The sequence below is a fragment of the Rhyacophila brunnea genome, unplaced genomic scaffold (genome assembly GCF_057557595.1).
Source record: "Rhyacophila brunnea isolate RB1 unplaced genomic scaffold, BYU_Rbru_1.0 scaffold_14, whole genome shotgun sequence".
Lineage (NCBI taxonomy): Eukaryota > Metazoa > Arthropoda > Insecta > Trichoptera > Rhyacophilidae > Rhyacophila > Rhyacophila brunnea.
Window position 1 is genome coordinate 25,569,846 of NW_028232796.1, and position 72,089 is coordinate 25,641,934.

The window sequence follows — 72,089 nt, forward strand, 5'->3', positions numbered from 1 at the left end:
TGGATTACATGTAAACATTATAAATAAACACGGTCGTCCGTACTCGCGCACGAAAGTCATAGCATCCTGTATGTATTCTTGGATATGACGTGGACTGCCTACGTAGGATGATGGTAGAATGATAGAGTTACCAATTTCGGCGGTGTCGGCGTCGCTCATGATAGCGTCTCGCAAGTGAATGTATTCTTCCGCACGCAGCTTCTGTTGATTGTGTCGTAGGAATCGCAGTCGTTCGCTCTCTACCTTCGCGTACATGTCAACCATGAATTGTTGGCACAGCTCACGACATCGCAGAATGACGTTGTCCTGACCGCGTCGAATCATCATACGATACGCATAAAAATCCATCGAGCTCACTTTCTTGTTTGTTTCGGCTCCTGTAACAACATATTCAAAAATATTAATTCATTCATAAATATTAATTCAAAATGAATAATGATGTTTATAATGAATGAATTACCTGTGGCGGGATCTCGTTGTTTAATGTTTATGCAATATCCGTCTTGTCCCTTCCAGAAAATTAGCGGATATTGGAGAGCGTAGTATGAACGGTGTGTGTCAGCGATGAACTCCAGATTATTGTTTCTTCTTCGAATCACGATTTCTCGCGGCGATGTGCGGTCGCCAACCATGATTCCAGCAACGTCGTCAACAGCAGGCGCATTGAATCGACGCACGTGCTCTCCAGCTGGTGTTTTATCAGGATTGATGACAATAGCGTGGTTGTCACTTTGCAATTCGTGCATGTATGATTTGAAGAATTTCAATAATTCGTTGTGCTCATTCAATAGGGTGTCCAGTTCGCCGACGATGCGCCTAGCATTAGGCGAATTGAGGTTATTGTAGCCGCAACGTGCATCTACGCGATTGATGTCCTCACCGCCCATGAAGTAAATTTGTAAAAATTTATGTGCCTACTTTGTGGTACACTTGGCCTTTGATTTTGAACGTTGAATGGAATTGTTGACCATTTGCCGCAGTATTGTGAACTATTTCTGTAGCTCCGAACGAAGTCATTTGGAAGCATGAATTGAATGTGCGAATGGATTTCAGGAACAAGTTTGAATCTGGATCCGTGCCGATGAGCAAGCCGTTCAATGGTTCTGGTGGTGTCTCAATTTCTGGTAGTTGCACTTTTCCTGATGCGCAACACATACCTCATGTTTGAATTTTAGCGCATGACAATGGGGACATTCTTTGTCCATAGCACCAATCAGCACTTTCGGATGAGCGGAATATTCAATATCTGGCTCGTATTCGAATGCAAGACGAAGGAACGAAGCGGATGATGCTCGATGTACTTGTTGGCGTTGTCGGTCATTTGCTCTGCGCGTGTAAAGCCGCGTTGACACGATCCAAATACCATCCAAAAACCATCCGAGTTGACGCACTTGGATAGCTACTTGGAAGCCGGTCCGGTCATCCAAGCGCACTTGGATGACGGCGTCCGATCTAAGTGAACGTCGACCGCGTTCTACTCATCCAAATATACTCGTATAGGAGTAATAAACAACATGGCGGCCCCACAAGAATCTCGCATGAAACATAAATGGTCTCATTGTGAAACAGCTAGATTCGTGGAAATTTACGAAGCAGAAGAGGTTCTATGGAATATAACATTGCACAATTATAAAAATAAAGACGCAAGGAACGCGGCATTGCAGCGCATAACTGACAATCTAGATTTCGACATCACTATGGAGGAAGCAAACAAAAAGATCAACAACATCCGAACTACCTACAGTCATGAAAAGATGAAAATTAAGAATTCTCATAGTACAGGATCAGTTGCTGATGATGTTTATGTATCTTCACTTCCATGGTTCGATATAGCGGACCGATTTTTGGCCAATGCGATCAAATGCAGAAAATCATTTACAAATGTAAGTAGCTTATCTTTATATTTTTATTATGCTAATTATGATTGTGTTTTAAATGAAACTGCTAGGTGGCTTTTAAACTTTTATTCATATATAGCATACAAATAGGTATTAAAATAAAGTCGTCAAGTATTTTTTACACTCTAAAATATGCAGTTATTTTGCCAATCGACAACACCTTCTCTCATAAAATAATTTTTATATTTTTGCCTTCGTTGTTCTGCAACCAGAGAATAATTATTGCTGCCTTGATTTCCAAGATCAGCAATATAATTGGACCTGGGTTCTAGTCTCCATGAACCAGATATTCCGTCGATACTCATTGTTCCAGTAGGTGCATAGTAACGTAATGATGTTTTTATTAGCCAATTGTGTAGTGCACAGGTTGCTTTTACAATCTTGTCAACTTTATCAGGGCATACATATACTGATGTACGATAAATTCTAAATTTCATTACCATTACACCGAAAGCATTCTCGACAATTCTCCTGGCACGAGACAGACGATAGTTAAAAATCTTTTCTTCGGTTGTTAAAGGCAGCCGACGTGAATATGGTTTCATGAGATAATTTTTTAATGGGAAAGCTTCATCTCCCAATATGACACCCCACGTTGGGAAATTCAGTGTTCCATCCTCCAGTCTCTTTTTAAGTATTGAGTTATTAAATATGGAACTATCATTAACTCTTCCCTGGCTGCCTACGTCAATAAACGTAAAGCAGTAATTACTGTCAACAAGGGCTAGAAGAACAGTACTAAAGTAACCTTTATAGTTATAAAAATCACTTCCACTATGTTCTGGTTGTTGTATGTTAATGTGCTTTCCATCTAACGCACCGCAACAACCAGGAAAGTTCCAACGGTTATTATATCCTCTTTCAATTGAAGTCCATTCTTCGGTTGATTTTGGGATCTGAAAATGATAAATAATAATTTCATTATTTTTTTTACAGTTGGACTCGGACTTGGGCATAGCTTCACCTGATATGATTAATTCTCCAGACATACCAGCACATCCTTCTCCAGAAATACCAGAAAATTCTTCTCCAGACATACAAGAACATCTTTCTCCAGACATATTACCAGAACAGTCTAATAGTGTAACATTTACTAAACCACAATCATTCATTAAAAACAAACGACTTAAACGAACATCGCTACCTAAGCACATTGAAGAGTCTATCGACAATCTTAGGTCGATAAAAGACCAAGTGTTATACAATAAAGAACCAGAAGACGAGTTCTCATATTTCGCAAAAAATATTGCCAGCCAGCTCAGACAACTGCCTGTCATGGATGCTCTCGACATTCAAGCAGACATATTGAATATTGTAAGACGAAGAAGACAGCACGTACATCGAATGCAGATGGAAAAAGATTCTTCCTCGTCAATTAGTAGTGTAGCAGAATACATCATTGAAATTCCAGACCATGCATTCGACAATATGGATTCTCCGCTTGATGCAACAATCCAAGAAATGGCACCATCGTTCGAGGTACAAAATACTGCATTAGAAGAGGCAATTAGAAGCATTGGAGGGATTTATGATGATGACGATATAGACGGAAACTGATTTTATTTTGTAATTTACTTGTTTGTAATGTACCTACCTAGTTTGATTTTTAATAAAAAAAAATGATAACCTGACAATAAAATAATTTCTTGTTACTAACCTGTATGTACTCCTCCAACTCTTCATAGATTGCATCTAACACGGATGACAGAAACTTGGATATGGAGCTCTTTGGAATACGAAAGCTACTTTCTAGGGTGGAAAAACTATCACCAGTTGCTAAATATCGCATAACTATTTGTAGTTTAATTCGTGCAGGTAAGGCAGCTCTCATGAGGGTATCTTTCTTCTGTATTTTTGGCCCAACTTTTTGTAACAGGTATTCAAATTGTTCACTGTTCAGCCTCAAATTATTCTTAAACGTAACCTTATCTTCAAGTTCTACTTCACGGAGAAAATTGTTAGATGCACCCTGCTTATCACGCCTTAAAATCCATTTGCGGGCCCAAATTCTCTTGCGTGACTTTCTTTTCTCCTGGTAGTGGTTTTCCAACTCTTCTATTATCATATCTGCAACAACTTCGACACCTTGCAGTAACAGATTCGTAGACGCCATGTTGAAATTGTGATCTTGAATGAAATGACAGCGAGTTGAACTTGGATGTGTGTCAACGCTACGATCCAAGTACGATCCAAGCTACTTGGACCGCGTTCTACTCATCCAAGCTAGCTTGGATAGGAATTATTAGTATGAAGCTGTCACTTGGATGGTGCTCGGTCCAAGTGTACTTGGATCGTATTTGGATCGGACGCCGTCATCCAAGTGCGCATCCGAGTAATTTGTACGAAGCTGTCTCATACAAATGCGTTTGGATGGCACTCTGTCCAAGTGTACTTGGATGGTATTTGGATCGTATTTGGATCGTGTCAACGCGGCTTTAACTGCAAACCGGCGCGCTTGTCTCCGTTCCAATTGTTGTTGTTGATTTCGTTCAGCTTGTGCCTCTTGTGATTGAGATTCACGCAATCGCGACATGCTCACACGCACATTTTCGTTATCTTGTTGGATTTGTTCGTCTGTGATTTCTGCTCTAATGTTTCGCATGTTTGTTGCTTTATTCGTTTGACGGCTCAAATAGGCCCCCTTACGTCTTGCTGGCATTGTACACTGTAACACAACACACACACACACAAATAGATAAATTAAAATAAATCGTACAACATTTTGCACACACTGCCTTGTGATATGCCGAATGAATTGTCAAAATAACGTGACGCTTCTCGTCAATTCTTCTCGGACGTACCGCCATCTGTCATTCAACAACATAAATAATTTCGTTCTGTTTGAAATACGAACGACGGTTCATTTGTTCATACAAAAATACTAAAATCGCGATTAAAAAATGGGAGAGTGGAGGTAGCAAGGTGAAAATTTTGGGTTATAGGTATTTTTTGATGCCAAATAAAAAAAAAATACAAAAAAAAAATTGTCAAAAAAATAAAAGAATTTTTTTTCTGGATAGAGATACCCGAATCACCTAGCGGTATGAAATATACTTGTTGACCTATTCTCATACCTAAAAATTATACATAAAAAAATTCATAAAAATCGGTCGAGCCGTTTCGGAGGAGTTCGACCACAAACATCGTGACACGAGATTTTTATATATATAGAGATGTCAAATGTAATTTTTGAGTAAATTAAGTCAATAATATCGGATGTCTGTTAATTTTCTCATTATTAAGATATATTTAATCGGTTCTATGCCTTCAGTGAGTTTTCTCACTCTATGATGCCGTGATCGACAGGCTTCTTCTTCTTCTTCCACGGCGCTACATCCCGGGGTGGGATTTGGCCTCCTCCACAACCGCTCTCCACTCACTCCGGTCTCTCGCCACTTTTCTCCAGTTACCGGGTCTTCCTATATGAATCCAGTCCACTTCTACGGCGTCAGCCCATCTCCTTCTTGGACGGCCTCTGGGTCTCTTCCGTTGGGGTAGCCACTTTGTCATGATCCTTGGCGCTCTAACTTCAGGCATTCTCTCCACATGTCCTGCCCATCGTAGTCTTTGGGACTTACAGTATCTTATGATTGTTTGCTGTTCAATCAGCTCTTCCAACTCGTGGTTCATTTTTATTCTGTAGTTCCCATTTTCCAACGTGGGTCCAAAGATTTTGCGGAGTATTTTGCGCTCAACGACAGCTAATTTGTTTTCCTTGTTTTGAGTTAAGCACCAAGTCTCACAGCCATAAGTGACCACTGGCCTTATAATTGTTTTATAAATTAGAAGTTTACTTCTTCGGCCTAGAATTTTCGACCCCACCAGTTGCTTGCAGGCATGCCAGCATTTATTCCCGGAGATAAGGCGGATTTTTATCTCCTCTGCTGTCTTATTTTGGGTATTTAGGCTGGATCCGAGATACGTGAACTTGTCCACCCCTTCATATGCATGCTGTCCTACGTGCTGATCGACAGGCTGCACATACAAATTTCGCGAGTTATCTCGTCTGACTTTGAACTCAAATTACTAGCCACTGTCGATTGATTTGCATAATCTAAAAAATTAAACACACAGTGACATCTGTTTGAATAATTATGAAATACTAACCTACAAATTATCGGTATTACAGAGATTGTAGTAAAAGCTTTGCTCTGCTTTCAACGTGTGTCGTTAAAAATCTGCAGCCCCTCAGATACTGCCATAATAATATCATGAGGCATAGAGAAGGTTAACTCTAGCAACAATATACAACTAACAATATTATTTTTGCATTATTAAAAGTTTTGATTAAATCTAATTAATTAATTTATAATATTCTCTTTATATAGATTTTTTTTTATTTTACTAAATGAATACTTAAATGCTTATACAATATTAAAAATTCATAATTAATCAGTTCCATTATAAAGTTTATAAGTCCTTGATTTCTTTTTGTTCGTATCAACACTGCAGTTTTTTCGTTTCTCACTCATGTTTATAAATTTTTAGGGTGAAATATTTCAAATGAAGAAAATTAGCAAAACGCACAACATGACATGCCCGCACGCGCTCCTGCGCAAGACTATATCTATTCTAGCTAGCTCACAAGCAAAGTGACGGGTGCGAGCAGGATGCAAGTGACGCAAGAAATGCACTTGCTTGTGAGCGAGCGAGAAGGGGATATCTTAACCCCACGGCCAGCGCAACGTTTAAAAAAAACGATTTTTTTTTGAAATGTGCGAAATAGCGAATTGTGCGAAAGTCGAACGTTCGTAAGTCGAGGTCCGCCTGTAATCAGTTAATCAGTCGAAACTGTCTCTCTCTCGCTCTCTCTCTATCGCTCATGCTCTAAATTTTAGCACTGGCAGGGGGCATGCCGTTAAAATATAGCATTTATTGCAACAATTATTACCAGTTAATTGTAATTGTTACAATACGTGTTAATAATTTGATACAAACATACCCTAGTTAGCAGTTTTAGCGGACGAAAGCAGCCTTTTGTATAGAATAGACCCGCAGATCCCACCAAATAGTGACATCCTAGGCAAAGTGCCGACTTATAATGCCGTCCCCCTTTCATTTTTAATCTCAAATTGTATACAAAATAAATTATTGATCATCTGCGGAGGATTAGAGAATTTTTACTAATTAATTTACTCTCAAACAGTGGTGGATTTAGGTACATGAAGGTCTGAAGTGATGACTAGTTTGGAAGCAATCTTATAACTAAGATGCTGGTATTTTCTAATGAAGTGACCTCATCTCCGCTTCATGGAAAACAGCCACTGCTGAAAGTTATAATGATAGAATAGTATCCGTTGACCTGCCTACTCCCACATGATGTCACTGCCATCAACACATTTCTTTTTAAAATAATGTAAACATTCAACATATCGAATTTATTACCATATTCATATTATGGTAGTAAGTTGCAAACATAATCCATAACATAGGTCCACGATTACCACTTGTCCACCCATGTCCTCTATAAAAAACTGTGAAAATATTGCTCCATATGAGTTTTCCATATAGCTCCATATAAATTTTCTGTATAGATCCACCAGTATAAGTTGTCTGCTAAGTGAGAGCGCCACATTCAATATTTTTATACTGCAATGAGCTTAGTTCTAAATTTGATCACCTGACGATTTATGATGATAGGTATATCTATAGATATAAGATATAACAGTGGCGCACCCAGGGGGGGGGGGGGGGCAAGGGGCCCTGGCACCTCCCAAACATGAAAATTATCAGAATGATTTTAAACATTGAAATAGAAAGGCAATAAACTATACCTTGGACAAATAAAAACACGGCAAAAAATGATTTGTAATTATTCTCCAGCACACTTTTTAGAAAAATTTCTTAGATTTTAATTTCTAACACAAAAATTTCGAAACACTAATGTCGGGTTTTTTTAGAAACCCAATCACTAATGGAACTGTCAAAAAATTCTCGGTGTCCATCCGAATTCCGGAGTGGTGTAGGTCATGGATGGGGAGGGCTGACAGAGCTCTAGCCTGGGGACCCGAGCTGTGGGGGGCCCGGCGTGTCGGGTTGACCAGATAAGTGAGATAAACACACATAATAAATTAGCTTTAATAGTAAAAAAAGTCACTATTATACTTCATGGCCATGAACATTTTAAATAATAATATACCTAATTGTGCAATATATTTTCTGATTATTATGTGTCGATACTCGACAGCTCCATTATTTAAAGTAGATGTATTAAAAATCGCCAATAATTCACTGTATCAGTTTAGTAGATACCCTTAATTTGAACTAAAACACAATTTGAAAAACGTTAATGTAGTGTTTCACACTGCCTTTAATCTTAGCGGTAGGTAAGGGAGCCGCCAAATATCCTAGCCTGAGGGCCCGTTTCAGGATGTGGGGGCCATGGTGTAGGTACACCGAGTGCAATAGACAAAAGACCTATAAACGATAAATTAGGCTGTGTTGTGTTGAGTAGGTTTGTGTGTAAGTTAAATGAAATAATACTTTTTTTTGTCCATTTTCAATTAATATTTTGGAACCTCAATAAAAACCCAAAAATCGACGATAAACGTTCGGCGAAAAGAAGTAGTGGTGGTGGTGTAAATCAAAAGAACATTTTTTTCAGTTCAGTTTGGAATTCGGCATAAATATTGTAGTTCTCTAGACCAAGCGGGTTGCACAGTCAATATTATTTGAGTATTGTTTTAGCATACTAGGCGCACATGTCCAGCATGGTCGCTGTTGGTCACTTCCAATCCGCCAGTCGCTGATGACACGCTCAACGGTTACCGCTACTATGCCTCAAATTAAAAAAAAAAACTAGGAGAAACTGTAAAAATATACCGCCGTGTATTGTGAAAATACGTAAAAATAATTATATGAAGGTAAAAGAGTCTATGGGACTAATTTAAATTCTCCTTGGGCCCCCCCAATATTAAATTTTGAATGCGCCACTGAGATATAATGTACTTATATCTTTAATACTGTAGGTAATATTTGTAATTTATTATCAAATACCTAAGTAGGTACTAAAATGTGTCAATAATTCTACGTCATGTACCTATTATGAGAAATAAAATAATAAAAAAAAAACGTTTTTTTTATTATACTCCCTTCTACCACCATCTCTCCATCCATATACATGTAAGGTCCGCTATTATAGTCAGATTGTGGAACTGAACTGTGAATTTCGATCGTAGTGCTAAACAAGAATTCAAATGGAATATTTCCACGATTCGATTTAAGGGGATGCTTATACTATCAGAGGCGAAAAGAGGCACCTAACGGAAAAATACGAAGCTTGCAATTTGAGATTTTTTTTGATAATTTACAATTTCAACTGTAGTAATTAATAAATATGTATCTGAAAACACTATAAAGATTTTTTATTTTTTTTTTAAATTAAAGATAAACTGGCAATTGTAAAAAAATGTAATAAAATGTGAATTCGTTGCAGGGTCAAATCTTATTATTACATTATATTTTATGGCCATATTTATTATTAAAATTTAGTTTATTAAGTTTTAGATTTTATGTGGTGTAGATTTTTGACTAATTCATCGTTTTAATATTTTTTATATATATTTTAAAAAACATCGATTTAAAAAAATATATAAATGTGTATAACTTGAAATCATTCATATTAACTGTTTTCAGACAAATCTAATTCTTTATTTATTAATTTGACCTGGTTAACCATATATTAAAGATCCAGGAATTGACAATCCCATCAGCGACTTTAATTTTTAGTCCGTACCTATAGTCATTTGCAGTCTCTTACCTATGTATTAGACTATGTATTAGACTATGTACCTACCTAATAAGAAATAAGGGAAGCAAATCGACGGTGACTGAAATATTCCGAAATTCGAAATTCCGCACACAGAACATAAAAATAATTATAATAATTGAATTCTTAATTTTTTAATACCTGAGCGCGATTGCATTAATTAAAATAATAGATTGTTTACAATAATCCCGCGTAGGGCGTGAATATGTTGATAAGTCTAAAAACATCAATTCTCAGGGCAGCTATTTGTTCGTTTGGCTTTCTGTGGTAAATCAGGAATATTTTTAATTGTAGTTTGTTGAGAATTTATAAATATTTTATTAAAATTTAAAAACATAATTTGATTTACCACAGAAAGTCAAGCGTACAAAATATAGCTGCCCTGAGAATTTATGTTTTTAGACTAATCAACATATTCATGGCATAAATGGAATTATTAGATACTAAACAATAATATATTGTACATGTATTTGTAGATATATAATTCAGGACCTGTTATGTAATATAAAACTGATGACGGTAAATAGAATCATGTTAAATTTATTTGTGAATACATGACAATTTTAATTTCAAAAACAATAACGTTTTACCTGGAACGGAAAAAAGTATGGAATTTTGGCGTGCGGAATTTTTGAGTGCAGAATAATCACCGAATGAAACCAACAGTCGATTAATTAATTTGTTACTAATTTAATATTAGGCAAGTACCTAGTATAATATTATAAATATTATTTTCCCAATGAATCCGTCAATGTCGCGACGCGAAGCCAACTATATATTCCACATCCGATGTGCGGTTATCCTTCCTGTACTTTCCTTTACAATAAGACAAACATATTTTATTTTATTTACTTAGCAGATAATTACCATGAATCATTGTGAAGATAATTAACACGTCAACTGCCAAAGTTTTCAAGCTGCACTAGTTGCATGTGAGGAGAATGTTTATAGATGCTAATGATCTCTAACTAAGATCGCAGTAATAATTGAAGGGGCTGAAACAGACGATTGTGCACAACAAAAATAAATGTATTTTTTTTAATGAAGAATATGGATGCCACACGGCGCCTCCGATGATCCCTCTTACTCATCAGTTCTCCTATGTTTTCCAGATCTGCGGGTCTATTCTATACAAAAGTCGACTATCGACCGCTAACGTGCTAACGTGATAATATGTTAGTATGTGTTACATAAATTTTATATTGAAATATTATAATTGTAATTGTATTGTAATCAGTTAATCAGTCGAAACTGTCTCTCTCTCGCTCATGCTCTAAATTTTAGCACAGGCAGGGGGCATGCCGTTAAAATATATCATTTATTGCAACAATTAATACCGGCTAATTATAATTGTTACAATACGTGTAAATAATTTGATACAAACATACCCTAGTTAGCGGTTTTAGCGGACGAAAGCAGCCTTTTGTATAGAATAGACCCGCTATATTCGTGAAATATATGAAAAAATAGTAGTTACCTACCTATCTACCAATATTATATAATATATGAGACGCTTAGAATCATAACTCACATTTTGCAATTTTGTCATTTTTTAGTTAAATATACCAAGTGATTCTAAAGGCATTAATATATATAAAGAAAAATAGTTGGAAATAAAAAGTCACTAGACAGTTTAAGCCATGTGAAAATTGTTGACAAAGTTGACTGTTGGTATCATAACACATATTTTTCAATGAATAATAACCTAACCTAATATAACCAAACAGAGAGCTCTATATCTCCTTGTGTGCTGTGTGTCTGCAGCAGCGCTCGAAATGGAAAAGTTTACGAACCGGAGCGCTCAACAATTTTCTGAAGATATTTACGTAGTTATCAAATTGCATGTGTATTTTATAAAAATAAGTGTGTTAGATTTTCTTTTATATAACCTATCTAGCTCAGGCGGTCAAAATATTTTTCCATGAGACGGAGCGATAACTTTACCGATTTCACGAGCCGAAACGGCGCTCCGGTGCGCTCCGGTCCATTTCGAGTCCTGGTCTGCAGCCTTATGTGAATTATATAAATTTAAAAATAAATGTAAATCGACTCACTCATTAATATTCAAGGGAGTTCAATACTTTTCTTCTAATTACAAAAACAGTACTCTGATGGTTTTTTGCGATTATCTCAAAACTCGATTTTTGAAATATTATGTGAGTTATAAATATCTCATATATAAATATCTTTAAAATATTAATAAAAATTATAGAAATCGCGCACTGCGTAATTCATACAATACACTAGAAGGGTTAATCCCTACTTATGCATTATGGAAACTCATTAGTTATTCTATAAAATCATCAATAATATTTTGCATTTTCATTCATTTGAAATAAAATTTCATGAGTTAAAAATGTCATCGAATAAAAAACCCAAGTTGTTGGCAATATTATTAAAATTTTTTGTAAGGGCCTTGGCTAAAATGTCTTTAATAATTTTGTTATTTGGATTGGGTATATAAAATGTACATAAATTTTACAGTACTTATATCATTAACCTCTAAAAATACAATTTAATTGAAACGTGAGAAAAGTGATAAGTGGTTATCTAAATCAAATTGTGCGATGGAAACAAAAGATAAATTTCGAGCAGAACGAATTTACTTACCGGCTGAAAAATCATACTGCAAAGACAACAGAACAGGTGTTCGGATCAATGAAGGCATTCACAGGTAAGCTAATGAGTTGGACCTATTAATAAGTAAGTTATACACAGTCGAACCATGATCATCCGGATTTTCGTTTGTCCTGATTTCACTATGGCCACCAGTTTTATATAATAATAATTATGCTTAGAAGAAAGTGGGTGAGTAGAATTGTGTTCGAATGAAAAATGGAGATAAGTTTAAAGCCGAGTTTATATTTTGCAACCGTACTTCGCTCGGTTACCGAAGGTACACTATATAAGGTTACCATCTCTTAGACCTGGCTTTATATCACTATCATTAAGGGGAGCCATAATAAAATTGAGTTTTGAACTTTTGATCATCTTAGCAGTAAAAATTACCTGCATTCGTGGACCTGACTGAACCTAACTGCTCAATGTTTACCTTATCGAATCAAGTTTAAATAGTGTGTACCTACATTGTTTACAGAGGAAGTTTCCGATGCCCGCAGATGAATCGACAGCAAATTACTCCATCCCCCAGACATTCGCGCCTCAAGATAAGACCCAGGCTTTTAAAGCTGAAGAAATTACCCACATAAGACTTTGTGGGATTGTGTGTCCACCGAAATCAGCTGGGTCACTGTGGCAGGCATGTTTTCAGGGCGCCTAGGATAGAAGAGGACTGCAATAAAAAGATACGAGATGGCAAACTGAGGATGAAGGAGCATGATTTTGTGGTCTTTAATAAATTCGAAAGTAATATTTCTTAACAAATATTTACAATGGGCTATCAAACGTACTATGGATGATCTAGTTAATGATTCCGAAAGTGGGGGTAATTATTTCCCTGGGGGCGTTCTGTACGAAAAATGATGTTAAAGGGATGTTGGAAGTAGAGGTTCTGATCGAGGTTTCTAGAGTTATTGATAAATAATGCGAACATTGATACTTGTTTTTCGAAATGTTTTTGTTAGTTGATTCAAATGAGATTCGGGAGTGGCGTTGAAAATTTATTCTTTTACAAGGATCTAGCGTTTTAGAATAATTAATTGGTCGGTGAAAATGTTCGCTGGAAGAGCTAGACATTTTTTTAAGCTTTGATTCTTGATTTAATTCTTGACGGAATTTGTAAAATAATTCGAGGGTGGAAATTTTGGTTCCATGAATAAACAGAACGGTGTCAAAACAGAAGACGAAAAAACAGAACAGTGACAACACAGACCAGCAATAAATAGAACTATAACCTTTCAAGAAAAATATAACCTTGGATATTGAAATAGTTGTATCTCTACAATATGCTGTATAGATTTTTAATAACACAGGTTTACGCTGTAAACAATCAAATAATATAATTTCTACATTCCTAATCGCTGGAAAGCTGCAATTGAAGGAGACTCAACTCGGTATTGCCGGTAAGCTAGGTATATCTTAGGTGACTATGTAAAACGAAATAATGAGTTTAATAATTCTGTGGAATTGTGAATGATTACCAAAATCAAGAAGATACATTGAGGTTTTTACGCCGGATGGCCAACATGCAGTGATAATAATTTATATATAAATAAATAAATGTTTGTTTGTTTGTCCCGTATGCGCTCCTATACCATTCATCCGATTGCGATGAAGCTTTGGTGAATTGTTGTGTGCACACCCATGGAGGTTTCTGAATAAACCATATTCTTCTTCTTCATTCTATCTTCTTTTATTCGTATGGTTCCTATACCATTCATCTGATTGCGATGAAACTTTTGTCATTAGTTGTGCGCACACCTGCAAAGGTTTCTGAATAAATACAACCATCTTCTTCTTCTTCTTCTATTATATCTTCTATTAGTATGCGTTCCTATACCATTCATCCGATTGCAATAAAACTTTGGTGAGTTGTTGTACGCACGCCCGCGAATGTTTCTGAATTAGTACAACTATCTTCTTCTTCACCCGGAAAGTCCACTGAGGATGCGATTCGCTTTGTGATCGATTCTGTGAAGAGCTCTGGCAAGGACCTCGTTGCCAGGATTTTTCTCGACATCGCGGGCGCGTTTGATACTGCGTGGTGGCCCTTGATTCTGGCAAAGCTTTATTCTTTAAGCACTATGGTGCATGGTTGCAGCATCAGTCCCGTGCGGCTCCGTCTCGGGACGGAATGAGCACTTTAAATCACATATTTCAGACACGTTTAAAGCGTCATAGAAAGCGGCCGTGCATATCCACGACTGTGATGGACTTCTTCTATTCTATCTTCTTCTATTCGTATGCGTTCCTATACCAAATTTGGAAAATCCATACTTCTTACATGGACAGCTCTATGTGGCCTGCTCACGCGTTGGCAAACCTGATTTATTCGTGTACGCACCAGACGGAAAAACAAAAAATATTGTGTATCCAAAAGTACTTCAATAAACAGAATTAAAACAAAAACACTTTCTTTATTTGAGTGGCATTGCAACACATGCCGGGTACTCGCCAGTATATAACAAATATGTAACTATATATATTTCGTTTATAAACTTATAAGTATTTAAGTAATTAAAAAATAGGTAGATACGACAAAAATTAATGTTTTATATTTCCCCTGGCTGTTCTGTTTTATCACTGTTCTGTTTTGTCACCGTTCTATTTCTTCATGTTCTGTTTTGTCCAGTTACCGAATTTTTAGACCTATTCTTGAATTCAAGAATCGAAAAAGTCGGGAAGTCGCTAGTTCTAATTGGAAGAAAAAGGGGGTAAATATTTGAACATTTGACAATGATGGAATGGTGAAGGGACCATATTATTCTTCTGAAAAGGGATAAAAATACAAATCGATACCTTAGGATTTTTTACCTAACTTTATGAATGATTTTTTTAATGTGTTTTGAAGTCATTGGGTACGTCATGTAAAAAACGCACATTTAAATGGTTTTTAAAAAACTGTACTTTTCAGATAAATACTATATCGCATTAATCGAAGTGAAATCAACATGTGATGATCCAGGTACGGGATTATTCGTCAGCAATTCAACAGCCATACACAACAACAAGATAAGCGGCCTCCACCAGCTGAGCGACCATGAGACAATCCTGAAGAGTTCATGCAGCACCCCGAAAGAAAAGATATATTTGAGGCAGAAGATTAAAAGATGGCCGGCGGAAAGCGAGAAATATGTTTTTTGTGACACGATTTGCGACCAGCAAGTTTTCAACGATTGGTTTTGTAAAACTGTGCTGTGTGGAGAATCTGTGGACAAAAGGCAATTCGATTCACTTTTCAAACGGTACGTTCATTAAAATGTGAATATAAATAAGATCTAAGATAATATTTCAAATTTAATAAATATTAAAATACGCTGATGGGTAAACGATTTAATGTTAACCAGCGGTTTCTAACTTTGGCTCCACACTGTGAAGGAGTTAAAATTTAATAAACTATGACAACCTAACCATAATAAATACGATCATGTTATAAGTGTAACTGCGAGAGTAAAATAAAAAGAAAACAGTTGACTTCTAAAGAGTTTTTTATTTCTATGTCAGTATGTACATCGAAATCCTTCTAGGCGTTGCCATGGTAACAATTTAAAAATAAACAAACTATCCTACATACATTGAAATATTTTAAGGCGTTTCCATGGTTACAATTTTTCAATAAACATACTTTATATCAGGTATATCGAAATATTTCTAGGCGTTGCCATGGTAAAAATTTCATAATAAACAAACTTACATACATCGAAATATTTATAGACATAGCCATAGTAACAATTTAAATATAAACAAACTATACATACATTAATATATTTCTAGGTGTTGCCATGTTAACAATTTCATAATATACAAACTTTACTTCCATCTAATTTTTTCATAACAAACTTCACATACTTTGAAGTATTTCTAGGCGTTGCCATGCTGATAATTTCATAATAACCAAACTTAACACAATATTACATATTTCTAGGCGTTGCTATGGTAACAATTTTATATAAAAAAAAGAATTTAACATACATTGAAATATTTCTAGGCGATGTCATGGTAACAATTATTTTCAGCTTTCTAGAAAAGAATTTTCGAGATATCGGGAAATTATAAAAAAACCTGTAAAAATCCTAAAACCAGTGTAAAAATAGACAAATTCCAAAAAAATATGATTTTTTTTATTTATGTAAGAAGACAAACAAAATAGAAGTAGGAAAACAAAAATAGTTCAAAACATTACTTGATTTCAAAAAACAAAGACTATCAATCGCTGCGTCTGACAATCGCATACGTTTTTGAGACACACAATTCCCTGATGAAAAATGCGCTCATATTGAGTCGTCGTTGGCTTAATTGTGTTAAATGCCCCGATCAGTCTTTGAACGTTTTGTGTTTTCTATCAACTTTTTTCATATATTTTTCAATTAATAATTTACAATAAAGAAATCCCGAATCCCGAGGAAAGATTCTCGAGATCCGGGATATCCCGAAATGTTAAAAATTTCAATTCTCGAGATTCGGGATGTAAAATCTCGAAATTTTCTCGAGAATTCCCGTCGGAAAATTCCCGAAACCCAATAACTAATTACTAACCTATAATCTTATTATTATCATTATCTAGATTCTAGGCAAAGTAAGTTGTTGGGTAGTAAGTAAAGTATGTTGGGAAAACTTTCGTTTGCTAACAAGATAAATGGACTGACACCGTAGCCCGTAGGTATAAAAGCTGACTATACATCGAATACAAGGAATTATAGTGAGCTCACTAAAGTAGGTAAAAATACAACACAAAAATATTTTATGCACCTATGCATATGAGTATTTCTAATACGCATTAAATTCAATGCATTTTTTGGGACTTCCCTTTAAGTACCGTCTACAAACATTGAAATTCAAACAGCGATTCTCAAATATATTATAAAATCGCATCAGAAAAATTTACATGTGTAATTATTTAATTAATTAAATTCAAATTAAAAAGAAAATTGTCAGCGTCATAGTTATTTCGAAGTATTAACAAATACAACACAGGACGACTATTATACAGACAATCCAAGGATATAATCTATATTGAACATACCTACATAATTTGAAATCATTTCAAGTTTAAAAATGGATTATTTTCTAGTGGAATATACATGACTTGTTTTCAAACTATGTTCAAAATAATATAATGTCACATTATAAAATTTTGCGTCTTATTTGTTGAAAATAAAAGAGTTTATAAGTCTAAGCGAAATAATAGAGTGTTCCGTGATGTCGGTTAGTAATTAATAAATTAATAATATACAAAAACTGATAGCCAAAATTGTAACGTATAGTTCATGTAAAAACTACTAGTTAAAATCTTTGTAATTAACTAGGATGCCCGTAGCTTAGTTGAAGAGCACACTGGCGCGAATCCAGCGGCTGCTACAGGTTCAAGTACCATCGGGTGTCGTATTTTTTTCTTCTTCTAAAAATGGATTTTTTTCTAGTAGGTATATGCATGAGATAATTTCAAATTATGTACGTTCAATATATAGAATGTTATATTCTCAAATCTTGTGTCTTATTCGTTGAATAAAAAAAGTTTATTATACGTAACTATATACCTATATAAAATAACCATGGGCAACGATTTTGAAGCCAGTTTCGGATTATTTTTTTGATACCGGGTCCAGACGCCTGTAATGGAACGTGTAATGTCCTCCGGTGGACCATGCCATATAAGAAAGAACAGTTTCTATCAGTGGCGAAGGGTGGAGGTAGGCTATTAAGATTCGACATAACTAGTGCAAATTAAACTTTGTCAGTCAAATGTATTTGTTTACATAGAATATCTAAAATTATGTCATTAAGCAATTATTTTATAAATATACGTATATTGTTTATCGATTATGGTTTGGTTAAGGAGAGAGAGCTTGATGAGAATGACTTTTATCTTATGTACCTATTCTTAATTCAACGAAAACAAATGCCTCATTTATGCATCATGGAGCTGCAGAGAGGGGAAATACTTAGTAAAATCTAGTTACAAATGCTATTACATACAAGGCTCGAAATGGACCGGAGCGCACCGGAGCGCCGTTCCGGTTCATAAAAACCCCAAAATTTTCGCTCAGCCTCAAAGGAAAAATTTTGATCGTAAAGAAAGGCCATATTTATAATAAAAAAAATCCAACACTATTTTCGTAAAATTATCGAGCGCTCCGGTTCGAAAAATTTTCCATTTCGAGTGCTGATTATATTATACAATATAAGTGACTGTGTTCAGAGAGAACCTCTTATTGTAGTAAACATCGCCCATTTTCTGGCGTGGCACATTATATAGTTTAATTTTTATAATTAAAATAATTTTGTATTTCGCTATTATTGACCAGCTAGAATTAAATAAATAATCAGTGTTATCTACGACCTACGTATTCGTTTCCCACAACTTTAGAGTGGTGTATTTTTATAGTCACGGGACAACATCCTGGGAAGTATTTTATTTTTATATCACATTTTGAAATAACCGCAGTATTGTCTGTTTTAAATTGCATTTCAGTAGGTACAAAAATCACCGATAAAATATATTAAAGTATTGAAAATTAAAGGGGTACAATTGGCATGTGATTATAATTAGTTATGAAGTGTTTTGTACTAGCACACGCGTGGGAAAAGATTCACACTTGAAACTGTGATGTGTAAATAGTGATACTGATAAGCGTACATTCATCATGCGTAAATCGAAACCGCGTAATAAACGGGTTTATAAAAAATTGTAGGATAGGTTCAATGATATGAAAATCCGCGTAAATCGAGTTACAGGTACAATTTGAGTTGATTACAATCAGACACATTGCGATATGCACATACAAATAATTACAGAGGGAGTTTGAGGGTCATATTATATTTTTTATTATATTATCATCATCATCATCAGCCTGAATCTATCCACTGCTGGATGAAGGCCTCTTCAAGCTGCTTCCACTTCTCTCGGTCCTGTGCGTTGCGTTGCCACGTACTTCCGCAGAATTTTATCATTTCATCGATCCAGCTGCCTCTAGGTCTACCTTGCGGACGTTTTTTATCTCTTGGATACCACTAGATGACTAAATTTGTCCAACAATTGTCTCTTATTCGAGTTATGTCTCCAGCCCATCTCCATTTGAGGCTTTTAATGAACATGGTCCCTAAGTCTTAGAGAGATCCAGAAACTTAGAGTAGCTCAACGTGGTATGGAGAGGTGCATGCTAGGCATAACGCGAAAGGACAAAAAGAGGAATGAGTGGATAAGGAAGCAGACAAGGGTTATGTATTATATTATACTAGGCTAAAAAGCTGCCGTGGCTAGCCCTCCCTCACCATGCAACGCTACTACAAAAACGATCTACGCGCTATGCGTCTGGCATGGCGATAGGCGCGATAGTTGGACCGAGGAAAGTGGCTCGAACTTGTGCTTGCCCTATGTCCCAATACCGGTGCGCGACAGGGTGAAGTAAAGTAAAGGTATATTAGACAAAATTATTAGGTGGCAGTACCATTATGTCAACATTATTGGATGTTGCTTTGTTGTGCAACAGAATGTACGAGCACGCCATCGCTGAACTCGTTCATCTGTCAACCGGTGACTTGATGCTTAATTGATGGTGCTTCCTCGATAATCATCATCCACAATGTTTATATTTTTGATTGATTGTGAGCACCATTGCAGTGTGAGAGGGGTGGGGGGGGGGGGAAAGGTTGGTACGACTTCAGTGGGATATGTTTGGTGCCAGATCAGGTGTGTTGATCTATCACACTGACAATGTCAACTATCAATGATAGCTCTGCCAACAAATACTACCTCTAATCTTTCCGAGGAGATCCCTAGGGCCTAGGCAATGCAGTATGCTGTAGCAGACAAAGGTACATTCTGGCTACAGAAACAAAAACCCCTACAGAAAATCAGGGAATGTTCACGAACCCTAAGTGTGAGGCCTCAGTGCCGGCGTTTGGCGCAGCGTTGAGCGTTATGCGCAACTCAAACGTATAACCGTATAAATGTATAACCAAAAAAAGATATTGTCTACGAACATTTTCACACACGGTTATACGTTTGAGTTGCGCAAAACGCTCAACGCTGCGCCGAACGCTGCCACTCAGGACGTACACTAAGGGCTTGCGCAGACAGAGAGCGGTCGGAGTTCTGCGTTCCGCGTTCGGAGTTCGGCGTTCTTTGTACTGTACGGGCTTCATACTGTATGGGCACACAGCCGGCGGTCAGACCGCGCCGGTCAATTGGAACGCTAGCGTTCTAGAGTTCTATTCCCGCAATTACAAAGAACTCCGTACCTCTCAACCGTTTGAGAATTTGAGTTATCTCAAAAGTTTGAGTTATCAGAGAAGATTGATACTTGATTTAAATGACGCAAATTATATAAATCGTTTTTAATACTAACATATTGTTTTTAAATCAAAACTTGATTGATTTACGTGCATAAATACTTGATAATTTGGCGAGATTTATAGTTTTAATAGTTCAATAATACAATAAATTTGACATGTGAGGTTATGGGTAAAATTAAAAGGTTAGAATCGAAATGTCAAATATTATAGATAGAGGTAGGTACACAAACAAATAAGTTTATATGTCACTTCGTTTAAAATCATCGATATTAAGTTTTTAAATATCCGGTTTGATAAAATGCATTGATTACAGCAGTAATTTTAGTACCTAGATTATATTTAGTTTACAAGTCAATGTCAAATGTAATCAAATTATATAATTCATCGAAGCTTTGTATTGACATGCGAAAGTAAATAAAAAATTGAATGGAATTTGAGCAGTCAAACAACATGGAGCGAAACCACACGGGGGAGTGAGTACGCAACAGCGGTGCTTTCTCACTTCCACTCGCAGTCGGAATATAGCGGTCTCGCATTATGCAGCGCCTGTGTCACTTCAACGTTTGTATACAAATGGAACGCGTATTGTTGACCGCCACCTGTCTGCTGTCCCTGAACGCTAGCGGTCAACGGTCGGTTGAACGCAGAACTCCGACCGCTCTCTGTCTGCGCAAGCCCTAAGGTGGCAGACCCACCAGTGAACTTGGGGCTGTGGGTTGATGGGTCTAGGACGATTCGGCGCCGGTTAACTGAGCGCCACGTAATCGAAAATAAATAGACGTTCGTGAATTACAGGTATATGTATTATATTAATATTATTATTTATATTTAAATTATTATATTATTATTCAATACTTGGTAAGGATTTAAGCATGCACATGTAAATAATGATTTATTTGTGCATATGTTTATGTTACAGGAGAAGAGAGTTCTTTTATTTTTATATAAAGCCTTAGACATAATAATTCTCAATCTGCGATAAAAAATAATTATGTTAACAGCAAAATTAATTAAAACCAATAAGTAGTAGATAGAAACTGATTAACATTATAATGCCTACTTTCTGCATACAATCGTAACGAACGTCTATTTATTTCATTCGACAGTGTGGCGCCCAATTGTCCCATTCCCGGGTTGCACCGCACATCCTAAAACCTAAAAATATAGTATATGAAGTGATAGTATAAATATAGATTAGGTAAGATCAAAACTGTCTTTAGGAAAAGTGAGTGGAAAACACTATAGTTTATTAATTGGTCTCGCTTATGCACTTGGATCCCTTTATTCCTCAGCGCCTCAATAATTATGCTAATAATAAAAAATAATAGACGCACCAATTTAAATCCTTTATCGCTTCAGACGCAGTCGGATATGAGGAAAAAACAAGTAAGAAATGATATATTGCGCAAACAAAAAAAATATTTACCATTCTGCGATCTTATTGAATGAATTAAACAATTATATTTTGTCACATGATTACGTTGATTACCTACGTAATTGTTTTTATTCTATTCTCTGCCTATTATGACGGCTAGTCGGTGCATCTCAACGCAACGGCTGGTTGGTGGGCTAACCACAAGACGTTTTAGACCAATGCCGACTATATTCAGACCGTGTCACTGAATTGCGAATTATGATATTGATGGTAGTGCTAGTTATTGACTATTTTCGAATGCAAAGCGGTAACCTAATGAATATTTTCGATTACATAATTCGTTCAAAATTAATTTTAATATGTACATAATGCGCAAAATTATCATTTTATTCTATTGAAGTTTACAGTTTCGAGTCACGGCCTGACTACAGTGAGCCCAGTTTGCAACGCAATGTGATCTTCTCTTACCTCCGTGTGACCTCACCTCGCCTTATTACTTCCGCAGCGGTAGTCCCGCTTATAGGCACAATCTGGTATAGGTGGTTATGCTCACCCACTTGAAGTTGCGTCGAGTCCCACTGAGAAGGCACTTATAATAGTTTGTAGTCGTAGGTCATTAATGTGAATTTTACAATTCTCGTATTTGATATTAGAATTCATTCAATAGTGAATTATATTTAAATAATCAGATGTAAAGGCGATCTCAAAACTATAGGAAAAATCCATCCATCCTTCTTTCATCCAGCCAAATTTGTAAGTGTGTGTATATGTGTTTGTAATTAAATAATCTATATGTATTAGTCTTAGGTTACTATCTTATCTAAATCTAAACATGGTGGGGGTACATATCGTAATAATATGTATGTCAATTGTAGGGATGCCCCGCTGCGTTGCCAACCGAGTGTGTTTCTATCTTTCACAAGTGGCTTGGCGATAGGATTTTTAGACACTAGAACTTCTCATAATAAAGCTAGAATATTACACCAAATTTGATTACAAATCAACGTGCTGATGTTTTGTAGCTTATACCTAATGAATAACATAAATGTTACCTTATGTTGTTTTATAATAATTATTGACTTAAGAATAAAGTAGCATTTTATTTTGAAATACGCCATTTCTATTGGCATTTCATTTCAGCAAAAGATCTATCTTATTATGTATATCTTTTAGAGCGCTCCGCTGTGTTGTGAGATTAAACTGCATTTTTCTCTCTCCAAATCCTCAATTTTGGTGGCAAGATCTACAAATTTGGAGCTTCATAACTCTTTGCTTGTTAAATCCACAAAAAAAATCTATTTCAAAAGTGCTCGTGTCGATATGAAATGGAGAAAAATTTAATTTGTCGACTTTTGCAATGGGCGGATTTAAAACGACAACAATCATACCTTTTTTGTGAAAAATATGAATTGGGAATTTGGCAAAGAGCCGCATGTGGCTCGCGAGCTGCGGTTTGTCGACCCCTGGCCTAGGGCTTCTTCAAGCGTAAATCCAGCCCTTGTTACAAGGTCACAATATTATTGTAGCCATTCTTTACTTACTACTCTAGTTAGTAGTTATATGTATGTTTTATGGTCGGAACAGTCTGAATTATAATACATAAAATAGATATGATAAATAATGTATAAAATTTAGAGTAAGTACCTATATCGAAAGTACAATATGAAATTATTTTCAATGACAAACTCTTTCATATATATATATTAATAGAATTAATAATTATAAATATAGTTGACCACGATTATATCAACGCAAATCAGCCTTAAAATAAATGAAATTCACTGACAGGCATATGGTTGTGTTGACATTACTGATAACGCTCCAAATGAATCTGAAGTAGGTACTAGGGATTACAATCCCGGATAGAATTTTTAATTCAAATATCCCAGGATTAGCAAGCATACAATTTTGCTTATTTTTTTGCAGTTACCGTATCTTTATTTGAATATAATGTGCTGATAACTATATATTTTTATAATTCTTCACATGTGTGTTTTTCTTTAAAGCATGCCAGCTTTTCCCTGTTTTGATAGATCACAGGTCGCCTGGGTCTACATTTCGTTCACCGTATATTGGATATCGTGTGATTACTAGGTGAGAGTCAACTTCAAGGAACCGTAAAGGTGTTCATCTATCATGTTGAAATGTTGCTTGTTACTCTACGTCATTTTAAAATATTTAGAAATGCAGATTCACACAAATAAGTTTAACTAACATATAAGTGTAGAATTTCACTGCATCTTTATCAAATTTATCAAAGTATTACCCTCTTTTGCGAAGAGCTTACTATGCGATGGTAAGAGGAAACGATGCCTCAGTTTAAAAAACGTGGATTCATAATAAATATTCTCATTCTCTCAAACTTGCAGCAGGCCGTGAGTGACAAAATGTGTCGCTAGATTTCAAAATCAGCCAAGTCCATAATAGATGAATAGGAGAAAAACAGCTTTTAGTTTTCTTAAATACAGTCACAAGGGTGAAAGTTTATATTATTTTCAGTATAGAATATTTAAAATGAATAAATTCCACATTTTGATAATGCAGAAATGTTAGAAAGCAGTGGTGTTTTTCAGCAATTCACAAAAAAGTCAAAAATACCTAAAGGTGGACTTGGCTGATTATGAAATATAGCGACACAAATACGGGTGGTTTATCAAAAGGGTATCATTTTACCCGACTTTACCTGGGAATACTCAATGAGACTGGCTAGGGACAGAGACTCTTGTAGGCGCCGCCTGGTGTCTATTTGATCCAACTAAGACGCGGTCATGGGTTAAGAAGAATAACCTTGGACCTTTCTTGGACCTCGACGTACCCAAAATTGCCACTGGCTACAGTCCATATTATTACGACGACATATTTATTTTAGATTAATGTAGAAGTTATTTTAAACATTCTCGTATAAGTGCCTAATCCTAAATTATGGCAAAAGTATGATGATATTTTAACTTAATAACTTGGTTATTACGATCACGGAAATAGCGAGATCTCGGATGAAATGAGGAAACATTCGTTGACATTTTATTTTATGATTTTCTCCATACATTTATTCATTTTTATAATGAGCTACTTCTCGGGTATACTGAGCAAAACTGTTAATGTGTCGATCGTTTAAAACAACATTTTCGACCCTAAGCAATAAAATCCGACCAGGCAGTTAACTAGACCGATGCCGCCGGGATCGGATTACGTTTATGACACTAGTTAAGTGTCTAAGTACCTAATTGGTGTTTCGCCGGCAACATTGAAAAAGTATCCACGCATATGGTTGAAATTGTATGTAAAGCAATGCAATGCAAGCAGGGAACTCAGAAATATTTTCTTTTCTGTGAATGCAAGCTTAGTGAAGTCAGTAGGTACCTACCAGCGCCGGCTGCTCAGCACTTCAACACAATAAACAACTTCTTTTGAAGTTTATGAATGCCATGCCTTGTTTCAGGGATTTTTACGATGGTTTTAAATTTTTTATGTCATATGCTTAAATAAAACGTGGCGCGAAAAATGAAATATAACGAGTAATGCTTATAACGAGCAAATTCAGTCGGTACGATCTTACTCGTAATAACCAAGTACGACTGTATATTATATTTTTCACAAACGAAATGTTAATTTGGGGGTTTTATTCATTCAATCCCGGGATCAAGAAATCGATAGGGGATCCCCGATTTCAGAATACCGGGATTACAAACCCTACAAACCGTTAGGACGCAGAGAAAATTCGTCTACGTGCGTCGGCTGAACAGAATCATAATATAGATAAGCGATTTTGGTTTACTGTCGATGCGTAGGAGAATGTATGAATAATGCTGCAATTTTTAAAAAGTGATGTCAAATAAAATGGTTGTCTTGATTCTTGAATCAGTGCATAATAAACATTGCCCGTGGACTGTTCTCCTCTTGCGTGATAATAATTAAATATCCTTAGTTCTATTTTTATTTTAACCAAATAATACGCGATAAAGTTTACTTTCTGTGGTAATAATATTATATTTTGTTAATTTAATTTATATATTATGTGTAATTGCTAAATAATAAAAAAGTGTTTTTTTTATTCTTAATTCAAATTTAAATAACGTAAAGTGTTCGAATATTCGAATTGAGGCGCCTAGTTGTAAAGCAGTTATTTGTATAATATTTGAGAAAAATACGATATAATAATATAATACTTACCGGATATAATATTATTTTTTTTTCATTCATGGAAATGGTACTCGTATTTATTACTTACTAGTTTTTTTAAAATTCATAGCGTTCAAAAACCATTTTATGGCGTCACGGTTTAAATCATATTTAATTTACCATTATTTACAATAAAAGTATAATTTTAGGTGTACAAGAGTGTTTATTTTTAAAAATAAGTTTTGATACAAGTTCAAAACAGATATTTAGATTTTTTAGTTGTTTCCTGAAGTATTTTGAGTATAAACGAATTAATTTTGTTTTAAATGTAAAATTACTTTGTATTATAACATATTTAAATACTTTCAGTGAAAAATCAACACTTCAGATAGTGTAGTTTTTCGAATAAATGATAGTTAGGACAGTATCTTAATTATTAATATAGGTAATTGACCGTAAAGCAGTGTTGCCACCTTTTCTATGCTGATTATAGGACAAAGGCGTAAAAGTTATAGTATTTCTGAAAAAATATATAGTACAGGAACATTTTTCGTCTTGAATCCTTTAAAATTATAGTATTTCGGTACCTATATTTGGCGTAAAATTATAGTATTTAACATTTGTCGCAGAATTAAAATTATAGTATTGTACTATAATTATAGTACGGTTGGCATCACTGCCGTAAAGTGAAACATGTTAGTTTGAATTTAAAAAAAAATCTATAACTTTTTGATATTTTTCAAAATTAGCTTCAATAAAAAGCATCTTACTTTGATGTTATGTATAAATATCATGAATATAGACAGTGAAATGAAATAGAAATATTCGTTTTCGTGGTTTTTCTCATAATTAGCAAAAGGGAATAAAGCTAGTTTTGGAACTGGGCGCCTCAACCCGGATTCAGGTGTTTTATTATGGTTGAACATGGGTTGAGCGCTAAGAGTTTAAGTCTATTTGGGGGCTCATTCTGAATAATCTGTAGACTTTGTAGGAATGATGCATATATCATTATAATACACTGTTTTCATCTTATAAAATGTATTATTATCAAACATAAAATGAAGATTACATGCACTTTAATAATTGAAAAAGCTGCTAAAAACACAAAAATAATATGATATACAAAGATGTGGCTTTGTTGTCGAGTTCAAATAACGACAATTATAATAATACCTATTTTATGAGATTGAAATTCTGATTTTTATGACGTAAAAAGATACGAAATAATTATTACAAAAAATACATATTTCCTACAAAGTCTACACAATTTTCAGACATAGCTCGAAATTCATAATAAATTCGATCTTCGTGGGTCCATACACAATAATATTGTACCACTATAATGTAATTACAGACCTGCAAACTTATCTGAAGAATGGGATTGGGGAGCCATTGTCGAAAACTACCCAATCAAGACTCGTAACTTGATAAAATCTCACATTCGAATGACATTTTCAAAATGGCGTCCTATGGTGGTTCGTAGTTCCATTTTTGGCCATTCTTTAGATAAGTTTGCAGGTCTGTGAGATCATTTTTTGTTCGTATGTCAAATTTGAATAATAAACAATGAGCTATCAAATGAATCTATGTACTCAATGCATTTTTGTGAATAATTAAAAAAAGCGATATTTTTTGTTCTTATTTCAAATTTGAATAAACAAATTGAAATTTTGTAAGCATTACACATATTAATTAACTTGACTAAAAATGGTTATTTTTTGTTTTTAATTAGATTTGTAATACGTGCGGTTTATCAACATCGGAATAATGAGCTCATCAGATGAATGATTAATTATTGGTACATTTTTCGTCGCAAAAATGAATATGGATCCCCAAAACAAAATGCGCGCGGAGCGTATTTACTTGCCGGCAAACAAAGTATATAGTGGAGATTATAACACAGGAGTACCAATTGACGAAGGATTAAACGAGTGAGTAAAAAAACACTATTTTTAACTACTTAACTCATTAATATTTACCGTGTCCTTTTGGCGTATTTTGTGGTGTTGTATTGGAAACAGATTGTCCTATAGTATTGAGATCAATTTCATATCTAAACGAAATACTCAAAAATACATAATACTGGAATACAAGAGAAAGACCGAAATAAATATGTAAGCAAATTAGAAATATGTTCAACCACAACGTAAATATTTATATAAATTTTAGTAGGTGCTCGTAAATATCAAGTCGTACATACGTATCAAATTAATATTCTAATAAAATTTGAATATTACTGTCTGCAATGCTCCACGAACAACATTTTGATCTCAATGATATACGGCCATTTTTTTAGCGGTAAACAGCTTACGGTGAAATGTAATAGTACTTACAATTTACATGTAATTGTTTTGTTTTATAAATTATGTGGTAGCAGGAGCAGGGTAAAAGTTCTTAAGTAGCGTTTTTACGAAATTAAGATTTTAATGTGTGTAAATAATTGTGTTATTTTTGTGTATCGTATATTTTGTCACATGTAAGCAAAATAAATTGATATTTTAATTTGTAATTAGATTAAATCGAGAAAATCATTTTTAACTCTAAGTAAAATTACTTATTGAAAACATTGAACAGGTAGGTATATCACAATATCAAAAACTTAATTACAAATAATGTAAAAGAAATAAAAAAAGATACACCAATTAACTTCTAAGTGAGAGTATTTTGAAAACTGTGATTTATTTCAAAACCGATTATTTCAGCAGCAACCAAACTGAATTAAGCAATTTTGCCCGAAACTACAGAATTTGAAATAACATTTTCATCTCTACATTCGATGTTAGTTTCAACGATTTTATTATGCTTTGGGTAATATTTTATACTCAAAAATGCATTTTTACGAGTTTTAACTCTTTTGACGAATCGATTGTATCATCCGCGTCAATTAACATCGCCGCCGATAATTTTTCATCGGATACTTGTTTTGATTGCTGCGATAATTTAAGGTGTCCCTCGAAAAGGGGTATATATGAAACAATCAAAATTTTCAGGAGAGAGGAAATACATAAATATCAAGAATTTCAGTGGTGTATGGTTATATTTTTAATCATTCACATTAATTGCCTTAAAATGATAGGTAGGTAATATAAATCACTTGAATTCTTGTTGTTTATTTTGTTTTCCGTTCTCCTGTAAAATTTAGTTTTTGTATATAGACCCCGTTTCGAGGGACACTTTCAATTAATACAATGAGAAACGTCATCAACTATTTTTCATATTTGTTGTGAGTTGGATGTATGTATATATCTGTTAGCAATAACTACCAAATAGTAGGCTCATACGAAGTGGCGTTTTTACTGGCATTTATTCTCCATACGCAACTGTAGCAAAATTCTTATCAAAATATTCGCTACCTAAGTACCAGGGCCGTGCCAAGAGTAGTTGTCACCTCGGTGCCAACCTAAAATTGCCGCCACTCCCAATATAAAAATATGTTTAATACTTTGGACGCGGAAGACGCACACGGCGCGTAATGACTAGGCGGCCGATCGATGTAATTAACGTGCATTTTAAAAGGGGAAATTAAAATGTCATTATCTCTTCAGCAGCGAAAGCGTTAATTAGAAATATACACGAAAAGAAATTATTTGAATACTTCATTTATATTGCCTTCAAAATATTTATATTGGTTTACTACAATGTTTAATAAAATGAACGAAAATTGCGCCGCAGACGGTTTTTTTAGTGTTCATAAAACCATTTCATTATAATAGTGCCCTTTAAAATATTACAGCTTAATGTCACGGTTAATTTCTTGTATATTATAATTACATTTTTGTAGAAACCTGTAATAGGTATTATGATACTGAACCATTCTATTGAGATTTCGAAAGAATACTGCATATCATTGGTCATATATCGTAGTTCTTGAACTCATAAAGAATCCATATCATGGCCCCACAAGGGGGGGCGGGCGGCTGACAAGGCTCTAGCCTGTAGGACCGGTGTGGCAGAGCGTCCAGCCAAGTGAGATAAACATACATCACAAAATTGCACTAATTATAAAAAATGTCACTATTTCATATCAATAATAGTAACATTAAAAAATATGTGCTTATGCGATGCAATTTTTGATTATTGTTTGTCGAATTCGACAACTTCATAATTTAAGTAAAATTCAATACAAAAACAACTGTGGATCGTCACACTGCCTTTAACATTGGCGATAGGTAGGGGGCATGCTGAATATTGTAGCTTGGGGGCTCGCTTCAAGATGTGGGGGCCATGGCCCATATATTATGTTGACATATATTTTGCTTTAATTCTTTGATTTTGTAGGTAGGACATAATATATTCCTCATTAGATTCAGTTAACGTAATTAAAATTAAAATTGTTTATTCTACAATTTATTTTCTGCTGACTGACTATAATTATTAGATATGGTTGAGATAAGTAGATACGTACCTACATTGTTATTTTTACTAGGTAGGTTGGTAGTTAGAGTTTATGGTATTTATTTTATTTTTATCGTTGTGTCAGTTGTGTGCCTAAAATCAATCGGTGCTTCGGGTCTAATCTTTAAAGGTACTTTTTACAGAGTATGGAAATAAATTGCATAATGCAATTGTTGTTTATTTTAATTAAATTATTCATGATAGCCAAAAAGTCAGTTGTGTTTTTTTTCTTGCATCTACTTGATTATTTTTATTTGACATTTAAAAAAAAACAAAACACTGTCACATGAATTGCATTACGTCATACTTACTAGTTTACCCATATAATTTTGTTAGTAAGTGAGCATTCTTTTAACAATAAGTTTATCAGGATATTTTTACCGACATTGTGGTTAATCAATCAACAAAAAAAAAACAGTCAGATATATTCGTGGAAAGTTCTCGAAACTGGGAATTTCAGAGGTAACTTAGGGATTCACAAACGTTTTCTATAAAGGAAATTTTGAATTAAAAAATATTTTACATGAGTGATAGTATGAGCTGAAAGTGGAACCGGAACTGAGCCTTATCACCCCTTAATTATTTCAGAACTGATACCGGATTTACAATTTTTATGAACAGGACCCGAAACCGAATCTTTTGAAAAACGAGAGTTATAATAGCTCTGCGTATCTGATCTATCATGCATCCTTCTTATTAATAAAATTATTATTTATAAAACCTACATAATGTATATAATAATAATATATTGATAAATTATCTTATTATTAACTATACCAAGATTTTTTTTATAATACAGCAGGTATAATATATTTGAATGTGCCATAAAACAAATCTTTCCCTAGTGTGCCTTCACACAGTAGACACTCTTCTCTCTTTAGTCACATTAGCTGTTATTTATTATCAGCGCATCTATTCTATACACAAGACTGCTTTCGGCCGCTACAATGGCTAAATAGGGTAGGTTTGTATTGCATTATTAGCACTTATTGTAACAATAATTATAATAAGTTAGTTGTAATTGTTACAATGCTTTGTTTTAACTGCACCTCTTTTGGCTGTGGTAAAATTTAGACCGAGGTGGGCAGTTTTGACAGTTCAGACGGCTAACTTATTGTAATTGTTATTATAAGTGCTAATAATTCGATACAAACCTACCCTATTTAGCCGTTGTAGTGGCCGAAAGCAGTCTTGTGTATAGAATAGATGCGCTGATAATAACAGCTAATGTGTCTAAAGAGAGAAGAGTTTCTACTGTGTGAAGGCACACTAGGGAAAAATTTGTTTTATGGCACATTCAAATATATTATTATACCTGCTGTATTATAAAAAAAATCTTGGTATAGTTAATAATAAGATAATTTATCAATATATTATTATATATTATATACATACGTAGGTAATATAAATAATAATTTTATAACTGAGAAGGATGCAATTTATTTTGAGAAAGAATTCTGCCAGAATGCGGCCCTAACTTAATTAGCAAACACGTAAATCCTCGTTTGAGACTCTCATGGTTGTTTTTTAACATGATAGATTCTTGGGTTTCCACCATGTGTTTGGTTTAGGCAGGGTTTAATTGATTTTGAAAAACTAACCAATTCCATCTGTAAAATTGTAGTCTTAGTTCAATAAAAACAAATACGTATGACTGACAATGTTTCAAGCTGATCTTAACAGCCTACCTCCACCCTTCGCTACTGCTATACGATCAATCAAAATAAATCCATGCATTCAAATGTTTATTACTTTGTATAAATTACAAAAAGATTTTTGATTGCATTTAATTAAATTTATTCGCGTAAGTAGACTTATTTTTCCATACAACAACACATAGGTACAGCAGTATTAATAAGGTTATACTAATTTAGTATTTGGCAAATTGCTTTTATGAATTTATGTTCGTTGAGTAATATTCTATATTTGTGATAAATACATACATATTTATCTTTTTTTAGATTGTAATATAATTTAACAACTGTATGACTGTTTTGAACTATGTATTTGGAAGCCCCCTTTTAATTTTCCTGACTAATCATTGCGGTTAGCTGTTAATTGACTGCACAATGATATTTATTCAATTGTTCCAAACAATATTATTTTTTCTGGAGATTGATTTTTTCATGGATTATAAAATATAGTACAAGTGATATTATCTAGGCAACTTAAATTCACACTACTATTAATTTTCTTCCTTTAATTCAATTTATATACTCGTGTATAATAGAGTGTAAAAGCATTATTTTTCATACTCATTTTATTTATAATATAACCATAACCATTCTTTTTTTAAATATACATAATTCTGAAAACACTTATGGGAAAATATAGCGAATTGAAAAAATCTTTTTCGAAAAAAGTAAGACACCCGGCAGGAATCGAACCTACGTCTCTTGGGTTTCGCGCCCTGTGCATTACCACTATGCTACAGCTGTCATGCTTAATTGCGACAAACTTTAACTATTGGCCTTATTGATACCTGCTCATAATAACTCACTATTTTTGTATTCTAAATCAAAGCATTTATTACTTGTATAACTAACCGACGTCACGGATCTCTCCAATATTTTCTGTTGTAACTTACTTGAATTGCTAATAATTTTTAATTAACTACCTATTTCTTTTATTCATCGATAAATTCACATGATTTAAGAATGTACCATAAAAAAGAACCTGCATCTCTCGGGTTTCGCGTCCACGCACATAGTTCACTATGCTAAAGGAGTCATACTTAATTACGACAAATTTTAATACGAGATGCAGTTACGTCTGAATATAATTATAATGTCACACTGTTTGAGTCAGTCATCATCCTTCAGTTTGAATCTGTTTAGTTAATCTATTAGTGCTTTGTGGCTTGTTAGTATCTGTGTGAGTTCATGTGATCTTATTCCACCATCACATTACTAGACCTACACCTACTTGACCATGTCCAAGAGACGTATCCATGTTTCTCTGGTGGGCTAGCTTACTTCGTGTTGATGCACCCAAAGATTGTAAATCCTTCCAAATCAATCCAGCTACTTTATAATATAACATCACCCAGACTTTCGTTTTCCTTCTAATCTGAGTCTCTAGGTTAGTTGTGAATTTTTAATACTTGACTGGTTAATTCCATTTTTACGTGTTTCAAGAAGAATTCATTTGTATTATTTCAGTTACATGTTCAGAGAGTTTCCTATGCCTACAAAGGGGTCAACAGCAAATTATTCGATCCCTCAAGTTTTCGTCCCAAAAGGTAAAGTCCAGGCTTCGCAGGCCGAGAAAGATACGCTTACCAGACTCTGCGGGATCGTCTGTCCGCCAAACAGCACCGGGCCATTATGGCAAGCCTGTTTCCAGGGCGCCTGCTATGCCGGAATGATTGAGAAAGACCCTGACAAAAAACAGAAACTAAACAATAATAACAAAGACGATAGTATAGATCCAGAGAAAAAGTCAAACCCGAAGAAAAAGATAGCAAAGAAGAATGAAGATACAATTATTGCTGAGCAATCCAACGATGAAGTTAATCCTCCCCCGAAGAAGGTCCCCCAAAGTAATGACTCTGTGCCCAAACTCAGAATGAAGGAACACGACTTTGTTGTGTTTAATATATTTGAAGGTAAATATTAAACATTATTGACTTTGTAATAATGATGGAGCAAGGAATTTCTTCGGCCATATTCGCCCCTTAGTTGGAGCATATGGACACTAAGAGGCGCCTCCAAGAATCCCTGTTGCTCGCCAGTCTTTGCATCATTCCAGGTCAAACCATCATCCCGTAGCTTCACTGTATACTCTCTATAGATAGTATTTAGCGGGCTTTCAGAACGCCGGTTAGCTTGAAGAATAGGCAATTTCATTATCTCATTGTACTATATTAGTAAGCATAAGCCGCATAAGGTATTAGGATTCGTAGTGAGGATAATATTTTCCTCATTTTGGAAATTCTATTCTCTGTCCTGTTTAAGCCTGGACGAATTCTTGAACTCAATGCATATGGGTATTCATAAAGAATTTGACTACATTTTAGGTAAATATTACATCACCTTAATTGAGGTTAAATCGACATGCGATGATCCAGATTCCGGTAGGATACTCAGCAAACCAGACGCCATCAAAAACAATAAAAGGTGTGGCCTCCATCAGCTGAGTGATCACGAAACGATTCTTACCGGTTCCTGCAAGATCCCTAAAGAGAAAATCCATTCATATCTGTTTTGGCCATACTTGACTATGTGGACCAAGAATCCACTCGGCGAGAAGACTAGGAGATGGACAGCTGAAAATGGAAAACATGTATTCTGTGACACGATTTCAAATCAAGAAGTCTTCAATGATTGGTTCTATACAACAGTTCTGGGTGGGGAGTCTGTGGATAAAGAACAGTTCAACATATTGTTTAAAAGGTATTTATGAAATGCATACTATTTTATTTAATAAATCCAATTCTAGTAGTCATCATGCGCGCATACAGACAAGTGTTATCCCTACATCACTAATTTCACATACCTAATAAAGCTAGAATATTATAGCGCTTGTACACGTGCATGGAAGTACTTGCACCAATAGTGTGTATTTTAAACCATCGCGATTATAACTGTCTACACGTAAAAGTGCTGACTCTCTCACCAATCGCATTCTTCAAGAGTAAGCGAGACACGGCTTTGTCATTTTATGCTCAGGTCGTGAAAATCAGTTAACCTCAAAATGAGTTTCTGCGGGGTGTAGTTTGTTTTTTTACCGGCAGGTTCACTACTATCGTTCTATTCGTCACGTGAAAATTCTGAAGCTTCTGAACTTTTTTAATACATGCATGCAATCTTGCAATTTGCACGATAATACATGTTTACACGTGCATTTTTTTTTTGTTATGGCCGAGACAATACGTACTGACAGCAGTAAATCCATGCGCGTCTAAACGAGGTATTACACTAATTTCATTGGAAATCAATATGCTGGACTCTTGTACCTACCTTAACATATTATTTTACCAATGAACTAAAATGTAACATAATATGATATTTAAGCCATGACCAAATTACTTATGTACCTATAGGATTAATTTTTGGTTGTATGTATTAGGTATTTATTGATATCGAAACAATTAACTCATCTTAAGGGCGATCATTATACCAGCAGAGGCACCTAGCAGAAAAATACGAAGCTTGCAATTTGAGACTTTTTTTTGATAATTTACAATTTCAACTATATTAATTAATAAATATGTCTCTGAAAACATTAAAAAGAAAAATATTTTTTATTTTAGGTCAAAGATAAACTTACAATTAATTGTAAAAAAATGTTATATAATGTGAATTTGTCAAAGGACTCCATCTTATTATTAAATATATTTTATGGTCATATTTATTATTAATATTTAGATTATTAAGTTTTCTATGCTATACCTGAGAGATTTTTGACTAATTCGTAGTTTTAATATTTTTTATATTTATTTTAAAAAACATCGATTTTAATAAAAATATTAATGTGTATAAATCCTTTTTATTTATATCAAATCGATAAATATCAATATAAGATCAATAGAATTTTTTTTTATTTTATATGAAATTTTATTTAGGTGTGGTCCCAATATTCTTTCTTCTTTTCTTTTTGGAATTAAGATATTCTGACTCTCAGATAAATAGTTATGATTTCATTAAATTAAATTGTATCAAAGGCTACATTTAATTGCATGTGTTGTAATTCCATCACTAGATGTCACTAGTTACTAGTCACTCAATCCTATTTGGTATCTTGGCCCATCAATTAATAGGCTTTGATGTTACAGATTTATTGTTATGAGCTGTGGGGTGTTCGTCAATGAGATTCACGATGGCTTGATCGCGTTACTGACGCAGGAGCAGTTGAGTCTTATTTACAGCAAACCTCTGAGCAATGGGTCTGCGACAATAGTCCATGGGGCTGCTGGAACGGGAAAAACACTACTTGTCCTCCAGAAATTGAAGTATTTGCACGAGTATGGATTGCTAAATGAAAAAAATAGAGCTCTGTTTATCTGCTTTTGGCCAGGAATCCGGTGAGACATTGTCTATTTATTTATATATAAATATATATTATATGGTATTATGGCTATAAGTATATTATAATGTTCCTAAAATATCGCACACTTTTTCAGTCATACTTATTTGTTTTCATTGAATTAAGAATACAATCACAGATGGTGTTGATTAGCTTTTTTTAATTCATTAAGCCCTGCCTAAATAAGCCAAGCCATAATCGATAACAATTATTCTTGCATATTCTAATTATTCTAATTATTCTAACATAAAATTATGTATGGTTTAATGGCATAAATATATTTTTTTATAGATAAATAATTTTTTTTTACTATTATCTACTATGACTTGGATTATGTAGGGCTACAATAAGTTAGCCCTCTAAACTGTCATGTAAAAATTAACACAGCTAAGAGAGGTACTTTTAAAATATAGTACTTTTTGATAGTTCAGACAGTAAACTTATTGTAACAATTAACTGCCTCAATACATAAATATGATAAACTATTCTCGAAAGCCGCCGATGGTTACATGTAAATTGTACATAAAACATTTCACCGTGGCACAATTCGCCGTAAGCTTTCTGTCGGAAAGAGATGACTGTATACTATACGGTCTCCAATTTTATTAGATTCAATATGAACATTAATTCAATTTTCATGGCTGATTTTGGCAAAATTCATGAATTCAAAAATAAAACCTAACCTAACCTAACAAATAATCCAGTAAGTATATTGGCTATTTTCAAAATTTGTTGGCTCCCTGTAAAGTGTAAACCGACAAGGACCGTGTTTTATTTAGACAAGAATTTTGTGTCAGACGGTCTTAATATACGGTCATATATTTCCGATACAACATTTCATGTTGAAATGTGTGATACGGCGAACTGCATACGTACAAGTTTCCGGACACGGCCGCCGATAGTAGCCTTGTGTATAGAATGTGCACAGAAATGGCAAATAATGACATATGACCTTTTAGTGCTAATCCACAAATATATTCGTTATTCATAATAATAATATTAATGAAGGCTTTTGTTAATTTTGGATATTTTATCAGTAGGTATCAGTTAATACAGTTACATACTATGAAAAAAGAAGTGAGCGTAGACTAGATATAAATTATATATTCCGCGAAAATTACCTTATCAATTTTGATAACAGAATCCAATCACGTTGTGATGCAAATTAACGACAGTTTTGTATAATAATTCTATTTCGCCTTTTTTATAATTAAAGAAATAACAATAAATATCATACCCGATTGCTGATAATTCGTTTTTTTTCTATGTTCACATGGATAGAGCTTTGTATTATAATACAACACAAACAATATATTCATACACTATAATTGAAATAACTAAGTCAGTATTTTCCAACATTATTTTTTTTGTATCACGGAACACTGTTCAGATAATTTTTTTCCTATAGGTACCAATGTACAGAAGTGTGAAGGTTGGATGTAAGCTGTGAATATCCGACATAAAAAATGCACATTAAACTTTGTCAATCAAACGTATTTGATTAGATAATAGTAAAAAAAATATACGTTTATCTATAAAATATCTAAAATTATGCCATTAAACCATGCATTATTTGAGATATTTTATAGATAGAAGAATATTTTGTAACGATTATGATTTGGTTAAAAAAAACTAACCACCATTTGTAAAATATAGTATAGTGTGCACTATTTATGTCGGATCTTAACCTTTTCTATCATAATATTACTGACAGGCCGCAGATTTTTAACGACACACGTTGAATGTAGAGCAAAGCTCTTACTAAAATCTCTGTAATATTGATAATTTGTGGCATAGTATTTCATAATTATACATACAGATGTCACTGTGTGTATATTTTTTCAGATTATGCAATTCAATAAATTGACAGTGGCTAGTAATTTGAATTTAAAGTCGGATGAGATATCTTGTGAAATTTGTTTGCGCGGCCTGTCGATCATAGACTCATAGCGTGAGAAAACTCACTTAATACATAGAACTGGTTTAACAACATGCATGAGAAGTTTTCAAATTATGTATGTCAAATATAAAGAATGTTACATAAATAATTACATTTGAATAGAATTCTATTATAGTTTGATTTTACTTATGGGGTTGCTTGATATAAAATAAATTACAATTACCTACCTATAATAAAATAATTTCTAGGCAGGTAAATACCTAATGAGTCGTTTTTTTTTCAGTTGAGCTCTTTTAAAATTTGTCAAACTATTTTGCCCTCTTTCACTAGGTATACAACTTAAAATGGTTAAGTTTGCCTTCATAGTCAAATTTGATTTATAGTATTATGATAAAAATGGTTGAAATCAACAAAAAATTATTCAAACGTAATATCGAAATGCTACGGGTAGGGAGGTCACATTGAAAGAAAAAGTATCACATCGAAGTATCGATACCTCAAAGTATCGATCCTTTTTACATCCCTAGCTACCACATGCCTATAACGGTCTAAAATAGTCCCTTCGACAAAATGCTGGACTACCAAGACAGTAGATTTTTCTTGCCCGAGTTCAAATCACGATTGGGTATTCCTTTTTTATATCCATTTTAATGCCTGTTTTTCATGAAATTATCTATTATGAAAAGGTAAAATATAAGATTTTTGTTCAGTAAAATACCGAAGATTAACAAAATGAAAATTCAAGTCTTGTGAATATGGCTGTCTTAGGACTTTCTTTTAGTTACATACCTAACACAACTTACCTTCAACGGTTCACTTTGCCACTACAGGCAGCCCTCGACTTTTGCACGTAATTGGTTCCTGAAAATGTGTTCGAATGTTGAATGTTCGAAAGTAGAGGGATGTGAAAAAAACATCAAAAAGTGTACTTTAAAATATTTATTTATCAATGGGTATAATAAAATTAACGAGGCATATTAGTAATCAGGTGTTTTCTTTATTAAATTGTATACCACCAGATAGTTGAATACCACCCTTTTACGTAGTTGGGAAGGTGACGAGGAGCGCTATAGAGAGGAACGACTGCATGAAAGTGCACAGTTTTTGCATTATCATCAAAAATCGAAATTTTAAGAAATTTACGAATAGCTAATTGTGTGAAAGTGTAAGGTTTAAGAGTCGAGGGCCGCCTGCACACTCAACCATTCTGTATTCCTCTTGACATTTTAGTCATTTGTTCAGTTGTGGTTGAATTTAACTATTTATATTTTTTAATTCCAGTGCCGATTTCTGCCAAAAACTGGCCAAGCTTGGACTGTCAGATTTCGTGGACACTGAAAGATTCTTCATCAGTGGAGATGAGTTCATGCAGCACAATCGATCCAAGTACCGCCACATCTTCATGGACGAATGCGAAGCCGTATGTCTCGCCTTTACTGAAAAGATAATCGCCAACACCTTCAACAAGATTTCTAACTGCAGACTGACAGATCGTGATAGTGAATATGAAATGAATTGTATCAAAGCAAAAAAAAATTTAACTGAGAAAAGTGATAATATGGTTTCCCATTCAAAAAAGAAATCAAAAAAAAATTATGGAGACTTATGGTTTTTAGTAGATATTAACCAAGTTGCATTGTATCTTCCAAAATTTTCTCCTGAAGTTCTGAAATGTCCACATATCATTCTATCAAAGGTCATGAGAACGACTGGTATTGTTTATAAAATATTTAGCGAGTTTTATAAAAATCCGATTAAAAATCCGTCTCATTTGGAGTCGATGTGCTTGAAGACGATTGATTTGGGACATGATATCAGTGGACCGCCAGCCTATTGGGTGAATTCGGATCAGTGCGATACTAAATCGAATGACACGTGTAAATATAGCAGTCCAACATTTGATTGTCTCGTAAAGGTCATTATTGATTTAGTGTCGACAAAAGGAGTTAAAGCTAACGATCTGTGCGTTATACCGTTTATTGTGACGAGAATGTATCTACCTGAGAATATAAATGAGGCAATTTCCGCGTATTTTGTTGAAGATGGTTACAGACCTTCGGCGACGGCATACGTTCCAGATTTTATACTGAGTGGAGAGCCAAACCACTTTTTGATTCCTCATTTTTTGAGTGTTAAGGGTCTCGAGTTTAAGGTTGTTGTGATGGCAGTGGAAGACAAGGATTTTGACTGCAATGATTTAGACGCAGAAGATAGAAAAAAGGTTTATATAATGTCCTCCAGGTGTACTTGTCTTTTGATTATTGTAAGCAGTGAAGCAGTAAAAAACACAATTGATGTTAATAAAATGATTGAAAGATACCCTTTTAATCTTACATTTTGATAGAAAGTCTAAACAATATTGCATGCTTTTATTTATAATCTTTATTGTTTTATTTTAATTAATATACATTATTTTTCTAGTATATTATTCTGAAAGGCAAAGTTAACTCACAATGATAATAAATTATACACAGTTTAGATAAAATTCCTAATATGATGTTTACAGACAGTAAAGTTACGAGAAGGGATTTTTTTCTTCTCATATTGGTTCTCTGTTTATTTTATTAATGTTTAACTATTAAAATGATCTCTTATATTAGATAATGTTTTAAGACTGTATTTATAAAAACTAAATAAATGTTATAAACAAACCCAGTGTTTCTATGAAATATTTTATTGAATATCTAACAATTGAAAAATAATTAGGCCAATAATTAGGGTGTATGGTGCTGTGATTTTAATGGTGGCATCTATCGGCAAAATATTAAAGATAAAATTAGACTGATAATAATAATTTTATCATTGATTTATAATTTACAATATATCTAAAAAAGTTTATGGTAAAAAAATATGTTTTTAAAAACAATACATTATAGCAAACAACCATAAAATAATAATAGATAGTCTCAAATTCAAGCTTCGAATTTTTCCACTAGAGGTCTCTGGTAGAGACTTTGGCAGCTGTGGTTTTTCGATTGCAATGACATCTACACAAAATGTGAGTAACTAAAATAGTTTCATGCTTTGACAGAGATGTCACTAATAGATTTGTTTTGACCAAAAAGGTTTTGCAATGATTGTAATATTATTATCAGTATTATCACGTATTTTGTTTATTTGGGGCTGTGGCCACCATTACTCTATGACAGTTTTCTATGGAGCAGATCAGTTGGCCACTTAGTAGAAAGTACCAATGATCTTCTAATTATTTGTATTCGCCAACATACAATATTTTCACCGGATTATATTAATATTATTTTGCCTATGAATCTGTAATTCATTCACCTGAAAGCGCCACTGCTCACTAATATTTATCTTATAAATTAATTTTAACTTATGAAATTTTAAACTTCGAAATTAGAGATCACAACCGATAAAATAATGATATTATGCTGATGGTTCAATGATGAAGATTTTTATTTTGATTTCGTATACCTACGTACATTTTTTTTCTCTTGTCTTTCGCCTTATCTACACACAATGGCGGCTGGTCCATTAGGTCATTTGGTCAATGACCCTCCAAAAATAAACATCTTACAATCTATGTAGGTTATAATCTAAGATGTAGGTACAATGTATTATAATAATTATCGGCTAACACGTCAAGGCGAGAGACGCACACGGACGGACGAACTGTGTGTATAAAATTCAAACAAACGGAATCCGCTCGGTCGCTATACCTTGGGTCATTTGGGAATACGCCGGGATAAAATATTTCTAAATATTTCTCTTTCTCTCTCATTTTCCATATGTGAAACGGAGAAAGCACACATTTCGCCAGTCTTTTTTTTAATTTGTTTTGACGCAGCATAGGCAAGATTTTCGTCATTGTCCGAGAAAGAGATAACAATACATTTTTCAGTGTGTTAAAGGAAACAGGTATAAAACGTTGTTCTGTTATTAATTATTATTGCCTCGCGATTTCATCGAGCATGTTTTGTTTTACCTACCAAGCATTGTTTCAACCGTATTATTTTTATCTGGTTAACCTTTTTATATTTTTATTATTTCAAACTTCCTATTGTTGTCTGAAAGTTTCATATGCAATGTCATTGTTTGTTTTGTAATATTATAGTACTCAACCAAAAATAGCTTTTTAGTTTAGTTTAAATAGTATGTTAGTCTATGGTTTAAATACAACCTTTGACTAAAACACATTGACTGCATTCATTGTGTTAAACAGTTAAACCATTGTATAAATGTTACCCTTTAAAATGTAATCTGCTATATCAATCATAAAAGTTACCTTCTAATAAAATCAGTGGAAATATAAAAAGTGTTTATATATAAATGATCCTGCCATTTCATAACAGTACACAACACTTTTTCTGATAGTGACAGTTTAATTAAAAATCAAGCTAAAAAGCTACGGAGTTTTTATTAAATATTTTTGATTGTTTGATGTGAAAATATAACTTTTTTTGAAGGGTAAGTAGGTACCTATCTTTTTAATCTAACTATCTAACAATTTATAGCACTTCTTTTATAATGTATAAAAAGCTAATTAGCTATACGTCTTTTAAGTGTACAACGAAAAGGCAAATTAAAATAATATAAAATTATTTAAAACTGACTAAATTATCTAAATATCTAAATTATCTAGCAAAGAGCCGCCAATGTCTACACACAAATACATTAAAAACATGGGCACCAAAAAGTTACTGAAAAAAATGTAAATATACATACAATAATATGGTAATTATTCTCAAATTCAATAATCATAATTAATTGGTTTTACAATCTAGATACGGGTGACTCCCGAAGGACTATGTTAGAAGATTTTTACACTTTACAAAATTGTCAGCCATTTGCTCAATTAATTCAGTCAATGCTTTAAATCCAGTACACATTGAAAACACAACATTTGAATTTTCTATTTGCAGCTTCAGAAGCGGACCACAGGGTCACATCAACTCTCAGTATATTCATTACTCTTAAATACATTTGATGAGTTTCGCAGCCATGCCAAGGGTGGTTATTGCCCGGATGCAAATTCAAAATTTAATGCCACCCCCTATTTTTGAAACTGTCGAAGGGATTGCCTAACTCTTTTCGATTAACTCTTAATATCTCCTTATAAATAATAGCAAACATATGAATAATTTCTAATTTTTGTCTTTGTAATGTTAAATAGATAATTTATATAATATATAAACTATATATGTAAAAATTTATTCAAAGCTTATGTCAAAGAACCAAGGGCTAAGAGCTGTGTCGATCTGCAGTGATGTGTATTTTAGCCATGGCCCCCACATCCTGAAGCGGGCACCCAGGCCAGGATGTTTGGCAGACCCCCCTACATACCGCACTAAGCATCATACTATGGAGCACTGATAGCAACAATTGTGTGGTAACCAAGTAACATCCAAGTAACGACCATTCGCCATATTGGATAAATAGCCACTTTTATTATACAAGAAACAACACAGTTAAATAAAATTCTACGCGTGAATTCTCATTCAATTATATCAATAATCATATCACATCAAATTGCATCACACAACAACATATGTTTTATATTAATATTCTTTAAGGGAAATAGCTCCACAGGCGACTTTTTTTTACTATTAGAGTAAATTTGAGGTCTGTGTATATCTCACTTAATAGGTTGACCCATCATGCCGGGTCCCTCCTAAGCCCAGGCCCCAGGCTAGAGCCCTGCTAGCCAGCCATGGTTCTAGCCCTAATATCAAAACACAATATCCTGACATTGGCGCCAAATAGGGAATTTAAATATTCATAACCACAATTCCCAAGATACGAAACCCCGAAAATAACAGAAATAGGTATGCAGTCAATATTACTATAGATATACCATCATAAATCGTCTAGCGTTCGAATTTAGAACTAAGCTTATCACAGTATAAAAAGTATTGAATGATATGTCAAATGTGGCGCCCTCGCTCAGCGGACAACTTATACTGGTGGATTATAGTAGGGATTTCTATAAATTTATTAAACAGCACATTCATATTTATTTAGATAAATAAGGTTTCCGTTGAGAACAAAATACTCGACTATTTAAAAATATCTAATGCCAATTAAACACAATTTTTATATAGAAACATAGATAGTAAGATTTTAAGTTCTAAAATAGGAATATTCTTCAATATACACATTTCTTGGTCAACTTCAATTTGTCACCTTTTCGAAAATCTTCACAGTATGCTGCATATAATGTAACGTACCTACCAGTGGCGAAGGGTGGAGGTAGGCTGTTACGATTCGACATAAATAGCGTACATTAAACTTTGCCAGTCATTCATATTTGTTTTTATTGAATGACTACAGTTACTAAGATGGTGTGAGTTAATTTTTAAAAATCAATCACTAAGACAGGACTAAGACTAAATCAAATCATAATAGTTTTAGTATGTTATGAGAGATTCGTCAAATTATTAGTGCACACTTTTTCATTCATGCTTTTTCGTTTTTGTTGAATTAAGGATACAAATTACACATGTTGTTGGTTAGTTTTTTAAAATTCATTAAGCTCTGCCTAACCAATCCATAGTAGATAAAAAATATTATTCTATCTATAAAATATTCAAAATTATGTATGTTTTAATGTTAATGGCATAATTTTAGATATTTTATAGATAGACGATTATTTTTTGACTATTATCTATTATTTATGGCTTGGTTTCGTAGTATTTAATGGATTTTAAAAAACTAAGCAACACCGTCAGCTGTAAATTGTAAACTTAGTTCAATGAAAATAAATATGTATGACTGACAATGTTTATTGTGGATTATTTATGCCGGATCTTAACAGCCTACCTCCACCCTTCGCTACTGGTACCTACTTACTTTATTATATAAATCTAAGATTTAGTGTATAGAATATTTTTATCGATAATTCGATGCCCACTGAATGCTGCCGCCCGGGTGTCGAACACCCCCAACACCACTGCTTGTCGCGTCCCTGATGTTTTTATTCAGTAGTCTCTTCTGGTGGTCATAAAAGTGATGGCACGTAGAAAGCGCTCCGAGGCCAAGGAACTCCTCAACCGCTGGCGGTCACAATGCCAGGCCAACGGTGGTGGAGTTACCAATCCTCAAAACGATACCAAATGTATTGCACAAGCAGTTTTTCACGATCCTTGTATGTGTCACCCGCAGCACTTATTGTAGTTGTGATTAGATTAGGTTAAATTAGGCAAGGCCAGATATGCCAATATATCTAGTATCTACTAAAGATTATTATTGATTAATTGTAAAAACACTACGTATTGGACATGATATCACAATTACATCGAATTAACACTGGCAATTAATTCTTTATGGGTTGGTAAGTATTTCACATTATAGTAAATTGATTTTGTTGATTGTAGTAGGTAGTTAAGATGTGATGGTTTTTTACATTCGATCAGTATATAGTTTCTTCTTGTTCCGATTGTAGATGATTAAAAAAATCACTCTGATGATGATTGGTGTATGTTGATATAGAGTCCCCTCCCCGTCAATGATTCTGAAAACATACAAAAATATAATCAGTATCGTATTCCTATCAAGTTAATTATTTATATTCAAGATTGAATATTATATTATATGAGATTATTAAATTGCAAAGTATTTTTGTTGAAATACATAACTTGGACAAACTTTACAATAATTATGAACAAAATTGGACAGAGTGGGAATTAATCATAATCAAATTTGTTAATTTACATAATATAGTGAACTATATAAATAATTGCAATAAAATTATTGAAAGACGTTTACAATAAGACGTTAAAAAAAATAATTGTATTAATAAGCGTACTGAAATACAACGGAAGTACATCGAATGAGCTATGTATATAATTATAAAATTTATATTAAAATTTATAAGATTTATAAAACAACGTCCACCTAAGCTCATCTTCACGCAGGTGGAGTATACCAATTATCCAAACCGATTTGGTTAACACAGTGATTTTTCGCATAATTGAAGTGTTTTGCACATGCTGGAAAATGGCTCTGAACACTAAAGCTAACGTGAAAAGTATCTAATTTTTTTTATAAAAATCGATGTTATTTAAATGAAAGTATACTACATTGAAACCTTTTATTCAAAAATATTTTTGACATCAGCTTACAGAAAACTTACGAATGAATATTGGTGTACTGATGATAGATTGCATAAAATAAAAAATAGATGGCATTAAAAGACACATTTGGTTATAATGAGGTTTGGTTCTCAGATAATTAATAAATTATTATTATGCTGCGAAAAAAATATTGATATTTTTGACGGTAGACAAGTCAGATCAATAATTATTATGTCTGATACTATGAAAATTGTAACATTTTATGCACCATATCTATGGAATGTAATCAATTTTTCGGAATAAAATCGTTATAAGTTTTCATACAACGCTGTTATATGTATCATTTTTTCCCCATAATGAATATAATTTGACGTGTGTGATGATGTAAAAATTACCCATCGATAACTTATTAATAAAAATGTAATTTTTGCTTTTTCATATGTCAACACCTTGACGACTACAGCACATTTTCAATATACCTAACTGAAAGCTTTATATTAGTAATAATAATTGTCGATCTTCCATTACGGTGAAAGTTCAATCTATGTCTTTATCTATACGAAGCTTTTAAAGCACAGGGAAATGGCATAGTAGCTTTTAAGACCTGCATGCTATTAAAATGCACCCTATTAATCAGACAAGTGTATCTCCTGCAAGGTTTGATTTGCTCTGTTGGGCAACCATCAAACCGTGTCCATAAGACAAAAAGATGGACTCACTTGAGTGTAAACTGTACAGCATGATACGTTTATTAATTAAGAAGGTTAGAAAATGTACTAATTCTATAAATTATGTAAGTAACCAGTAGAAGGGAATTTATTCAGTACAGTAGAAAATTGGTAGATAGTAATTATTATATGAATTTAAATGTGTTGAAAGTTTGTATTTTACATGAATATAAAACAGAGTTTTGATTAATTTCAATTTCAATTAATCTGTCCTCGTAATAGGTACTTAAGCTCAGTCGATAATATTAATATTAATATCAAAATTACAATATCGAATCGATATAATATAACGAACATTGGATTGATAAGTAATTAAATATCTATATTTCTTTTTAATTGATTCATATAATATTAAAATAATATTAAATGTGGTAAATATGATGTGAAAATAACTACACTGACAATATCGTTTGATTTAATTGTTTCTAATATTATGTCTTCGCTGGAAGTTGTCATTTTTCATATTTATAATTTACTTTGTGGTTCATGCATTTTTAGGAATTGATTAAAAGGCGAGGTATACCTAAGTCTGTTTACTGGAAGCCAGGCGGGAACAGCAGCAATTTTTATAACCGATTTCGGCAAAATCCATGAATTCAAGAATTCTCTAGCCTAATCTAACCTGAAGTAACCTAACCTAACCTAACAAATCATCCAGTATATCGGCTATTTTCAATATTTTGTTTGCCGCTGGCTTCCACTAAATAGACAAGAACTAAAGACAAATTCATCGGTGTGTCGTATTAACTGGTTATAAATTTGAGTTGAGTTATTTTAAAATATAAAGGAGACCAGTGACGTCCCGCTGAGTAGGCAGGGTATGCGTTGCTTAGGGGCAGATTTCATTCGGAATTAATAAGAGTGAAAATAGTTCATTTTACGCTATGTAATTCGTATGCAGAAGAAGTATGCAATGTAAAGGTTAAGTTTTTCCACTATTTATAGTTATCCAGTTGTACAGAAAGAATAAAAAACATCCGAAATGTATAAGTATACGAAGCCGGCTCGCACATCACAACTCGCCTTGTGTGCCTGACGGCCATAAATCAAAACTTCCGAGACTGCCGGCGAATGTTGCATGATCACAACCTCGCACATCTGCCTAGCGTTGCTAGCTCTAGCTCTGCCAAACGCGGTGACAGTCTGGAGAGAAATGGCCGATTGTGCAGCTGTGTGCATGCGCGGAGTCGATATTGGCCGGACATCGAAATGCAGGCTTTGGCCAATGTAACTCGACGCATGTCGCAGCGTCGCAGAGTCGCAGTTGCATCGGCCAATCTGCGAAGCTCCATTTGATAACGTTTGTTTCTTGGTTTACGATGACGTCACATGCGGCGAGTTCTGATGTGCGAGCCCACTTGACTGATGGGTCGACGAAATAGTACGGAAGTATTGTGGTAGCCTAACACGCAGGACAGACAAAAATGTAATCAATATGGAGAGGCATTCATACTACAGTGGATTGATTCAGTCTGATACAATTATTTCCGCAAATAATTTGTTACCTATAAATATAAATTATGTAAGTCAGTGGCAAAGAGTGACTTTTGGAAAGATGTAGGCTGTAGAGATCAGAGGAAAAGAACACACTTGTCAGGTATGAAGATAATACGATAATATTACGTATGAATAGGTACACACTAATTCAATGAAATTTCACTGACGACATAAAATTGAGCGTTGAGTTTAAATAATGATGTATTTTCGTAAATATTTGTACACATAGATATTTATTTATGTGATTGAATGCCATAGAAATATGTTTTTTAAATTATCTACTTAATTATTAATTATTTTAGACAAAATATTATACGCAAAGATTTTAGGCTTGAACATCAGAGCCTATCGTTTTGCATGCATTACGATAATGTCTATCGGTCACGTGACAGAAAGTCCATACACAAATAAAATATCAGCATTCCCGGCGAATGATCCTATAAATACGTTAAAGACAGATGGCGCGCTGTGGCTTAAACCTTTAATAGATGGTGTTGCAATCTGTATTGAATGAAATTATTTTTATAGAATATAAGTGATTATTGAAATATGTCAATATTGGCAAATAAAAAAATATTTTTCTTAAGAAGGTAGGCTTTAAATAATTGCTTAGTATGGAGTCTTCGCTACTGATGTAAGTAATATAGATTTGTATACTTAAATAATTGTGTGTATATAATATTCCATGATAATATTCGATGCGTACAATATTTCTAAAGTTCATAGCCTCGGAGAAAAACTCCTATGCAGGATTCCTGTTAGAAATACATGGGAAAGAATGCACGACCTATCCATCCCGAGGTTCGACGTGAGAACTTCGTAATAATTTACTCATTTTATGATTGGCCCGTGGAATGTGCTCAGGGCATGACTGTGTAAAGAATTACACCTCATATTGTGCTGCACTCTGTCTATACATAAATTCACGTTATTAAACCTGCATAATATTACTATATTTATGCATCGTGGTGGGGGTTGCTAGATTGTTGCTATGCGAAGTATGTAAATACATTCATGCAGTGGTGTCATTTTAATTTAATTCAAAAAAATGTAGACTTAATTTAATGAAATACCGATATATAACTAATTCCTGAAGATATTAATTCAACCATAGTAGCCAGTAGCCAGTAGCCTAATTTCACGTCTTGACTATTTATTGACCACGCAAATAAATTCATAAGCTCTTAAAAAAACGCTACCCACTGTGGAATTAAAAAATGAATACTTACAATGACATTACAAAGTAATTGAGTCACATTTGACATATTATGTTATACCTATGTAAAACACGGTGAGAGGAAGATTCCGGACACGAAAATTACTCACACAGAATATTCCTCTCACGTTTATTCAGATTTTTAAATTTGTTTAATATATTTTGATAGTTTGAATGTTGAATTTGGCAAAAAAGATCATTACAAGTACTCATGTTAACCGTAAAAAAATAGTAGAAAGGCAAAAGGATTTAACTCTCAGTTTTTTTTTTAAATAAGTTGTATTGGATAATAATATTGCACACGACTAATAATAATTAATACACATCGTGTGCAAAGTATAGAGAATAAGCTGCAAATGCCTAATTATTGTCTAAATTTATCTCGTATAAGAAGAAATGAAGTGGAAAAATAGAGATAATTTCAAAACCATTATTATATCGTGCACTTTACTTCAACATAGTTTATGTCAATTTTATATCATAGCTTTGACTGAAAACCATAATAAAAACGCTCTTGTGCCTCCTGTAATATTTTGATTTGTATTGGTTAAGTCATTTTTGCCTTTTAACAATCGATATGAAAAAGAATTAGGTACCATTTTTAACTGGTTTATATAAAAAGTTAAACTTGATTTCTATAATATGAACTCCTGTGTATAAAATATCGTAAATATTTTCACGAATTGCCCTTCAAACACTGATAAACTTATACCAATAATATCAATGTATCATTTAATAATCAGTCCTCATTTACAGAATGGTGAAAACAATAGTTATATTTACGTCTTTATAATAGTTTATTTAACTTTGAAGCCGATTGAGAAAATTTGCTTATATTATACGACGTATTGCGGGATCGGTAAAATACATATGCATAGTAAAATTATAAATTTCGTTTTTACTACATGACAGTGCTGATAAATGTAATTTTTATCGTATGTGTGATTGATATAAATTAAGATTATGTTGGCACCAGATACTAATAAAGATAGACCAATTCATTGCTTTTCAATGAATACTAATCTTACAATTCAGCGATTGAAAGATATTACAAAAAAAGATTTAAAAATCAGTAAGAACTTATTGCAATAAAGATGATATACCCATTATATTACTATATACTCTCATTTTCAAAGTTTCTCGTAAAACCGAAGACTGTAAATATAATTATAAAACTACATTAATTATTACTATTTTATTATGTAAGGATATTTATACATTTTAATAGTTTTGTTTAAACTTTAGATTGCCACAAGACGCCCTTGATTTTCCATGGCCTTGGAGTAAGACAGTGCCCTCGACTGGTGTCCCTTCTCTCCTCTACTCAGACAGCAACCACTACCCCTCACCTGGACATTTCCTCCCTACATTGGCGTATCAGGATTTTGTTCAATGTGGGAGATCTTATCTGCAGCGGGCTAAAAAATATACCTTTATATAATAATACACCTTCACACTATCTGTAAGTAATAGGTACATAATCAAAACGCATGCTCGAAATCTTTTATATTATAATTACGTTAGTATTGCTATGTCTTCGTTATATTGTGTGAAATGGTACTCAATAATAAGATTTTTTTTTTGAATTAACGTAGCGTTTTTGGATTTTAAAAGTAAGATTATTATTGTTATTTAATGACAGCCAGCGGCAAACAATTTTTGAAAATAACCGATATACTGGATTATTTGTTAGGTTTTGGTTAGGTTAGGTTATGTTATGATAGGTTTGGTTATCATTCTTGAATTAATGAATTTTGCCGAAATCGTCTATAAAATTTGTCGCTGTTCTCTCCAGGCTTCCAGTAAACAGACTTGTACCAGATTATATTAAGGTTTTTAAGTTGTAGGTAGTATTTTATTCAAATGACAATTTGAATCATTATACACTTAATATACGTATACCTATACCAAATTTAGCATTATCGTATTTCAATCAGAAGAAACTTCTATTTCTTTTATAAACCGAGCTTTTTTATGAAATGTAAGATATGTATGCTATTCGATAGCTTTTAAAAAAACTGCTAAGGAATAAAACAATTAAAAATTCGATAAATCAAGTAAGATCAAGTACTTATTATGATTCATAGTATTAAAGTACAGACGCTTGTACTTATTATTCTTTCTCGTAAGTTAAACATTGTATTAGTGTAAATAAAAATCAAATAAAATTTCATCACACTTACAAATAAACTCAATAGATCCAGACGTGTATACCACTCAAGTAGCATTATTATACTACCATATATGAGTAATCTAGATACTAAAAGTAAAAAAAAGAGTTGAATATACTATCACACTAAAATACTAATACAACAATTAAAGATGGTACACATTTTTGGAAACTAAAAATCAATTAAATTCATAAAAAAAAATCATTAGAAAGTGGTTCTTTGAAGCTATATACTTATTTTACCTAATTGAAATAAATGAATAAAAGTTAGTACTTCCTTCGCATAGTTTTAATATAACGAAGGACTATTTTCATCCCTACAAATAGATATTAACTAAATGCTAACTAAATGCCAGTTGTTAAATACCATCAGTTTTGGTTTTAGGTTCGTGGATGCTCGAGGCCCCCATTTAACATTATTATAGCATTGGTAACAATGCCAGAATTTAGAAGTAATTGGTTGAGTTTTTTTGCTTAAATTGTGAAAAGTCGAATTTTTATGAGATTTTGGTAGATACTTGATGATGTCCATTAAGTTGATTAGATTCTGTTGACAAAAGGATTACGTATGTAGGTATTGCATACTATATATTTATTAAATTTTAATTAATATGGTGACGTTTCATTAAAAATTAATTAGGTACTATACGGTTATCCTGGATACAGCGGCAAATATATTTTCGAAAGAGCCTATGTACCTACTGGATTATTTGTGAGACAAAGTGATGTCATTTACTGATAATTCGTGTAGACATAATAAATTATGAAACCTAATTAAATAATAAGAGACGCCACTGCATCATTTTAAACTCCTTGGCAAGATGTAACCTGTTCTTTGATTTCTCCCTTCCCTCCCCGCAACCATCTCGCAACCCCTTCACACGGCGGTACTCTCGCTTTCAGGCTGAGCGTCTATCCGAGACGTCTGATGAATTTTTATACCTTGGCCGAAGGTGGAGTCACGAGTCCGTAGCTCCTAAAGCTTTTGTATTAAGTAAGTATGTATATTTATTATTCAATGCATTGTAATAATCTAAAAAATCGGTGTGTGTACTTATGTACGCGCGTTAGAAGTTATACTTCGTTGGCGTAACTAAATAAAATAATCGCACACCGCGTTAGTCAAAATTCACATCAACCAAAAATATTCAAACAGTAAGAAAATAGTTTTCACATAAACTAAATATGTAATAGGTACCAAACAAAAGTAACGTACCTATCACACTTAAAAATATTAAGGTTAGTTTTGACAGCTAATCACATTTAATTACAACGTTTTTAAATTTTCTGTTGAATCATATAAACTTGACTTGACTAGTTTAAACGATCAAAAAAAAATGTACTTGACAGAAATACTGAATAATGAAATGTCATTCCATATTGATTTCTATAGTAACGCACGTATATATTATAAATAATAATTTAGTTGCTAGGACCCCGTAGCAACCAATAATGGCATCGAAATAACTTTTCATACAAAACAGAATTAGCTAAAAATGAATTCAATTCTACTTAAAGACGGCTAAAAGTATTAAAAAATGCATTAGCGTCGTGTTCTGATATTATATTTTAAAAGTTTTAAATGTCTAGCTAGTCGGTAAGTTAGTTAAAAATCGATTGCAAGATTTGTACCGGACAAATAAGAATACGACCTAAGAAAAACGTTGTAATAAAATGGAGTAGGTACAATTCACAACGCGAAAGAATATTTTTCACCTAACAAAATAATCCATACTACTATTCTATGGACACTATGGTCGGCTATGATCACATCATTGCGCGAGACGTCATGTTTCAGATCTGTCAAATAATAAAGTATGATATAAGATAGAATTGACGTTTTAATAGCCCCATATCAATAAAAACTAGAATAAAGGATGGCCGCTTATTGGAGTGCCGCTGGTTTATTTCTAGACACTTTAACTTATATCACTAAATAAATTATTTATATATTTCTCGTTGTTTTTATTTTATTTCGACCAACAATAATAAATTCGTTTCCTAGGCAACGGAACAATTATTCGTACATATAATAATAAATTCGCTGCCTAGGCAACGGAATAAACTATAATATTATACTGTATAATCGTCACGATTGCAGTATCATACTGTGGCGTAAAGGGAGTGCGTTCGGCTGATAGGGGACAGGGATGGTTCGAATCCAATCGGGTGCGTTTTTTTTTGGGTGAAAAAATAAATTATGTGTTACATGTCACACGCCAAAAATACACTCTGATCTGATTTTCCAAACGCGCCTAAAGCAGTATAACTTCAAAAAGTTTCATTTGACATTGCATGGTGAAGAATCATTTCATATTATAATAATTAACATGGCATGTCAAGCATGGGTGTCGAAGCAATCGATTACAGAACCATTTTTAGCCAATCCAGACCAACGACACTGTCTTATAAATCTCTAGACTTCTTTGTAGTCCAATTATACAAATATATTAGCTTCTAAATAACTACTAATGAATCAGAAATCAAATTAACTAAGCAATATGTTACAAATTTAGATTTAAGCCCAAAATAAGAATGCAATGTATATCTTTCACAAAAACAGTATATTATGTCATTGGACACAGAGTTGAAAATCATTTCTGCTTCATTTATTCGTTGGTAAGAGTAGGTAAGATATTTTTACTACATACTTAAAATACGTTTTACACGTTATTCTCTGCTATATATGTGTAAAGTTTAAGTACTCGTAATTATGATGGCAGATAAAGTTCCTTGCGTACTCGACTAAACCGGCTCTCACATCAAAACTCGTCCGCCTGCAATGTGTCGAATACGTCGATGTGACGTCATCGTTATTCACAAAACATACGTTGCCAAATGGAGCTCTGCAGATTGGTCGAATGTGACTGTTTAGTTTGAAAAAAACATCTGATGTTGCAATCGACGAGTTGCACGCTTCTCGGGCTGAGAGTCGAAGACGCCAAGACGCATACAAATATCTAAGAATTGGCCATTCGTATACCGGCTCGCCGATCGCCGTATTCAAATATCTATATCGTCGTCATACAAGAGAAAGTGACCAAGTGCATTTTTTACGAAATTGGTTTTTTTGACTATTTGACATCTTACTAACATAATGGTTGTCTGGAAAAAATTACCAACTGAATTTCACCCTGGAAACATACTATCTCGAATTTATCAAAATGACTATCTGCATTGAAACACATTTTGTTGCCAAGCAAAATTGACTATTGGACACATGGTCACTTCTCTTTGTAATCTTTTACAATAAAAAATGACCAAGTGACAGTTGGGCAGTTTTCCTTGTAGTGGTTATTCTCAACGCCGCGAAGTTAGTCATATATTTCTTACGAAACGTTTGACTTTTCAATTTTTTCTCATTGTAAAGTGATAAAATTCGTTCATAAAATGAGTTGTAGAAGTAAATTAATGGTGGAAATGTGTCAAAACCAAGACAGAGGTGAGTTGGAATCTATTTTTTTTATCCATTGTATAAACATAAACATCTTCAGAGCAGCTCAATGCCAACAAAATAAAAATAAAAATAGTGAGCCGTATGCAGTGAATGAGTTAAGAACCAAATGCCGCCTATTCGATGCTTGCATTCTGATGGTGCTGCTTTACGGTAGCGAATCATGACACCTTACGAAGGCTCAGAGCAACCTTATACTGAACTTCGAAAAAAGATATTTGTGACGGATACTGGGTGTTCGGTGGGTATGACTTTATGAGCAACGAGCAGATTAAAGAACGCACCAAGCAGCCTCTCTTCAGAGAGTGAAGAGGCGACGTTGGACCAGAATTTTAACCTGGCTTGCCTGTTCTTCAAGCAAACCGGATTCCAGCGTCCTGGGAGGCCGCTAAATACTATATATAAAGTTTATACGGCAAAGCTACGGGATGCTAGTTTGACCTGGAACAATGCAGGAAGACTGGCGAACGACAGAGATTCTTGGAGGCGCCTGGTGTCCATATGCTCTAACTAAAGGGCTGATATGGCCGAAGAAGATCTTAAATTACTTGCTGCCAAAATTATGAAAAATCGGTATGATCATGACAGACCAGGACACATTCTCTATAAGTATTCATATAACGACGACTTTCAAACCCTGTCAGTGTTTGGGCGAAGTCAGCCACCACGTTTTCCCCATTAAAATACTTAGTCAAAGAAGAACTCACTATAACCAGGTTAAAAAAGAGGGATTTAGTAAAGCTGTGTGATACTGGAGCAATTCCTCGTGATTACAGATCACTTGCTGGACATAACATGCCAGACAGGGCACCAGAATCAAACTTGGATTCTGAATCTGAAGCAGAGTAATTTTTTACATTTTATCATTTTTATGTATATTTTTATGACTGTTGTACTTTTTCATGTAAAGCAACTGGGTATAGTTTTCATCGAAAATTAAAAAAAATGTGTTCTATTTTCGCCATTTTATTCAGAATGCACTAGAAATAAAGTCAATTTGAAAGAAAAATACCTATACTTAATTTTTGTTTCACCTTTATTCCAAGAATGAAAAGTGACCATCTGCAATTTTTCCATTAATTCATGGGTGGTAAAACTGACCAACTTCGTTTTGTATTTTTAAAAGCTAGAACAAAAATGATTTTTTATGATATTATAATTTCATTTTGAAAGTAAATATCATATCTACACCCACAAAAACAATCAGAAATGTGAATGCAATATAAGGATTTTTTAGATAGATTACAAATGTTAAAATGGCTCTCCTGAACAATTTACTATTTTACACTTGGTCACTTTCTCTTGTATGACGACGATATGTTTCGAAGGTTACGTGCGACTGTCACTAAGTAGATCTGCGCGGTCTTCATATGCAATCTTGGAAGGTATGATTTATTGCTGTACGGTACACGGGCAAGTTTAGATGTGAGAGCCGGCAAACAAATTGCCAGCAACCACGAGACAGAAGAAAAGTAATCGTCGTTTATGCACGTTGTTGCGGCAATCAAAGATCAATACAACAAGAGAAACTCACTTCGCGAATTACAGCGTGGGGCATTCAATGGGATAGCTTGTTCTCATCATACATTCCGCATTGGAAGAGCAACCAGTCTGCAGGCAAAGTTCACCCTGTTTTGTTCACATATCAGAAGCGATAGATTTCTATACAGATAGATACATTTTATAAAAAGAAAGCAGGAGAGTGATTTGGGACGTGCCATCTGCAGGTTATTCAAATCGCGACTTCAAAAAACCCCGTGATTGTTGGAGATTGTTGAGCTATTCGGTGCTGAAAGACTTGATGAAAAAGCTGATAAAGAAGAAATTATGTCTTCCACGTCCATTTAGAGACACAAACGGCACGATGCTGATAACTTTTTCATGGGGCATTGCATTATTAGTCTCCCGTGTATCACAAAACACATGTAATTTAATCTACCTCTACACACACATATAATACAATATTTTAGTTTGTAAAAAAATCATTGGGCGTAGGTATAATACCAAAATGTCACACTTCATCATTCATTTTGGCTAATCGCGTGACGTCACTATCCCGGAAAGTTGAAACATTGGGCCCAGTTTTAAGTTACGACTATATCCTAGTTGAGTTGATTTTCAATATGCGACTGGGCTTATTGTTACTATTTAGTAACAAACTATTGTAATCCTTAAATGTAATTAATTGTATTATAAGCGTTTAAAACGAGACGCCAATGTTAATCGAAGAAATGTGTTAGTTTGATATTTTAATTAATGCAAATGAAAGAATTACCACCAAATCAAACTACTTTTAGCAAACCTGTATTCGATTAATCTTAAGATTGACAGCTAAAAAGCTAAAGGAAATTGGAAGCATGTTACTAAAAAAAAAACCATAAATCAGAAAAGAAAAAAATGAAAAATATTTCTTTCATATTATTCAGGTGTTGGAACATAGGTAAATAAAATATAGTGTTGGAACATTGTTTTGAAATGTATCGTATTATGTATAACAATTAATTGGTATTGGAAAGTGATTCCCAACCTTTATTGTTTTGAGAAAACCTTGAAATATTTTGTAAAATGTGGAATTATTATTATTTTATTATAAGGGTCGACAGGAGTAAATCAATTATGAAGTGAAAAGCTATAGGTGTATAATAATTATTCACTGATACATTATATTACAATAAAGTATTTTTATTGATTGCATATATTTTGTTTAAAGCTATTTTTCACTTTACATTTATCATATTGCTTGATTCTAACAAGATAATAGTAGGGACCTCATTAGAGTGGAGGTTGTGTTAACAGATTTTTCTTTTCACGAGAAATGAATGTTAGGTACCTACTTTCTCAACCTATTAAGTTCATACTCTGGGTCCAAACACATGTTAAAAAAAACAACAAGTGATTTTTTTCAAGACCTAGGATACGAACACGGGATCTACGACACGCTACGAATTGTTTTTTTTTTATTATCCTCTTGAGACCCGAGATAGAACCAGTCATGAGAAAAAATATTTGTGCATTTTTCTGTTCAATAAATATTATTAAGATCACAAAAAAAAATTAAAATATTTTTTTTACTATATATTAACTAAAATCCACTACGTGCACGTGAGTGCATCTCAGGTCACAATAGAGTACAATATTGGATACAGTACAAACAATGAAATGAAAGAAAAACAATGTGATATCCATATAATGATACAATTTTATTAGAAAAATAATACAATAATCATAATAATATAATGGTGATTGGATAATTATATTTATTTAGATTAAAAATATAGTACAATAACGGTCAAAACCCTAAAATACTACACATTAATTAACGCGCACTTCAGGGAATAGGTTTAGGGACAACCATTCTTTGCTTTAGAAGTAGATCTGTGTTTACTCGGTGTGTTATGGAAGCTAATGGTGAAGAGTTTCTTGGATGACCTTGTATCGATGATGATAATGATGGCTAAATGACTTTCATACCAAATCGTAGGGTTTGCAAGTCTGATTTTCCATGACTATGAAGTATTCCAATCACAGTGAATATTTTCTTGCCTATAAGTTTGCATGTACAATGAGCAAACTATTTCATGTCCATGTCCAACAAGTCCATGTCCACAGTGGTCAAAGATCCTCACAGTTTACATGCTTGATGTCCTGTGAAAGCAAACACACCACTGTGAAGATTAATGCGGCTCATCGACTTGTAATCAGTATTTTACAACAGCTGACTGAGTGATGCATATCGTTCTTCGTCTTCTTTGAATCATAACACGTATTGGCCTGAAATAACGAATCGGTGAGGTTGAAGCTGGTAAAAAAGTCATATGTGTAGACGTACAAGGGCAGTTGTTGTGAAGCCAAAGTAACATCACAGCGTTGCATTGAGATTGTATCGTATCTTCATCAGATAGGTAGGATTCACTTCCCCACATGGAGAATAATTTATAGAGCAATTGGAGTCCAGCACCCAATAAACCATATATGGCCATGAACTGAACTCTTCAGCTCAGCATCATTCGTCTTATTAGGCTCAGCGTACTGAAACAATAGAAAATACAATACTATGAATTAATCGATACATTTATTCCTATTTATTAAGTATTCAACACCAGGAATATAAATACTAATGGCCAATAGTATTAATCACTAGGTATATTAAGTATATTAATTATTCTGTCCATCGAATCCTCAATATGGAGATCACAAAGCCCTTTCATCACAAACTGTATCAATTTAATTGGTACTTAATTGATTTTTTAGCAGTGCATGCACTTGCCTAATAAAATGATACCTAAGTTTGATATTTATGACTAAATGATAAAGTAATATAATATGAGCATTGATACCTTATGGTTTCATAAGCCAGGATAGGATCCTGGATTGTGATTTTGAAGGATGTATCTCAGCCTCTAGCAGTGAGTAAAGTTCACTGGTTCTCCAGAATAAAGTCATCATCTGGGCCCAGGAGATGAATGTGAACATCATTACTGTCGTCAGGGTTATATCCTCCACCAACTTCGACATCATTATCATTCAAAATATCACCAATATGCTGGCTATTCAAGGATTCGTCTAAATGTAAACAAAAAACATAACCTCAATAAATCAGATATACTAATGTCAAAATATATCACTCTAGACCTGAGTTACTCATGTGTGTACCGAATTTTGAAACTATGATTATAATATTTTACAAAAGTGTAAAGATAATTTAAAGTATACGGAATATTACTATGATTCATTGTGAAACTAAATACATCATTGGTTTTTAATATAAATAAATATTAATATTTAATTAAAAGCACTTACTTGTCAGAGTTGACTTTTTAGCCGCCATTTTTGTCTTGTGCAAATATCCATAACTTCAAAGTCAAAATAACAATTTATTTTAAAACTACATAGGCTAGTGTTTTGCTCTAGTGGTAGAAAAATATACTATCTATACCACTGTAGTCAAATGCGGTTCAAGTATCCATTCAAATCATTACTAAAAAATATTTAAATAACGTCCACATATGTGTACCTCAGGACGCAAGAGGTTATAATAATTGTTAATGAATAAATCCACGTAAAATTAATTGAATAAGTATATCATTCAAATTAATTCCTACTATTTCATAAGAAAATTTGGAGGTGGGGTTTGCGTTTTAAACTATAAGTACATTTTTAAAATATATTTTCTATAAATTTGCAATCCCGGAAGCGGTGCTAGCAGAATTTTAATTGGAAATCACTGCTACCAATAAAAAGTTGCCTACATCGATACATATAATAATTTTCGTATTTATGCTATGGTGTGTCAGCATGTGGATATATATTTCATATTCATGTATATTACATACAAACATATATTAAGGTTCTATTGAAAATGAACCATTGAGACATGGAGGCATTGAACTTGAAACGGACAGATCTTGAAATAGCAAGAATAATTCTTGTCTATGGGTGTTATTTTTGCACTGCCGTAATAAATGAAAATTAATGATGAACGGATTTTTCGGTTTAATTTATTTTATTGTTATTAGAATTTATGCAAGACTCTGTGTGAGATTGTATGCGTTTGAAGATTTGAAATAAAGGAAAGAATATTTTATATAATTCTTCATTGTGTATATCTGTATCTGTATTCTTCTTTCTTTCGACCATGTCAGATCCTAATAGGATCATATGGGCCTCCACAGAGTGGAGGTTTGTATTTGTTTGTATTTCAGGCGGACGTCATTTACTAAAATTTTATTAAAAACAGTAGAACATGTTAGTTAATAAAAATCTAATTTAATACTTTGGACGCGGAAGACGCACCCAGCGCGTAATGACCAGGCGGCCGATCGATGTAATTAACGTGCATTTTAAAGGGGGCAATTAAAAAATCATTATCTACTCAGCAGCGAAAGAGTTAATAAATAATAAATAGCTGGATCTAGATCTGGCTAAAATACAGAAAATTGATACCACAGAATAAATAAATTAATATAAATGTGAAGCCAGTCACCGTAGCGTAGACCAAGAATTTGAAGTGAAATTCTCTTTATGATTTAATGACAGTTAGGTTATAAAACTAAAGAAATATAAAGCCTCCAGATTCTCCTCAAATATTGTCAATATTGAATACAATTTTTCGTTTACGTAACAAACTTTAATGTACTTATTATAATAAAGACGCAATACATAATATTCTTTAACATGTGTTTAAATCAATCCCACATTTCTTCACACTGGAGAATTAAAGATAATTCAAGACTCACCCAGAAGACAGCCCATTTCACATTATTTTTGTTCTCTCTGATTATATTTTTTAGACCATGTTCGATCCTAACCTAAGAAGATCATAATATTATGGACCTCCTTAGAGTGCAGGTTGTATCAACAGAATTTTTTGTACAAGCCAGTTTACTGGAAGCCAGGCGGGAACAGCGGCAATTTATTTTCATAGCCGATTTTGGCAAAATTCATGAATTCAAGAATGACAACTTAACCTAACCTAAAATAACAAATAATCCAGTATATTGGCCGTTTTAAAAAGTTTTTTGCCACTGGCTTCCACTAAACAGACAATAACCTTTTTTTTAAACGAGCAATGGATATTAGCAGCCTACTGTCCATACTCTGGGTCCAAAAACACAAATTGAAAAACAATATGTGAATTTTGTCAGACCCGGGAATGGAACCAGGGACCTCAACATTATAAACCGACCCGGTAGCAGTACGACCATCGTGGACGTTAGGTTATGCTGATTTACTAATTATAAATGTTTTTTTTAAACCATTATTACTATAATATGCAAAAATATACAGCAACACAAGTGTGAAATCTATAATTAGAAATTACTTGTTTTTTTTAAATACATTTTTAATTATTGTGTGTTGTGATAAGCAATCGTAATATTGTGTTGAGCTGTCCATAGACAATAAAAAATAATCTCTTGAGACAGAATACGATCAACGGAAACTAAACGAAGAAAAATGTGCCAGAATTATATTAGCATAATAATATTGGTATCATAAATTAGTTTTTTTTGCATTGTATTTACTTTTATAATAATTAAATAATTAAACAAATGATCAATGTATTTTTTTTAATCCAATGTTTGCAATGTAATGTTTTGTGTTATGTTATATTGTCAATGTGTGTATAACGTGTAATAAATTTTATCTAACCCACGTAGTTCATTGCCTTTTTGGTTTTTACACAATATTTTAATTTTTTAAACGAATCGGATGTTTTTAAATATGACAAATAATACGCATTTACCTGTTTCGTTCGATGTAAGATTAATTGGCGCATACATCATTAACAATGAGAACATTCATATTTTGGAAACATCTCAAACACATATGTACATCTTAAAAACTAATATGGTACCGGGCGGAACTCAAACCAGTATCCATCGGATTCCTGATAATATTTTTTAACAAATTTAGCCACCTGCGATCTATTTAATTACGACGAAATTAACTAATAGTTATGGACTAGAGCGTTTTGTAGTTTGAATCAAAGTACAAACAATAAGTATCTACTTACCTTGGTTACAAGCTGACATCGGGATCTCTCAAAAATAACGTTCTTGCACTTGCTAATAATTTAATAAACATTTTTTTATTCAACGAATATTAACGTGTTTGGGGTGTTTCCGAATTATTTATGTTTAATGCATTCTTAAATCTGGTGAATTATTCAGTAAATAAATAAATGGTATAATACATTTATAGCATTTGGTTATTAATTCATTGCTACTGATTTTGCCAAAGATTACGTAAAAGGTACAAAAATTCAATTAAGGATAAATCACGGATTGGAAACACAAATTACCTTCGAGGTATCTTAATTAAGTGTCACTATAGTTATATAATTTTTATTTTGCCATATATGACTCTAAGAAGATTATTATGTGCCTTCACAGAGTAGACGTTGTATTAATAGATTTTTGTTTTTATAACATATTATTTGATGTTAGCCACTTGCTCAACCTATTAAATTGGGTCCATACTATAGTCCAAACACAAATTGAGAAACAATATAGGTATGAATTTGGCAGACTCGAGATTCTAGCTTCGGACCCCACGACATTATAAACCGACACGGTAACCGCTAATATTTAATAAAAATTACAAATTAATAAAAATATTCTAAAAACCGATATTATTATTAAGTACAGTAATCTTGCCACGTTTTTCTTAGTTCGTATTCTTGTTTGTCCGGTGGTTGTTTATCCAGTACAAATCTTGCAATCGAATTTAACTAACTTCCCGACTAGCTAGACATTTGAAACTTTTAGAATATATCAGAATAGGATGCCAACGCATTCTTTTAACACTTCTAGCCATCTTTAAGTAAAATTGAATTCATTTTCAGTTAATTCTGTTTTGTATGAAAAGTTGATTCAGAAGAAATCCGTAATCCAATCCACTATTATTGGTTGCTAAGGGGGTGGTCCTAGCAACTAAATTAATAATATATACGTGCGTTACTGTGGAAATCAAATTGACGTTTCAGTATTCTATATTTGTTTGTTTGTTGCAAAATAGCAAAAAATGATTTGTTGACAAGTGCCTTATTTGTCCTTTGTCAAGTTTATATGTATCAACAGAAAATTTAAAAACGTGGTAGGTAGGTATATAAAAAGTTCTTTTATCTTGTAATTATTATTATTTAATGTTTAGTTAATTTAAATTTGGAATATTCTACTTTGGATTATAGTGGATTCAAGTAATCGAATAATTCAAGTGCTCGCGAGTTCAAGTAGAGAGGTCATTTGAGTTTTGATCAGGTTCAGTTCAGCTAAAATACTTTGAACTTGTGCTGAATAATTCGGCCGTGCACGTCAGCATGTTTGAAAAATGACTTGTGACGTGTTCCGCGGAAACGGGTTGAATAACTTACTACAATTACTCGAGAGGTGACTTGCGATTACTTAATTTTTTCCCTCCCGCTTTTGCCTCGTGTGTTTTTTTTTCACTTTGCGCCTTTTTCAACGCAACTCCGCAAAGCGATATCAGTGGTCGCTGACCGTGGGTGAATTGAAAATTGGGCGACGGAAATATTGAATTAATCAAGCACGCGTTGCCAAAGATGTAAAATACGTACATAAGTCAATATTGTATTTAATTTAAACCATACGCAAAAAAACGGATCAGATGAGAACACAAAAATCATAATTAATCATCCAAGTTTCACGAAACGAATTAATAAACAAAAAAATAAATCTTCATCAGTTTATACTAATTTGATTAGTTTCATTCACATTTCATTTAAAAAAAAAAACATAAGTACCAATATTATTATGTATGGCTATTACATTCGTGAATAGAAACTAATTACTTATACAAATTGTAATTTACCTTCTTCTTTTTACTTTGTATATAATATATACCTTTATATAGTGGCACGTTTAGAGTAGTAGAGGCCTGACGCACTGACCAATTTTGAGGCCCCCCACGATAAAAAAATAAATAGAAACCATACATATGTATAAAATAAGCTGATTTTCTACAATTTAATAATATTAAAATACCAACACGAACATTGAAAAACTACATAACAACCTAGGCACATACCTAATCTTTTTATAAAAAATAAAAAAAAATATTCTTTTCCTTCAGATTTGTATGGGCAGAATATTATATAACTTTTCACATAGATATTTACAGGTGGTCAATGTCTAATAATTGTTACACAAAATCTACTACCTATCTATAATATTTTTATTTGAATAAATAAGGCTTTTAATTATATGTTAGAGGCCACCTTTTAAATTTTATGACGAATTTATTGCGTCATTTGCGTTATATAAAACCCGCCAATGCATTTTTATATATAGGATAAATCATCCACTGTTTTAGTCTCATCACAGATTAAAAAATACTGAATACTGGCAATACTAATGAAGTATCTATATTCCTAATCGTTGAATTATAATAAAATTGGGTACATTTCGGTTATGAGGAATACAGCGGTAAACACATTTTGAAAATAGCCGACATACTGAATTATTTGTTAGGTTTACCTAACAAAACCTAACCTAACCTTAACTAACCCAAACTAACAAATAATCCAGTATATCGGTTATTTCAAAATGTGTTTTCCGCTGTATTCCTCATAACCGAACTGTACGAACTAAAATTGTTATATTAAGAAGAAGATTGATGTTTGAAGAGTTTCGGATAATTTAGAGGAATTTGTGGGACAGTTGTTTGTATTATCATAAAATATAAGTTTGAATGATAGATTTGGGTATGTATATTATGTAATAAGTATACTTTTTAAATATTAATCAAATGTTGCTGATCAATGTCTCAGACACCATGGGAAATACGATAGTAATAATATTCATACCGATTTTATGATGAAGTAAATTTAAACTTACCATCGACAAGAAGAAGATCAAATATGTATTTTTTTTTATATGGCTATTAATTTTATGATTCCATTCGAACAATAGGATGTAGATTGAATGTATTATATTTATTCAAAGCGTTTTTTACAGTGTCTGATTGTGAATTTTAAGCCATAAACTTAAATGATGATTTAAACCAAATTTGCCATTGATATTATTAGGTATGTGAATGTATAAATCAAATCAGATTTTTTTTACTAATCCAATAAATAGTAATATAATTAAAATATGCACGTAAATATTTAATAATTTAACACATCATAGTACCTAGTTAGTAGTTAGTGTAGTAATTTTATTAATGTAAGTATATACTTCCTTATGACAAATGATAGTTTTTCTTAGTACTATTTAAATGAACACTAGTTGTTATTTTCTATATGACACGCTGCGGAATTCTTAATAGAAATAATTGATAATAGAAAACGCATTTTAGTACCTACATATAGAGAAGTTTTAACATCACTCATTCCTATAAACATAATTCAAACATACTATAACTTATCTGTATGAAAAGATATAAGTAAAGGTTTATGACACAGGACAGATTAATAAATATAATTCAGATTCAGATATGCTATCCCCAATACACTACAATATTTTGAAAAGGGGTTTGAATGTGTGAGTGTCATATATGAAAATGAAAAACACATTATAGACGTGCAATAGTGTGTGTTGCAACGTTCAAATACACCAATATTGAATGGGCGTCGGTGTATAAACCGAGAGCAGTTGTCAAAACGAATGACAAGCTTAGAATGACGTATTCTTGACACGTGTTTAAGTTTATCCCATATTCTTCCACACTCTATATCGGTTGCTTGTTACTCCACACCCGTTGGGTATTTTAGTTCCCATTAATTGTGTTTTCCCTGATCAATATTGAAATATATCACGTGAGCATGGTGTACTAGAAAGATCAACCATATATTTTTTGAATTATTTGGCATTCCTTGTGCTCTGTCAAACATTATCAATTAACATAAAGATCAATATTCTTTCATGAACAGTAATAAAAGATTATTTGAAAATTACACCTAATTTACAGAATGTTGAAAACTATTATGTAGAATTAATAATTATTGTAAGTATATATTACAATTTTGAAGTCGATTTAGTGCACTTGTATTCGTTCAATTCTCAATGTTTTAATTAGCTGAACCGTTAATATAAACTTAATTTATCAAACATTATTTAAAATAATATGAATGTGTCATTTAAATTACATTTTTTATCCTGATAAACATATAAATACTTTCGTTACATTTATCTAATACTTTCTATAAAAATGTAATTACAATAGTAATCAGGTAATAAAAACCCTAATTGAGGAAGAGGGACGTAAGTGTTAAATATATTAGACGTATCTGTGTGTTTACATTTTAGCCTTTAACGTCTCATATGGTTATCGAATATTAGAAATTAGTTTTATGAATATTAGAATGTATTAATTATTTTATCGAGGTGATGAATCAGCCATCTTCCAGTCCGGTCCCGTAAGCGCCAAGTTTTCCGAACCCTAATAATTATATGTCATAAAAACTATATCGGCGTATTGAATCTGCGGCCGCTTTTTTGCAATCAAAATCTCGAATCGTGCCACAGATTCTGAAACATGAAAGATCACGGATTGGTAGTTTGGTTTATTGGCACAATTCAAGGCCACTCACGGTCAGACGTTAATGGCAAAATGGTAAAACTAGACATATTAAATAAAGCGATTTCGTTGTTATATCATTTTCGCGTTGTCGGATCTCGTGCCGACGTCATGGATCTATCTTTTGTTTATGGCTCTACATAACAAAACAAAAGAAGAGCGAAAATTTAAATAGTGTTCTATAATATTATTATGAATACTGAAAAAATGACAGCGACAAAAATTCAAGCCTCCTTAATCTATGCAAAATGTCAGATGCACTTTAAATATTAAATGAGGGATGTACTTATTTAAAAATCTATTTCCACTATAGAGAGGCTCATATTATTACGCTCCGATCAGGAGCAAAAATAATAATAATCAAAGAGGTTTTCGACAATATCTAGAAGGAATCATATAATAGCGAAACGTCCAGAACGTTTTTAGTAAGATTAAATTGGGAACTAAAAAAAAATTATTAAGGAAAAAATATTATTAGCTGTGTTGCCAATATTGATTGTAAAAAAAATGTTGGCATGTTTTGGCGTGCTACGTTGGTTACTCACTTGTAGGCATATAGTGTTATTTACGATGTTACACGATTTTTCATCTAAATAATGGTGGTTAATATTATATGTTATTTATTTTTGACTGATTGTGAAACTAATGTAAGGTATTATTATATACCGGTGAGATGAAGGTATTTATACTATTATTTATACTATATTTATTTAGATAAGTGCGAAACTTGTTAAATATGCATCTGCAATGCGAAATGACTTCAGGTAAAAAATAATGCAAGTAGGTACTTTAGATTCATCTTAATAGAAAAAAAATCTTCAACACCCCTGGTATAATATGTTTTATGCTCTACTAATGCATGATCGACAGGCCGCACATACAATTTTTGCGAGTTATCTCGTCAGACTATAATCTCTAATTACTAGCCACTGTCGATTGATTTGCATAAATTAAACACACAGTGACATCTGTTTGAATAATTATGAAATACTTAGACACAAAATATTGGTATTACAACGATTTGAGTGAGAGGTTCGCTCTACATTCAACGAGTGTCGTTAAAAATCTGTATAGTACTGCCATAGTAATATCGTAAGGCATAGAAACGATTAATTAAATTCTGTACCGGAAAACCGGATTACCTTTAGAAAATGACACTTATGGAAAATGTGATTTAACATTTTTTTATGTTATTCACGTTAATGTACATACTCATGGATTTATGGATAAGAGCACTCATCATGAAATTTTAATGTTAGTTGGAATCTAAAATTGATTTTTTTCCCTATTATAAAATGTATTTTCCAATATTATTAATTTACATGGAATGTATGACTAAAAATCAACGCTGTTCGTGACATTTTTGATTTTTCTCTACATGCATTATTTTATAAATAACCAAACCCGGATTAAAAATAAGACTGCCTTTCGATAAGTAAATTAAAATACACACTTCTTTTGCTGTCTGGTGGGGAATGGGTAGACAATACGCACGTGACTCGAATGGCAATGCCGTAATGTTATTTTCGGTACAATAAACTGGCATTTGTTGGGCATTTGCGATTTTCGTCGATGAATTTCAATCGATTTATTATTTTAACATTCGCGAATATAATACATACGTCGTTGTTGATTACGCATTGGCAAAATGCGTGCCCTAAAGCTCCATAAAAAATTCTAAAAGTTGTCAACACACCGCCGAGAAATCAATGCATAATATTCTCCATTAAATATTGACTCATTGAACATTGAAATGAACTAATAATATTGCTGTATTTAACGAGGATGTACATAGTTAAGAAGCACCAAATCCGTAGGTACGCCTTCGTACTGCATATAAAGATCAGAAGAGACGAAAATGCAATCTGATTTCACAACGATTTTATAATATAATATGTTAACATTTAAACCAGTGCAGGTGTAAGGACGTGGATACCCGTAGCACTTAAGTCTCTCCCCCTTCGATAAAAAATAAAATACAAACAATAATTCCAACTACCAACGTAGGCACCCAGCAAAAATATCAATGTATTGCTTTCCTAGAATGACATCCTGTATCAAACTAAAAATAATTATTATTGATGTCGACAGTCATGACATTTATTATTCGTATCTATTTGACGTTAGTTGCAGAGGGACTTATCAGTGACAAATACGAATATTTTATTAATTTTGTGTAAACTGTTTCTGAAGCTGAAAATCTTCTACGAATCGATTGCGTTATTTGTTTCAAAGAAAATTGCTTCTGACTTTGACCTTTAACGGCACATGTAGTAGTCAAATCGAAATGTTTTTGTGGCACGAATAAGAGATGTAGGAACATCAGATTGTGTCAACTTTACTTAGGCCCAGCATTTTAATCACAAAAGTAAACCGATCTTCTAATCCGGCCCATAAGTTTTCCAGACCCAAATAATTATCTGCCATAAAAACTGTATCGACGTATTGAACCTGCGGCCATTTTTTTGCAACCAAGATCTCGAATCGCGTCACAGGTTCTGAAACATGTAATATCTGATTTCACAAAGAAGATTGCCAATAATAAAATATCTGTAAAAAGCAGACAACGGCTTTTAGCATAAGCGCGTTATTCTTCTTATTTTTATTTTATTGTCCATGCTTCTTACCATAGCCGGTCGCGCCAAGCTATCACTGTTATAGCCCCACAATTTAGGCCTATATTAATATTATTCTTATCAAGTATTAATAAGCAGCATAATGAATGTTTACTAATGCGTTTGATAAAGATTTGATTTATCGCACCATTGTTCTATCAATCTAAGACGTTCGGAATGCAATCCATCTCTATCGCTCATTATTTCAAACTTCTTCCTATTGGATATTGTTTTATTGGTATCCACTTTCCCTATCTAATATTTGTTTTTACATATATAAATTCAAAATATGTAGCTTTTCAATTCAGTTTAAATTCAACCTTAGAGAAAGACGCATCGACTGCATTCACTGTATCAAACCAGACTGTTAACAAATTATTTTCTAAAACATAATCTGCTATAACATGTATTATATTAATAAGCTTCTAATAAAATCAGTTTCAATATGAAAATAACCCCGCCGTTCCATAACATCACCTACTATCAAAAAATGTACCTGTCTATATTTTAAGGAATTTTATAAAAATATCATTATAGTACTGAAAAATACGCGATGGTCCCAGGAGCTGATTTAAAGCCTTTATTCAGGGCTGTTTATGACGTTCGTAAGCGCTAGGCATTTTTATTTCTAGAAGATTCAATCTGAAAGTTTTAATTTAAATTTGTCGTCATGATGAAGATCGAAACTATGACATTTCTTTATATTAATTCTTGGTGTGACATGATGAAGAAAAACTCAAACAACAGAGCGCTCCAATTTAGAAAATTAAACAAAAAATACATTAAAACTTAAAAAAAATATTTTTATAGAATTCGAGAAAACTAATCAAACGTAATTTTAGTGATAACATAATATATATATATATATATACAATATATGTAATAATAAGATGAATTCATTGAAAGAACGCATGCACAATCAGTTGTTATAAATAATGTTTATTTTTAAATTGTTACGTATGTTTGGTTATGTAAACTTATCAGTAAAATGTATTAAATTGATGAAATAGTTAAAAACGTTACTTTCACTATATATGTTGTAGGTATATCTACTTATTATTCATCCATGCACTACTAGTCTAGTATCACTCTTTTCTCCACTAGAATCCGCATCCATGAATCCTTATCCTGGAAAGTTTCCATCCAGATTTTATTTCCAGTATTTTAAAGTCGTATGTATATATATTATTATCTATATGCAGGGCTTTTTTTTTTTAAAAAAAAGGTGCCGGAACTCACTTCATGTCAAGCTTTTTACTAAATAAAATTATATTCAAATGTCACTTAAATGAAATTTAAAGGAGCTATGCCACGAAGCGAACAAAAAAAGGTTGATTTTTACGATAATTTTTTATTTTAGTCAAAACAAAGCTACAGAAACAATAAAATACATACATTATATTTGAAATATATTGTACAAATAAGACTAAATAAGACTAACTTTAAAATATAATTGTAAATACATATGTAATGTATTTATTTATGAACTTGAATAAAAGTTTAGAGTGATTTCCAAAGTTTTTTCCAATTCTCGTCTGATACATCATCTCGATTCCTTTTCTTAGTGTTAGAGTCTAAGGCCGAATGTCTTCCTTTAAGTAACCACCTATCAACATATTTTGAAGGATCGAAAAGTGTCAAGGGTGGTCCCACGAGTTTGATGAACAAGAGTGCCGAAACTGTTTTAGTGTTTAACGAAGCTCTTGTTGGGGTAATAATAAGATTCATTTGCGAAAACCCCCGTTCACATTCACTTGAAGAAATGGGAATAGAATTCAGAGCATATACCAAACGCAAGAGTTTTTCAGAATATGTCTTTTCGAGAATGTATTCGCGAAATCCACGAATCATTTCTCGTTCATCTAGTTGTAGCCTGATCGAAATGTTTCTAATTTCCATCTCTCCAAATGTCAACCGATTATCAATGTCTTCAGGCCAATA

General features: G+C 33.1%; 1 protein-coding gene and 2 long non-coding RNA genes across 3 annotated transcripts; 2 read left to right on the plus strand and 1 right to left on the minus strand.

Annotated features, from left to right (window-relative positions):
* Positions 1–11,955: 11,955 nt before the first annotated feature.
* Positions 11,956–15,767, plus strand: LOC147075802 (uncharacterized). The gene is made up of 3 exons (XR_015069972.1): positions 11,956–12,340; positions 12,764–13,032; positions 15,200–15,767. It is a non-coding gene; the product is annotated as an uncharacterized LOC147075802 (long non-coding RNA).
* A 10,048-nt stretch (positions 15,768–25,815) lies between these two features.
* On the plus strand, positions 25,816–40,870 carry LOC147075803 (uncharacterized). The gene is made up of 6 exons (XM_085942109.1): positions 25,816–25,930; positions 27,807–28,005; positions 33,631–34,076; positions 34,488–34,863; positions 36,246–36,494; positions 39,678–40,870. The coding sequence occupies exons 2-6, from the start codon at positions 27,893–27,895 to the stop codon at positions 40,735–40,737; spliced, it is 2,244 nt and encodes a 747-aa protein (XP_085798235.1). The 5' UTR covers positions 25,816–25,930; positions 27,807–27,892; the 3' UTR covers positions 40,738–40,870.
* A 17,803-nt stretch (positions 40,871–58,673) lies between these two features.
* LOC147075804 (uncharacterized) lies at positions 58,674–60,512 on the minus strand. The gene is made up of 3 exons (XR_015069934.1): positions 60,295–60,512; positions 59,832–60,057; positions 58,674–59,523 (listed from the first exon to the last, which is right to left on the minus strand). It is a non-coding gene; the product is annotated as an uncharacterized LOC147075804 (long non-coding RNA).
* Positions 60,513–72,089: the final 11,577 nt, after the last annotated feature.

Bases quoted from the DNA above. Each gene is read 5' to 3' on its own strand.
- LOC147075803 (XM_085942109.1), top strand. From the start codon at position 27,893: ATGAATATGGATCCCCAAAACAAAATGCGCGCGGAGCGTATTTACTTG. The intron at 34,864-36,245 runs GTATTTATGAAA...TTGATGTTACAG, and splicing joins TTCAACATATTGTTTAAAAG to ATTTATTGTTATGAGCTGTG. The intron at 36,495-39,677 runs GTGAGACATTGT...TTTTAATTCCAG, and splicing joins TGCTTTTGGCCAGGAATCCG to TGCCGATTTCTGCCAAAAAC.